General features: G+C 45.3%; 1 pseudogene; it reads right to left on the minus strand.

Annotated features, from left to right (window-relative positions):
• Positions 1–12,843: 12,843 nt before the first annotated feature.
• On the minus strand, positions 12,844–15,558 carry LOC113834679 (annotated as a pseudogene).
• Between the last annotated feature and the right edge of the window lie 56,531 nt (positions 15,559–72,089).

The raw sequence follows: 72,089 nt of genomic DNA on the forward strand, positions 1-72,089 counted from the left end.
GTGTGCCTCCAGGCTTGGAGGGCTTGCCCTGTGTTGATTGGCCAACTGGTTGTTATGGCCCATAGGCCCTCCCAGGGTGGTTGCTATGCTTTGTGCGTCACAGGGTCGTAAAGCATAGCGCCACTAGCTAACTTCTGATTGGTTCCTTGTCACGAGGCAGGCATCTGATTTTCTAGTGACTAACTAACTTCTGATTGGTTCCTTGTCACGAGGCAGGCATCTGACTTTCTAGTGTCCAGGACAAGGTCATAGAAGCATGTGTTCGGCCACTATGACTGCCAAAAGGGGAGCTGGTTCCTTCACAATGAGGATCTTTGAGTTTGTGTTCAAACTTCAAACCGGGTGGTCTTGAGAATCTGATATAACTCGGGCTCTGTTGTTACTATTTTTTAATCAGTAGAGGGGAATTTGCAGCATATCTACCCTTTCTAACGCAGTTGAGAATTCTTAGGGCCAACCTAGGTTAACACACATTGATCTCAGCTCTGGGCACTGGCTATGTCTTACATTAGGACAGTTTCCCCGAGGACAGTGGTTTTTGATTTCTGCAGTTCCTTAGGGTGATGACAGCTGTGAAACATCCTAGGATTCCTGAGTGCTGAGCTGCTGTTCTAATGCCAATCTCGGGGTCTGAGGCTGAGAACTCTTCTCATTCCATTCTTCTAGGGCTCAGACTTTCTTACAGCCCCACAGCTGGGAATTGGGAGATCAGCTTAACCGGCCACAAGACTTCTTTCCTTCCACCATCGGACTCCCCAAGCTCTGCTCATTTTGCTCCCTCTTTCCTGTCCCTGAGGGCCACTCAGACCCTGTATTGCCTGACTCCCTGAAAGGCCTATGGCTGATCTCACCATTAATTTTCCAAGCACCCTGCAGTTGGTTAAGGCCAAGCACATCTGTGAATTATCTTAGCTATTACCACAATGCCACCACTGTAACTGTCCCTCTCACTCCAGTGCATCAGCCTCTGATAGGAGGAAGCAAGCTGGTCCAATGGCAGGGCTGGATCCAGCCCCTAGAGCTCTGGGTTTCCATTCACCTTTCCAATGGAATACCACTGGCTCCAGGGACAACAGAATACATGTGGATGGAGTCTATTTGGGGTGGAAATGGATTTCAGGCCTCAATCTTAGAGTTGTCTTCCCCTGCTAGCATCAGTTCAACCTTTGACAGCCTCGCTTTCATGACCAGGGCTGGGGGAAAGCCCATTCAGGGCCTGCAGTACAGGACTCCACAGACAAATCATTACAGCATCTCTTGCCTGCCTGCCAAGCTTCCTTCCCTCCACCTAGCCCTCACCTCCAGCACCAGCAGGAGCTCTGGCCCCCTCCTGGCCCCCACCTCCTGCCATCTGCTGGGCTACACACTGGCCTTAATGTGCCCGGGAGTGGGCACTTGGCCATGGTAGGCCACAGACCTGCGTGCCAGGCTACCAGGTGAGCATGTGTGAGCCCTGCATGTGCTGTGAGGCTGCTGCACAGCCAGGATCCTCAGGCAGGGAGGACAGCCATGTGGCATGATTGGCAGGCTGGATGGGGGTGGAAGCCTGCAAGGGAATGCAGGTGGGACACACACTTCTGCAGCTGCCTGCATAGACCCCCAACCTGGGTCAGGTTTGGAGGAGTGAGTGGGAGGAGGGGAGGTTGAGAGGAGAGAACAGGGCAGCCCCTTGCTGCTGCTGAGTCAGGTGTAGAGAAGGGAAGGGTGGGCACTTCCTGACTCTTTGGAAAAGCGTTGCTTTAGCTACAAAAAATACATTCTCATCCACTGAGCACTCACTGCCTTCAAGGCCAAACCAAACACTGTCCTCCATGGCACTAATCTTCCCCACAGTCCTGGGAGATGGATGCTAATTACTCCACTATGGTGCAGAAATGAAGCTGTGGGAGGGAGCCTTGTTACTTAAGGAAGCCATGTTGGAAAGGGCTAAGAATCTGCAGCCCAGGTCCATCTACCCAACTGCAGTCATCATGCCTGCCTCTGCTTCTGGCACTCAGCAAGCCCTTCCTGACTCCCCAGGACTCTGCATCTTAGGTGGCATTTGCCAAGCTTACTCTTTTGAATGTGTCATGTATGAATCAGCAGAGATGGTTTTCCAGTTGCTGATTCTTACTGGGAGTCTAAACGGAGGAAGAGCACAGGCCCAAACTATCAGCAGCCATACTTAGACCTTATGCAGAACCCATTCTGACTTCCCAGATCTGGACAGCTGCAGGATGGGGCTCCTGAGGGGATCCTAGGGAATTCCAGAGACCAGTGACTTGGGAGCATCTTAGAGAAGTGTCCAAGTCACTGAAACTTCAAAGAAGAAGCTGTTCCCGGAGGGTGAGGAGGCCAGGAAAGGTTTCCTAGAAGAAGAAACTAGAGCCTGAGGGTGAACAGTGGAGGGTGCCTTGGGGGTGGTGATACAAGAATGATAGGCATGCAGACTCAGAGCAGGCACAGGCAGGCTCAGACAGGCACAGACAGGCTCAGACAGGCACAGACAGGCTCAAATAGGCACAGACAGGCTCAAACAGGCACAGGCAGGCTCAGACAGGCACAGGCAGTATGTGTTCGAGGACTGAAGCAAGGTCCATTCCATCAGAACCAGAAGATGTGAGAAGCATGAGGCGAAGTTCTCAGCAATGAGGACAGGAAGTGGGAGAATAGTTTTCACTTCAGACACAGACACCTGATTAAAGAAGTGTATGCCAGCAAACATGGATGACACCTACTATGTGCAGGGTACTGTTTCACACTCTGGGGGTTTCGAGCGAACAGACAGATGGGATGTGAACTTTTAGCCATAGATAAGGAGTAAGAACAGGAGTGAGAAGATGATGATACAGGGAGTTGGGTGCAGACTCCCTAAAAGACTGAGTGGGTCTTGGCTGGTGAAGAGTCAGTTAGCCAAATGGTGCAGAGAACAGCAGGCACAGATATCCCTGAGGCAGGAGAGGGTGAACATAAGCCTAGGATATCCCCAAGTCTGGTGTGACCAGCCCATGAGCAAGGCAGGATGTGGAGCCCAACAAAGCAGGCGAGGCAATGAGATGAAGTATAAAGACTCGTTTACTGTCCCAACCTGGGGCCAGGTCCTGTCTGTGGACTGGAGAACAGAGTCCCCTATTGGCGTCCATGCAGTCTTTCTCCCAAGACTTCTATTAGCCTCCCCCCCCCCCCCCGCCCCGGCACCTTCTCACAATGAGTCCTGCCTAAGTCATTTCAAGCCCCACCCCCACCCGTGATCACCTTACCTCCCTCCACTTGGCCAAGCCCATTCTGCTGCCAGAAAGTCATACTGAACCCCCACCCCAGTCTCTGAGATAAATGTTCTCTCCTTTTGCCAGGCTAGATGCCTGAAGTCCCTGAGACAATGCTACCCTAATGGGGGCTTTGTTCCTCAAGAAGGCAAATTTGAGTGATATGTCTCCTTTACATTCACAATTTACTATACAATTGCCCTGGTGCAGAAGCATTAAGAAACTTAATGTTTTTAAGTAGAAGTTAATTGATTGAAATTAGGCAGCTGGCACCTGCTGCAGAATGGCAAAGAAATAGCACTGGGTAAATGATGACTCTCCAGTGAAGCCAGGATGGCTGTGGACACTCCTAACTACAAGAGCCTGTGGGCCACCCTGCAGCATCTCACACTCCTGTGGACATGTGCAAGGTGCTGGTGTGCTTCTGAGATGCATGCATGTTGAGAGTGGTCTATGTTTTGTTGTGCACGTTTCATGTGTTATTTGGATGTGAGTGTCTATATACAGACGTTGTATGTGTGGTGTGGTATATGTGCTAAATGAGGGGTTTGTGCAGGGCATGAGGCTGTCAGGAAGAGATGGGTCCCACATTTCTCAGCTCAGAATCAAGATTCTTCTTCTTCTTCTTCTTCTTCTTCTTCTTCTTCTTCTTCTTCTTCTTCTTCTTCTTCTTCTTCTTCTTCTTCTTCTTCTTCTTCTTGTTTTTTTGAGACAGGGTTTCTCTGTGTAGCTTTGGAGCCTATCCTGGCACTCGCTCTGGAGATCAGGCTGGCCTCAAACTCACAGAGATCTGCCTGCCTCTGCCTCCTGAGTGCTGGGATTAAAGGTGTGCACCACCAACGCCTGGCCAATATGAGGACAACTTTGTTTTTTTAAACGTGTGTGTGTGTGTGTGTGTGTGTGTGTGTGTGTGTGTGTGTGTGTGTGTAAAAGGTCCTGATACAAGTTCAGGTTGATATTGAACTCTAGATGCATCTGCCTCAGTTTCATGCTGTACCTGGCTCTATACAATTTTTTCTCATGTCCATGAAAGCAGCTGGTCAGTGAGGTACCAGGGTCCATGCCACCCCTGTCCTGACAGTGTCAACCTCCAGACTCCCCACTTGGGCCTTTACCTTTTGTTCAGTCCCCTCCATGTCTCTGCTTTGGTGACACCCCCAAAGGCAGATGTTAGGGGACTCAGTGCATGGGGGCTGTGGTTGCCTAGTGATTAGGAAACAGCTTCTTGCAAGCATGAGAGAAAGCATGCACTGTGCATGGAATTCCATGCCACAGAAGCTCCCGCCCTGTCCTTTGAGAAGACAGACTCATTACACTCGGGAGATAATAAAGCCTGGGAGTTGGCATTTCAGCGCGCATTGATGCATTCCCTCCTTTTGTCCCTACATGTTAAAAGGAATCACAAAAGGTATTTACATAGCGAATCCCTTTTCAAATATTTCTCTTCAATCAAATCAAGGTCGGGTCCACAGATAAGGAATTAATCACTTGTAGGTTCCATGTGAAGCCAAACTTTCACTGTACATACTTCTGGATAGGCCTTCTCTCTTCCAGACAGTTCCTCTCCTCTACCCAGCCTTAGACACATGGCTGTCTTTCTGTTCTTACTGTTCCTAGGCTTCAGCCCACCTTTGCATGAGTCCTTGGTCTGTGTAGGCTTCAAAATATTTGATTTTATCTGGTCATGCCAATTTCAAGTCATATTTTTACCTCCTCACTAAGCACCCCGTCACTGTACCTAACTCTGTGTGCTCAGGGTTGTATTCCTAACCCTAACCCTAACCCTAACCCTAACCCTAACCCTAACCCTAACCCTAACCCTAACATCTAGGCATCAGCCACCACTCTGAGCTCCCTGCTTCTGCTGTTATTCTGCAGTGGTCACTCACGGCCCAAGATCAAATCCAGCCTTCTTTCTAGTTTTGTATGAGGCAAGAGGTCAGAATGGTTTCTACATGTTTAAAAGCTGAAAACAAGAAGGGTAGTGAGTCAGCTTCTTCTTATTGGTTAAGGGCACTTCTTATTGTTATGAAAGACATGGGTTCGATTCCCAGTACCAGCATGGAGGCTCACCTCCTCCTCAGGCGCCAAGCACACATAGACTACACAGGTGCGGACACATAAAGTAATAAACACAAATTGTTGAAAAAAAGAGAAAAATTCTATTTTGTGACATCGGAAAATGATGTTCTGTCCAGGTTTCAGTGCTCAGGCTTTATGGGAGTTCAGCCATGTGCATTGGTCCCCATACCAGTAACTACAGCTGTTCTTCATGTGAGGGGGCTGTGGCAGAACCTGCAAGGCCTTGGATGTTGACAGCTAGAGCCTTCTGAGGACGGGTGTGAGCAGCGGAGCCCCACCCAACAGATGCTTCCTTCTTAACCCAGGCCTGCATTTCATACTTACTTGTGGAAATGATTTCCTTTTTCTAACTTGTCTCTTAATTTGTTCTTTAAGGTTCAGCCCAGAACTCTCCATGGCCTTGCCCTTAATCTGGAATGGATCATTTTGTCTGTGTTCTGCCAGCATCTTGGGCTATCGCTGTCATGGCATTGGTTAATCGTGATGTTGTAACAGTGCACTTGAAACAATGATGTTGAGTCTTTGGGATGAACCAAGCCATCATATTCTTGAATTTACCCTCACTGCATCTCAGGGAAGTAGCTGTTATAATGCCCATTTGACAGACAAAGAAACTGAGGCCCAGAGGTTACAAATCCAGCTTTGTATCTTGAGAAGACAAAGGGAAACAGTCTCACCCCAGAGCCCACCCTACCTCAGATGCCCCTGTAATTGTGCTCCCTTCTCTGTTCCCTCCACCCAGAGCTCCTGGATGTGGCCCCGGAGCCCTATTTCTTTCTGTGTCAGGAAGATTAGTCAACCAAGGATGGGCAATGGCCTCTGAGTGGTTCCATTGTCCTGCACTAGAGAACCTTCATCTTAACCTGCCATGCACATTGTCACCATTCTTTCTCTCCACCTCCAGCCCCCATCCATGCAGAAATCACTCATTCATACACTCTTCCCTGTGAAGGAGGCCAGGCCAATGCCAACATCATCATTAGACACATGGGGACACCGAGGCTTGGGGCATTGAGGGGAAGCTCTCAGTGCCAATGGGAAGCCATGTCAGGATCAGCACTCAGGAGCCCAGCACCTCCTTTGTTTGTCTGTGTTCAGGACTTTGATCCAGGACTTTGATCAGTGGACCAACTGATAAGTGATCTTACTGACAGGCAGACCAAGGGGTGTGTTGTCTTATGAGGCTTTTGATATCAAGGATTAAAATTCCACCAGCTCTCTAGGCAACGTGTCTGTGGCACCCTTGACAGTGACTTTGCTTGGCAGATGCCACCCAGGCACACACTGCAGTATTGCACTACAGTGCCTGCCGGCTCCCCACCCACTCCCTCCCTCTGCTTTCTGCACATAGTCCTGCCTCCGAGGGCACCGGCTTCCTGACCAGCCAGCCATGCTCTAAAGCACAAACAGGGTAGGAAATGAAAACCCCGGGAACAGCAGATGAAGCGGGCAGGAGGTGGAGGTACCTCTACCCCGTGCGATCTGCTCGGCTCCCCAGGCTGGCAAGAAAATCTTAAACATTATTTGCTCAACCATGTGTGAGTTAAAACCAATATCTGTGTGCCATCTGTTCAACCAAGTGACCCTGTGACGTCAGCCTCATTCCTCCTCATCGGTTTCTCTGTCCCTCTGTGGCCCTTCCCCAGGCTGCTTGATGGGGAGGGAGGGGCTCTGGTAAGTAGGGCCAGCTCCTCAGAGCTCTCTGCAGACACAGCCATAGAGGTTGCTGGTCACCCTCTGCACTCAGCTCTTGGGCTGCTTCTGCCTGAGGAGGCTGCCATCATGCCCAGTGGGGTTCAGTGGCAATCCCAGGTCCTACACCTTCACTTCCAGCAGCCCTGGCTCAGGCAGCAGCTGTTGGGATGACTGTCCTTAAGCATGTCAGTTTGTGATCTTAGTTTTCCTGCTATGTAGGCAAGGGCACGGGCTGTCACTTTTCAAGGTTCCTTTGAGCTGTAATGTCTCTCCTGTCTCCCTCAGGGTGAGCTTCCATTTTCTGACTCAAGACCCTCATACCAGGCAGCACCATCCTTTCTTCCATTCCCTGCTGCGCCCATTTGTCCATATCTGCCAAGACAGGCTCCCTGCCATGATGTCTTCCTGTTACCTGGCAACCACCATCACCATACCACACAGGGCTTTGGAAGCCTGCTGGCCTGCCTTCCAACACACACACACACACACACACACACACACACACACACACACACACACACACACCACACATACACAGACACATATACACAGGGCAGGAAGGGGGAAAAATCTGCAGGTATAAAGAACTGTCTGTCTGTTGGGCAAAAATCAGGAAGAGATGTCCAGGAAAGGGTCATGGTGCAAAAAGCATTTTTTTTTTTTTTTTTTTAGAAATAAGAATTGAGTTCCAGGTCCCAGACTCTGCCAGATTGCTGTGCACTCTTGGGCAAATCATTCCCCCTTCTGGGCTGCAATCTTCCTATTTGCATACTGAGGGCAATAGAGTCATTGATCTCTTGACAGCTCTTCAGTCAGATGCTTTTGCACAATGGAAGATCTGGGTCCTGGCAACTTGGAGAATGTCTGCAACAGAGAATAGTTATGGAGGGGTAGCCCTGCTTTCTCTCTGTGTGCAGACAGAAGTTAAGGCAGTGACTGAGGCCAAATAAATAGTGACCTGCAACCTAACTAAAGGTGCGTAGGACAGACTGGCCAACGTGTGCACCTCTTTTCCCAAGCCTATTGAGTGAAGGACACTGGAAGCTTGGCCATCGAAGGAGTGTTTTCTCCATGGAAACTGCCAAGTGGCACAGATACATGTCTGTCTATCTACGTCCACCCGTCTATTATCTTAGGAGCTTCTTGACACACATTTAGCAACAGACCTTTGTCCTCACCCACTCTACAGCCAGCAGTGCAGAATACTCTTCACCCCTCTTCCCCCCAGTGACAGACACATCTCACATCCTGAGGAAGGAACTGCACTACCCACCCAACCACTCTCCCCCAGGAGCCTTCCAGGAATTCGGAGACTAGTGAGGAGAGAAGAGGGGGTGAGCCTTGCTTCTTCTGAGGCCTGTCTGTTGGGGCCATCAGGGATGAATTGCATAAAGGTTGGCTCATTTGTGTACTAAGGGAAGACTCGTTAATATCAGGGTGTTAAAATATGTAAATAGCATCAACATGCACCACATCCTAATTACTGTTTTGCATTATCAAGTCATTTACTCTTTATGACATTCTGTGACTGTTCAGCTGTGTCAGCCAACACTTAGCAGACCCTCCTCCCAGGGATGATGAAGTCTCAGCTTCCTGCTGCAGAAGAGGCGGAGGGAGGGAGGAGGAGGCGACTACACAAGGGGCAACAATGCCTCCCTCCCAGTTCCAGGTGCCTCACACTGGAGAAGGACGCCCATCGTGGAGATGCTTTTTGCGTGAACAACATATGTTTCTACTTCCTGGCATTTTCCCGTCGTCCCCCAATCCCGCTTCTCACAGCAGCAGATTTATATGCAGGCTAATGAGAGCTGACATTTCTTGTTCCGCTTGCTACACTTGCTGCACTGAATTATGGCAGGGCAGGTATCCCCCAGCCACAGAGCAATCTCCCTCAAACACTTCTTTAAGGCAGCTGTGAAGTCCCAACTGGGGAAGCCGCCTGCTCTATCTGCAGGGTGACATTCAGGTTGTCACAGTCTGGATCCTGGGACTGAATCCCACCTGCTCTTTGGGCCCTGTGTCTGCCTCTGAAGGGAGCTTTGTGCTGATGTGGAAAGGTTAAAGTTGAGGTTCTTCATTTTCTCTTTAAAGGGTTAGTCAGAAATCAGCAGTCTCAGGAATGTGGCACGGACACCAATCCCCACTCATAGATATATTTAGTGGTGATTTCCATTGATCAATTTAAAACATTAGCACATTTCATATACACATTCAGATTGCTAATGTTCCTGAAAACAAACAAAACTAGCCCTGAAACTTGGTGATGGTAGCCAGACAGGCATGCTGTGAGGTGGCCCTCAGCTGGAGTGAGGTTGAGTGCTCACCAGAGCGAATAGGCTACGCTTCCAACTCTGGATGGCCTGTGTCTGAAGCCAAGCTACACAGCTTACTTGCTCTGCGATGTTGGGCAGTTACTTAGCTTCTCTGTGCTTAGTCTCCTGGTGTAAAGAAGGCAGTCCTGACGTCGTCCAGTCAGAAGCTCTCAGGTCAGTACCTGTCACTTACAGGGCTGGCACCCCGATAGATGCCTTACAAGAGGCACGTGCTTCTCCTGAGTTAGACTCTGGAATTTTCTGGGGTGACTTGTGTACAGTGATGAGGTGGCTGTGATAAAGCTACCAGTGGGTGCATTCTTAGGTGATCAGCCGCTGGTCCTGGACACACAGCCAGAGCAGGCCAAAGCCAGAGGGAGGTGTGTTCTAATACTGTGCCTCCCATCTCTGCCATCAACTGTTTACAGCCGTCAAGGTCCAGTGTATTCCCCCAGGCGACAGGTTCACAGAGTGAGTAATTCTGCATTGGAGATTATTAAAGATCTGCTATCGCCAGCAGGAAGAAGGGAACAGAGAGGTGAATGGAGACAATTTCCATTAAAATAGAGTTGGGAAACAAAAGGCACACAGAACTATTTTGAGCCTAAGGCAGGTGACACAGGATTCAAAATTTAATGAGCCTTAAATGCCATTGGATGAATGCAGCAGAGACACGGGGCTGTATCAGCTAGGGTTTAGTTGTGGCTTCCCCATAATCTTCCCCCTTTTAAGGCTCCCAGCACTAGCTAGCTAAAGCTCCGTCAAATGAGGGAGTGACAAGCCAGCAACATCAAGAATAGAGAAAGGCCCCTGGGTACCTGCTGCAGGGGTGAGCAGGGTTTCTGCGCTAGGGTCACAGACCATCCTCCCACCTCCCCCCACCCCTGCTCCATGTTCACCGGCATTTCTCTGCAGGGCACACTCACCTGCAAATGCCCTTAGTTGTTACAGGGAGCCCACCAGAGATGACCAGTTTATAGCCAATTGAAAGTCTTTATTCCTGCTGGCTGAGACTACACTCAGGTATTTGGGACCTAAACGAAGCTCTGAGAGTTTAGGGTAAGAAGTTCTGAAAGGCAAAAACCACACCCTGGTATATTGTGTGGCAGCGGCATGGGGAGGTTTGCTAAGGTAGGCATTTTAACAGAAGTTAAGTTAGCTAGGGCATCTTGACCTTAGGTTCCTACAACAGAGTTAGGTGATTTTCCACAGGATTCTCCATCCAGGAGATCAAATTCCAGTTAAAGCTAAAATGGCCTCAGCAAGAATACAAAATGGAGGAAGCTCTGACTCTCTGGTCCCAGAGTATCTCCGGGCTTCCCAAGACTTCCCTGGAGCTACCTTAGTTTCTCACCAAGTGGCGTTGTCTGCTGTGGGGAAGGCTGTGTTTCCCATAGGGTACTGCTGAGTGGTGGCCTCAGCTAAAGGGCCCACATTTGTCTATGGCATCAAGGAGACCATGTTCATTGTGCAGCTGAGTTGAGCTTCTGACAAGCGGTGGTTTGGGGAGAGCATCAAGCCCCTGCTTGCCTTTGCAGCACCCACTGATTGAGAAGGAACAGCCCTGTAGTAGGACAAGCTCCTTGGAGGCCTTTGTGGCCTTCCCTACAGCCTTGGGCAGCTGTCCAAGAGGCCTGGCCTGCAGCCTTGTTGCAAAGTGCCATGACTGTAATTACTTACATATATTAGTTGTATGAATGGACAGGACTCTCAGTGATACTTTGACACACACCTTGCCTTGGTACCCCCAGCCCAACACTTTCCCAGTCTCTAGTAACTGTCCATCTATTTCAGGTCCTTGTTTCCATGTGGGAGTAAGGACTCTGGGTGCTCTTCTTTCTGTGTCCCACTCACTTCACTTAGCACACCATCCCCCAGCTCCATTCTTTTTGCTGCAAGTGACAGAATCTCATTCTTTGTGGCTGAATATCCCATTGTGTCTACATACTACAGCTTCTGGAGCCATTCATCTGTTAGCTGCATCTAACAGCTCTGTTACTGACAAACCGAACAATACCTCTGTCCTTGGCTGAGGTAGTTGAGATGAGGATGCCTTCCCAGGCAAAGAGGAGGCAACTTCCAAGTAAGCTTTTAATGAAGTGAACGTACTTAAAGGTGCACGGTACAGAAGCAAGACTGGAAGCTGGAAGGAACAGGTTGGCCCAGCAGTGAGTTGTAGCTTTTAATGAAGGTTAAGGTTGAGTCAGAGATGAGCCTCTGGGCGGGAACGTATGGAGCTCCGGTTTTTTTGTTTGTTTGTTTTGTGTTTTGTTTATTGCCTGGCTGCCTTCAAATTATATTTTGAGGAAGTGCTATGGGAAGAGGAAATCCTAGGACTGGGCTGTATGATCTTTGAAGTGAGCACTTGCATGGAAATGTCATTTACCCACTTCCAGTCTCATGTGACCCATGGGAGAGCCTGTTTGTTATTTGTACCCAGTGGAGTATCAGGCTGCATGCATAGTCCAAGTATCAGGTGTGTGCCCTTATGGGGTAGAAATAGCCAAGCATATGTTACAGTGGCTGTGGTCAGGACTAAACTGTCCATGAATTTTTGGACCTTAATGAAAGACTGGGGTTGGAAAGCTAGTCTTTTTCAGATCACCCAACAAATCCATACTTTGTCTATTATGAGTAGTGGGTCAATAAACACGAATTTGCAATTATCTCTGTAGTGTGGTGACTACATACCCGGAAGTGGCTCAGCTGCCTCTCCAGAGTTCTGGGTTCAGGCTTCTGAGGAACCACCATGCTGATTTTCCACAGTCATCACACCAGGTTACCTCCCAGCAGAGCTGGATATTGTTTCCTTTTTTGTGGTATACTTCCAGTATTTGCTTTAGCTTGCATTTTGTTAATAGCCATTCTGACTGGGATGAGGTAAAATCTCATTGTAGCTTTTGGTTTACATTTTCCTAGTGGCTAACAATATGCATTTGGATTTTCCTAGGGCAACTGCTGAAAGTGAGTAGGAGGGGTGTCAGGGAAGCACCCTCACACTCTCCACACCCATGGGTGCCCAGGCCCTTTTCCTGGTGCTCCTGTCACACTGGTGAGAGTCAAGATGTCTGCAGTGCTTCACACTGGTGAGAGTCAAGATGTCTGCAGCTTCACACTGGTGAGAATCACAATGTCTGCAGCTTCACACTGGTGAGAGTCATGGTGTCTGCAGCTTCACACTGGTGAGAGTCATGGTGTCTGCAGCTTCACACTGGTGAGAGTCATGGTGTCTGCAGCTTCACACTGCTGAGAATCAAGATGTCTACAGGTTCACACTGGTGAGAGTCATGGTGTCTGCAGCTTCACACTGGTGAGAGTCAAGGTGTCTGCATCTTCACACTGCTGAGAATCAAGATGTCTACAGGTTCACACTGGTGAGAGTCATGGTGTCTGCATCTTCACACTGGTGAGAGTCATGGTGTCTGCATCTTCACACTGCTGAGGATCAAGATGTCTGCATCTTCACACTGGTGAGAGTCATGGTGTCTGCATCTTCACACTGGTGAGAATCACAATGTCTGCAGCTTCACACTGGTGAGAGTCATGTTGTCTGCATCTTCACACTGGTGAGAATCACAATGTCTGCAGCTTCACACTGGTGAGAGTCATGGTGTCTGCATCTTCACACTGGTGAGAATCACAATGTCTGCAGCTTCACACTGGTGAGAGTCACAATGTCTGCAGCTTCACACTGGTGAGAGTCATATGTCTGCATCTTCACACTGGTGAGAGTCACAATGTCTGCAGCTTCACACTGGTGAGAGTCACAATGTCTGCAGCTTCACACTGGTGAGAGTCACATGTCTGCATCTTCACACTGGTGAGAGTCACAATGTCTGCAGCTTCACACTGGTGAGAGTCACAATGTCTGCAGCTTCACACTGGTGAGAGTCACATGTCTGCATCTTCACACTGGTGAGAGTCACAATGTCTGCAGCTTCACACTGGTGAGAGTCACTAAGTCTGCAGTGCTTCATTGCTTCCAAAGATTCTACTACAGAGTCTGTATCCTGGCCTTTTCCAGCTTCTCCTCCCCAACTCCCCCACCAACCCCATGCCTGGACTTGTGGCTCCTTCCTCCACCTTTAAACACAAGTCTAAAAAACTGTATCACTTTAGCTTCTTACATTGTTACACTGCTTTTTAAAACCTCTTTCACTTTTTGAGATGATTTAATTGTGTGTGTGTTCTATGAGTTGTGGACACTTGGCTGCTGCCTCACACACAGAAGCCAGAAGAAGGCATCCTCCTCTATTATTCTCCACCTTTTCCTTTGAGGCAAGGTCTCTTCAGAACTGTGACCTCGTGTTTTTTGGCTAGACTGGAAACCAGCCAAACCGGGCAGTCCTCCTGTCTTTGGCTCCCCTTGGAGCTGGGCTCCACACCAGAGTGTGTGGAATGCTCAGCTTATAATATGAATACCAGGATCCGACCTCTGGTCCTCAAGATAGTGCAGGACACACTATTAACTGCTGAGCCAGCTCTCCGTCCCCAATTGCTTCCACTTTGAAAGACCTCAAGATTACAGTGGGCTTACATTTCATAATGGAGTGTGTCCCAAATCTAGTGGCAGGAACTGTAACTCTATCCATTCCCCTCTACCACACAGTCAGGATTCTGTAATTCTTTCTGTCCTGTTCAGTGACAGGTAAATCATTAAATTCCTTGCCAAGTGAAGTGGTATTCTGGTGTGACTACCTACTGCAGGAAGAAACTGGTTTTGAGGTTTGGGATGGGGAGGCATCATGAGGGTTTATCTCTGCAGGATGCTGCTCTGAAAACCACAATCAGACCAGGCCACTCTTGGGAAGTGTCCATGAAATTATACACTTGGGAAATAGTGAAAACCTAAACACATAGGTCTTTGGGGCTCTGGAAAGGCACCCACTCCAACGTCTGTCACCTAGTACAGAGGTCCACTTGGTATTCTTTTACTTCTTTCTTTATTTCTTAGAAATAAAAAAAGACTGAGAGTTCAACCATTGAGTTATTTTTTGTATTGTGTTTTTTTATTTGAGTTACAAACAAGATTGAATTACATGACAATCCCAGTTCCCTTCTCCCTCCCTTCCTCCCCTTCCACTCCCCCAACTAAACCCTACCTATCACATATCCTTTCTTCTAATCTATAACCATTGAGTTATAATGGAGACAATTAGGGCAACTGGGAGGAGGAAGAGTTGGAGTAGGTTGAAAAGCCAGCAAGGGCATGGCTGCTAAAAGTCTGATCCACTTCATTTGTCCCCACTGGAAGGGCTCCTCAGTCTCATTGGGAAAATAATGATCTGTCACTGAAAAAGTGTTGCAATGGGTAGAAGGACAGCAATCTTCAAGGTAACCTTTTTCCTGTTGACAGTCCAGAGAGTGCAGATGCTAGCTCTGTGGTTGCCAAAACTAGCAAAAGCATTGATGTTTCACGGAGCTCTGCCCAGGGACCCTTTGGGATCACAGGCATGAACATGGTACTGCTTACTTAGTTTCTGCATGCTTCCTCAAGGCACTTCAGACATTCTCCTCCCACATAACCTGGGTGTTTTGGAGTGGCAGCCTGCACCATTCCAGTCTCCAGGAATGGGCTTAGGATCAAAGGTTGTTATCATTCCAAGTTTTCACATACGAAGTGTAAGATGAAACAGGCCACCCAGAGACAATCTCCAGTGTGGATACACTCATAGTCACAGGGTCCTATCTGGAATTTGGTCCTATTTGGGATCTCACTGGGCAGGCAAGACCTCGCCATTTGTCCCTGAAATCTTGAATCTGGCATACAAACAGGCCCAGTTGTGAGCCTTCACAATATCCCTGCCATAAGCTTTGTCTACACCACAGCAATATAGATTTGGGGGCCCAGGGAAGCCACTGAAAAGTCAACCAAAATGGTACCCATCTGTCCCATGAGAGTATGTTCCATTCTAAACCAAGGATGCTGGTTGCTCATCATGTCCATTATCCATTTACAGGTCTCTGAAGGCTTCTGGTGAGGTGGCCATGATAGATGATGCTCTAGGCACCGGGTGGGGGATGGGCCTCAGGAGTGAGATGAGGAGAGCTCTGCTCATCTGCCATTCTCAGATCTCCACCTTTACTTCCTTTTTCACTTCCACCATCTTGTCCAAGAATCTGCCACTTATTTCTGAAAGCAGCCTCCTAAGTCCTGTGCCCACATCTGCTTGTACCCTCCTGTGGTCACTGCCACACAGCTGAGAGACCTTATCCCACACCATATCACACCTCTCCTTCCTCAAGACCTCCAGAATCTCCTCTTTCTTATGAAAAAACTCAGCTTCTGTGTCATGGTCCACACAGCCTACTTGGTGTGATTTCTCTATCTCTCTGCCCCTGATTTGTGTTCTATAAAATAGGTCTTTTCTCTATTCTAGTTCTGCCCCAGGACTATGTTCAACTATACTCCAAAATTTGAGGCATGCCGTTTTCCTTCACTGAGTATTCTCCCTGGATCTTTTCTCTCCTCTGTTCCTTAGATGGGCCTTTTCCTGCCACCATCTGCTCCCTCTTTGGTGTCCTCTTCACAATGCCATTCACTGCCAATGTATGGCATGAGCTTCCCTCTTTGCCCTTTGTGTCCTTCTCTTGAGTGTAAGCCTCCTCAGAGCTTCGAGCTGACAGACTTATCCACTGCTCTATCCTGTGTATCCAACACTCCGACTGGCATATGGAAGACTCCAAGTAAATATTTGTTGAAGAAATGAGTGAGCAAAGGCACAGTGGACCTCAGGGGCATTTCAGAAGTTCCTGTTGCCGGGGACTAGTGTGCCATGTTATCAACTAATTTCATTAAAATTATAACCACAGGACTCCGTTTGATCCTCACAGAGAGATGGAAGTGAGACTTTCCAGAATAAGGTTCTGGCTGGGAAGATATGCAGCATACCAGTCAGTGTTAGGGAGGACTCCCCGGGTAAATGCTAACCACACCAGTCAGTGTTAGGGAGGACTCCCTGGATAAATGCTAACCACACCAGTCAGGGTTAGGGAGGACTCCCTGGATAAACACTAACCACACCAACCAGCATGATGGAGGACTCCCTGGATAAACGCTAACCACACCAGCACTGTGTAGTCCCCAGGGAAAGACAGGTGATCAAGGTACAACCCCTTCTCTTAAGGAAGCTATAGACTGATGGGGCTGATCCACACATGCACACATTTTTCTATGTTTCTGATATTGTCAGAATGAGACAAAACCATAAAATATGTATAAACCTTGGAAGGAGCAAACAAACACTGGTGCTGTGGCTACATCTGAAACAGTGACCTGCATCCCCTGCCAGCTGACTTCAACAGGAGAACTTTAATTATATTGCTTAATTACACCAGAGCACACTAGCATTTTTAATTTTTTTAACGGTAATTCCCCCCTGGGCTCCTGATATTTGCCTTACATTATTGCCAAGCACTCGAGAGGAGGGACAAACAGGAAAGGAGTTTTAGTGTTTGGAGTCCTCAGCCCTGCTGTGTGTTATTTGCTTATACATTCAGATCTGGAGAGGGCAAACTCTTTAGCTGTTCTGGTGACCTGTGAGCACAGTTCCATCTGAGACGCAGAAGGGCAGGGACACTATGGCCAAGCAGCAAAACCATGCCTCAGACTTCACAAACCACCAGACTTTTACTGATCTCTCAAAACCACATAGAGATCATAGCTCTGCTGTTTTCAAAAAGAGGAAACCCAGGCAGGGTTGGAACAGTGGATTAGGTTGTGGAATAGTCTTCTGTACACTGTGAAGATGCGTCACTCATTTTGGTTTGATAGAGACTGAACAGCCAATAGCTAGGCAGGATTTCCAGGCCCAGAGGATGCTGGGAAGAAGGAGGGAGGAGATGTTGGGAGACGCCAGGGATTCAGAGCAAGCAGCATGGGCATTTACAAAGTAAAGGTAATTAAGCCAGGTAAAGGAATGTAGATTAAATGATATGGGTTAATTTAAGTTATAAGAGCTAGTTAGGAACAAGCCTAAGCTATCTGGCAAGCATTCATAATAAATAAGAAGTCTCTGTGTGATTATTTGGGAGCTGACAGATGGGACAGAAAAATCCACCTGCAGACTTATGTGCCTACACATCATTATTGTTAGAGCAAGAGCTCACACCCCTAAGCTCCAAGCCTGAGGTGTTTGCCGCCAAGCAGGAGCTTCAAGCGAGAACGTCCACACCTGTGCAAAACCACACAGCAATACACTGCGTAACTTCTTTACAAATATTTTTTTTTCTTCTGGCAGCTTCAGGTTAGCATATGTGTTTAATTAACATTTCTAATTAAAAACAGAACCCATAATACTCAAATATTTTCCATGACTTACATTCCTTTGGATCTGTAAATGGCAAACATGCACATGGTAGGCATAGTATTTCAATTTTCCTAGAGAGATCTGATAACATTTCATCAATGAAATCAATAGGAACATGTAGGAAATGCTCCGCCGGCTAAGAGGAGGAATCAGGAGCTGCTTTTTAGAGATGCAATAGGCAAGAATATCATGCAGAGCTGGACAGTGGCAACACATATCTTTAATCCCAGCACTTGGGAAGCAGAGGCAGGTGGATCTCTGTGAGGCCAGCCTGGTCTACTGATCGAGTTCTAGACTAGCCAAGGCTACACACAGAGAAACTGTGTCTTGAAAAACCTAAATAAATAAATAAATAAATAGAACATCGTCCAGATTCTCTGAATCTGTTTGCTTCATTTTTTTCACTTTAAATGGACACATTCTACTTAAACAAATTTATAAAGGAACCTTCACACTGTTCTCATAAGCATAACCAGTGTAACACATAGGCACATACAGTCATCCATGTGCAGTTTCACTTTGTACCATTTCTCTTACCTGTGTTCAGCATGGTCTGAAATACTAAAGGAAGATTCCAGAGATAAACAACTTCATAAGTTTTCAATAGCGTGTCATTCTGAACGGCACTCAGAAAAGCAATCTTGTACCTTCTCTTTCCATTCTGCCTTGGAGTGTAAATGAACTCCTTACCCAGCATATCCACACTGTGGGTGTTACCATCCCATTTGCCACTTAGTAGCACTGTATTAATCAGTGCTACTATACGAGATTTATTAGAACAGTTTACAGGCTGTGGTCCAGCTAGTCCACCAATCACTGTCTACCAACAGAAAGTCCAAGAATCCAGTAATCATTCAATCCATGAGATTGGATATCTCAGCCGGTCTTAAGTATACACTGGAATCCCAAAGAAGTCGGCTCTGATGCCAGCAAAGGAGTGGACTTGCCATCAAGAGTGAGAACAAGCGGGCAAAGAGAGCAAGCTTCCTTTGTCCCTGTTCTTTATTGAGGTTGCTAGCAGAAGGTGTGGATTAAAGGTGATCTTCCTACCTTGACGATCCAGATTAGAAGTGGTTCTTCCAACTTCAAATGATTTAATTAATTAAAAATTCCCTTACAAATGTGCCCAGCCTTTTGGGTTTTAGTTAATTCCAGATGTAGTCAAGTTGGCAACCAAGAATAGCCATCACAACCACCTTGGTTATCACATCAGCTGTTTTGATACCGTAGTGCTCATCCATAGCACCCAATGATGTCATAGGACTTCAGGTGTTCAATGAGGGTCTTGAGATGCACATGAAAACCTACTGTGCTAAATGACACTAAGAAATGTTTGTAGCTCTCCAATGACCAGGTTACCTACTTTTGGTGACCTGGGTACCATATTTGAAATGAAGTAGACTTTGCTCTATCACATTTATTTAGAGCATTAATAGAACTTCAAAAACTTTTAATGACTTAGTAATAATGGTAGCCTTGCCAGTTGTGGTGGTGCACACCTGTAGGATCTATCAAAGAGGCAGAGGTAGGGCGATCAAGAATAATGGTAGCCTTATATTCACAACTAGCTGGCTGACAATTCATAACTGAACAGGTACTGTAATGATTAAAAGGCAAAACAGTGACTAAAAAGTAAAACCAAATATAATATAATGGTAATTGTCCAACTGAGTTGTGCCTGTCTCTCCTCTCCCTCTCTACTATGAAAGTGTATTAGGTCTTACAAATGCCCAGGACAGCATAGAGCCTCCATTTCTCCCATACTTCAGGATGGTTATGGGGAAGTCCTTCACCCCAGTACTTTGAACCAGTTCTCTGACCCTACATTCCATGCCTGTGATGTGTGACTGTCCTTCCATTCCTGTTACACCACAGGGCCTCCTTTGCTTTTCATGAGAACACTGAAGCCCATCAACCAAAAACCAGAAACATCAGCAACCAACTATTATATTGTGTGGGCAACAGAAGTGACCTTGTAATTGCAGAAGAACCTTGATAGTCAGCCTGCACTACATGGAAAGTTGCCTGTTGCTGCTGTTATTTGTTCCAGATTGACTCCAGAATGTTCTCAACAGGCTCATGTTTTGAACATCCACACCCACCTTGTGGTGCTTTTAAAGGCTCTGAAGCCTTTAGGATTTGGGCTTAGCCTGGAAGAAGTAGGTAACTAAGAGTGGAAGCTTTATCTGCCCCTGGCTCCAGTATACCCTCTCTCCTGTCTGGCCCACTTCCATTGAGGAGTGTCTACCATACTCTTCTGCCACAGTGAAGCTGCTCCCGTCAAACCTTCCCTGCTAACATGGACTGCAACTTTCTGAAAACATCAACCAAAGCAAATTCTTCCTCCTTTAAGTAACTTCCGTCAGCTATTTTGTCATGAAAGCAACAAGAAAGATGACTAATCCAGTTTGAATATGGTTTGTCTCTTCCTCACCCATTAGTGAATCCCCACCATGACATAAAAAGAGGTGGCAGCGGTGGGACCTTTAAGAGGTAATTAGAACTGTGCCTTCATGAATGGACCAAGACTTTATGTGATTAATCTATTAATGGATTAATGTAAGAGTGTGTCTGCTGGGAGGAAAAAGCCAGTTTGGCTAGGATGCATGCATACAAATCTGAAAACAAATTTGGAAAGGTTTGTCTTAAGGGGAGTATAAACTGAGTTGTAGTTTTGTACTACAATGGAAGAAATGGAGGGTGCCCCAGCCTAGGTTGTTGTTGTTAATGACACAGTACTAGAGACTGGGGAGTTTGTTTGGGCTCATAGCTCTGGCCCAGGGTTGAGAAGCCACATCTGGGTTCAGGACGTCCTTCTTGGTGTTAGGGCCCTAAGAAAGCACAAATGATTACATGTTCCCAGGTGTTAGAGACTCGGCTACACTACACTGCCTTTTGTGGAAAAGCTCTTCTTGAACCCATCCAATCTGTCAGTCTATTAGAAGTTCCTACCTGACGACTAGCTTTCATTGTTCCAGAAGGCACCATGCAAAGGAACGAAGCAACCAATGGTCCTACCCAGCTACAACACCTATGAACCACAACAACCAGCATGGACCAATGTTATGGAATATTATTTTAACCAGGCAAAGATGCGTTACGTTTTTTCATGCCGTGGAATATTACTTTAACTGTGTAAAGGTGTGTTTATTTGTTTATGCTGCATTTGTTTAATTATGTAAAGATGTGTTGCATTTGTTCCATCTTGCCAGCCTAAGGAACCTGATTGGTCTAAAAAAAAAAAAAAACTGAATGGCTAATAGGTAGGCAGGAAAGGGATAGGTAGGACTGGTGGGCAGAGACAATAAATAGGAGAAAAGAGAGGAACAAGAGAAAAAAAGATGAGAAGAGAAAGACAGGAGAGGTCTGGGGTCAGCCAGGAGCTGTCAGCCAGCAGACACAGAGTAGGCCACACAGAAAGAAAAGGTAAAAAGCCCCGAGGCAAAACGTATATGAAGAGAAACAGGTTAATTTAAATTAAAGTAAAACAAAGCTAGCAGGAATGGAGCATAAGCTAAGACCAAGCATTCAAAAATAATAATAAATAAGTCTCTGTGTCATGATTTGGGTGCTGATTGGTGGCCCAAAAGAAAAGGCCTGGTGCAGACAGATGACAGTAAGGGTGCAGTAGTGTCACACACACCTTGTTGACAACCAACAGCTCTCTAACTGGACTTAGATGCTAAACAAGGTGAAAATGATGCCTGTACCAGAAACCTAGCTAAGTGCTCCAGACTGATGAAGTAATGTAATCTTGAAGGAGAACCACTGCTGTATTAAAGCAGCATAATCCCTAACTACACTCTAAATATTTGTCCTTACACGCACAGATAAGGAGTTCTCACCCCTCTTCAAGAAAATTTCACTTCCAACGCCTTCCATTACAGAAAACCATAACCAATCACGGTGCCGAGTCATGGAGCCCCACCCCAATGAGTACATCTACAATACAACTCCCACCCCTAAGCCTCAGAGAACATTTCAGAAGGGGGAGGCGGGCAGAAGGACTGTAAAAGCCAGAGGATCAGGGAGTTGCTGTCTCCTAGTGATGTCAGAAGCTACACCCATGAAGTCTCACTAACATGACAGCCTAAACATGGGCCAAACAAGGACAATGACAACAGTCATACTGAAGTGAGAGACACAGTGTTCCCAGGGAAGAGTACACCACTTGGTTATCCAATAGCAATTAGTCAGTATATTAAGTGACATCATATGGACTGATCAGGTTATATTTAGGAATACATATACATATATGCATGCAACAACAATTAGTGAAAAATAGGGGCCACAAATTTGAATGAGAGCAAGAAAGGGTAGATGGGAGGGTTTGGAGGGAGGAAAAGGGAAGAGAAAAATGATATAATTTCAAAAAGTAAAAGAATCAATAAAGACAACAAAAAGTGAAGCAAATATATTTGACAGAATGTATTTGTTAGAATATGATATTAAATGCCCTGATTGATGTCTATTATAATATTCTACATCATTTTCATTAAGTTTAAATTCTCATATTATTTTTAAATTTAAATTAGAAGTAAGTCATAAAAAAGTTCCACCCATCCCAATTCTCTGTATCTCATAAGGGATTAAATTCAAGCATGAGTTGTTCAGAGGTCAGACAAGAGCAAACTTTTCATTCAGTTTGTGACCTACCATGATTTTGTGAGTTGGTTTTCATGGTACCTCAATTGTCCACACGTTGGCCACACAGTAGGACCTCTGTTTTCTCTGCTTCACCTCAAATGACAGCACTGAGGACAGAAGTTGCATGACGGCCCATACTTACCTAGCTGTTTATTAGGTGACAAGAATAGGAATTTGGGCCATTGTGAAAGGTCATGTGGTATTGGATGTCTGCTATAGTTTGACTCAACCATGCTACACAAAGGCTCATGTCAAACCAGTGGTCCCTGGTCTTTACATCACCAGGGGAGAGGCCCTCAAAGGAGGTTATAGGTCCAGTCCCTCTTTCTTTCTGTCACTTCCCAATGGGTTTGCTTATCCATACACCTCCATTATAATGTGCATCATGACAGGTTCCCAAGCAACCAGACCAACTACCTATGGGCCACACCCTTGAAAACTGAGCTTATATAAATTCTTTTTCTGTATCAGTCATGACAGTCATGTGGCTTTTCTCTCCATTAATGTGGTGTGATTGGACTGACTTTTACAGTTATTCCTGGATAATTCCACTTTGGGCATGTAAATGGCCCTTGACTGCTATTTGACTCAGCCCGCTAGCATTTTGCTGAGAAAGTTTTTGTATTGTTTAATATTTTGTTGAGGATTTTTGAGGGCACATCCATTAGAGTGTCTGTAGGTTTCTCATGATGCCTGTGTCTGGCTCATGTATCACAATAGTGCCACTTTCATAGGATGAGTTAGGCAGAGTTCTTCCCTCGAGTTTTGAAATAAGTTGTGAATGATGAATGTGGATTCCCCTGTAAGTGTCTAGTTCTGGGATTTTCTTTGTTGAAAGATCTTTAAACTTACTCAATTTCTTGTTATGACTAAGCCCAGATTTTCTATTTCTTATTCAGTTATAATCTGTGTTTCTAGGAATTTGTTCATTTCTACTGCTGTCTAACTTCTTGGCATGTTGTCATTCATGATTTCTCCCAGAATCCTTTCCCCACAAGATCAATAACAGTGTTCTCCTGTTCATTTCTGATGGCAGTAATTTGAATTTTATCTTCCTTTTGGTCAATCTAGTTTGTCAATTGTACTGATTTTTTAAGTGGATAATATTTATTGTCTACCACCCTTAGCATTTGAAATATATTACCTCATTTGGCCTCAAACTCCTTGTAGAAATAAACTCAGTTGGCCTTTCATATCCGGAAGTGCCGCATGCACAGAGGAAACTAACTACAGATTAAAATATTTTTACATGATATATCTGTATTATATAGACAGAATTTTTATGTCATCATTTCCTAAATAACCTAGCATGGCAACTGTTTATATAGTGTTTACATTTTACTAGATATTAGAAGTAGCTTAGAGGTACATAAGCTACTCAGGAGGATGTTCACAAGTTAAAGATACTACTGTATAATTTTATATAAAGGACTTGAGCATTTAAACATTTCACATCCATAAGAAATGCAGCAATAGTCCCCTATGGGTAAGGGGCACTGGATTTTTATTACCTCCTTTGTAAAGATGTAAATGACTCTAAGTAGCTTGAGTGACTTATTCTGGGGCCCAGAAGTAGTAGCCATGGAGCCAGGAGAACATAGATTTCCCAGCAACTGGTGGCCCAGATCCAGCTTTTGACCACAGTGCTGTACAGACAGAGAAATAGGTGTGGTTTGTGTTTGGCCACTTGGTTATTAAGCGAAGAGACCCGGTGACTGTGACCCTGAGTCAGTACCATCTCACCTCCCTCTCTCCTGGCACCTGCTCTAGCTGGGAGTTCACCAGGCTTCATGCCCAGTATAGAGCCTGCCCCTGGAGCTTTGGACTTCTCAATCTTCCAGTAAGCAAAGGTCCCAGGATCTTGGGTAAGAGAGACATTTTCTCTCCTCCACCTTTGCCAAACATCCAGGGAAAAGGAGAAAGGACCTTAGTATGAGAGCAGAGGCCCAGGAAGGAACCTGTATGGAGAGCTGGTAGGGCCCAGTGATGCTGAGCTGGCTTCTGCATGGCTATTGTGGACAGACCTCTGTCACCTGGGGTCCAGTTTGACACCACCTGCTCATGCACAGGACCTTCTCTTCATCAGAATTTCCCTTCTGTGGGAGTCTCCACTGGTCCTCAGGCCAGACCTCCCATCATTGTGGTTGCCTGCCTCTCCCTGGAATGAGCTGCTTGAGTGTTTGTCTTGCTCACAGCTGCCCTGCCTGCCTTCCAGAGCCTCACTCACAGCCTGGACCTAAGTAAGGCTTTAATAACCGTCTGTCAGTGGATGAATGGATTCTGCTCTGCCCTGGCTTGTTCATCTGTGGAGCAGAGATCATGATAACATTGACTTTGTGGCCTTTACTGTGAAAGGTCAATAATCTTTTCTAAGTGACAGCTTTTGTTTTCATTTTCTGTGCTGTTTTTCTATACTATGCTTGATCTCTCTATCCTAATCTTTATGGTTCCACTTTAGGTTTAGTTTGCTCTTATTTCTCCACTCTCTTAAAGTTGAAGTTATTTACTCACGATATCTTCTCTTTACTGTTTATATTTTTTAATTCTTCATTTCTTATTTGTAATTGACAGAATAACCACATATCTATGGGATGTAGTATGGCGCTTTAATGCATTTACATGTGAAATTAGCAATCAGTTAATCAGCAAATCCATCATTTTACGTAACTATCCTTTGTTGTGGTAAAATATTTACAGTCTAGTCTTCAAGTGATTTTGAAATAATTGATGCATTGTTAGTTATGATAGTAATATACAGCTAAGAAGTTCCCTCTAAAACAACTTTCACTACATCTTGTAGTTGTGATATCTTACATTTTTATTTTTGTAATTTTGGTATCTTGCACTTTCATTTTGTTAATTTCAATTTCCTTTGGCCCATTGGTTATTCCAGAATGCATCTTTTTGTTTCCACAGTCTTGTGAATTTTTAAAGTTACACTCTACTTTGAGATTTCAGCTGAATTTTCATTCTTGCTAGAGGAGATATTTCCCATGTGCTGGGGGTTTGTATGTGAAGTGCCCTCATTCGTCCGTGTGTTTGAACACTTTGTCCCCAGCTGGTTTGGGAAGGTTGGGAACCTTTAAAAGGTGGAGTCCTGCTATAGGAAGTTGGTCACTGGGATGGGTATTCAGGTTTTAAAGCGTGGGCTCACTATGTAGTCTCTCTAGGCTTCCTGGGTGTGGGTATGATGTCACCAACCAGGCCCCTGCTCCCACTGCCATGTCTTGCCTGCTAAAACAGACCCTGCTTTTAAGCGGGTTTTGAACACTTGGTCCCTAGTTAGTGTTATTGTTCAGGGAGGAGTGCAGCCACGCTGGAGGAAGTATGTTCCTGGGGACAGGGTTTGAGATCCATAGCCTTGTCCTGCTATCTATCCCTCTTCCAGCTCACTCTGTGCTTTAAGTGTGCAGCTAAAGATGTGTGGTCTCTCAGCTTCCTGTTGGTGCTGCCTGCAGCCACGCTTCCCGCCAGTTCAGAGTCTCTCTCTGCGACTCTGAGCTGAAGTAGACGTTGCTCTTGACACCTGTGTTTTAGCATAGCAACAAAAAGTAACCAGTACTGTATTTTATCATGGCAATGAGAAAGTAACTAAGACAGTATGATTTCAAAATCTTTTGAATATATACTTTAAGTCTTATGTACAAATGTATACAAAACTTTTAAGATATAATTTACTTTTATTCCATTGTACATGTAAAAAATGTATACTCTGCTGCTGTAGGGTGTGGTATTCTGTGCAATATGTCTTAGGGGTATAGCCAGTCCCTGACTTATCAACGGCTTAAATTAAAAAGCTTTTATTTTATCTATGATGGCATAAAAACATTATGCACTGAATAGACACTATGTTGTAAATCCTGAGCTTTTCTCAGGAAAGCAGCACAGAAAACAATCTAAGTTTTTATTTTCGGTGTAGCATGTAATAAACTACATGTTAGATTTGAAACTGTTTCAAAATGGACTTTGTATGGGGTAATTTTGTTATGTGCCAGTAGTGCTCCAAGGACACTTACAGCGGGCTATACTAAGTGAGCTATTAGCAGGTCAGTTGCAGTCAATGTGCTCCTTCCTTCCTTCCTTCCTTCCTTCCTTCCTTCCTTCCTTCCTTTCTTTTTTTTAAAGATAGGGTCTCATGTAGCTCAGGCTGGCCCTGAACCTTAAACTCCTTATCTTCCTGCCTTCGCCCTAAGTGCTGGGGTGATAAGTGTGTGCCACTAGGCCTAGTTTAGTAAGTTACTGGGACTCAAAGCTAAGGCTCTGTGCAAGCTGGGCAAGCACTCTACCAACCGAGCTATGCCTCTAGCCCCTTAAAATGCATTTTTAAATTTAAACTAAGTCCAATCTATGGTAGATTCTTAAGTACATAATGACATTTTAACTTAAGGAGCATCTGCAGTTGGTTTATTGTGTTGTTGAAGCTCCAGTTTGCTTGATGGTCTTCTGTTCATTTGTCTTACCCATTACTGTGAGGTGTCCATATCTCTAACTATCCCAGTGGGGCCATCTACTTCCGCCCTGTCCTGCCAGTGTTTCTGTTCTCTATTTTGGAAATCTGTTGTAAGTGTATGTGTGTTTATGATTGTGGTATATTCTTGCTGGATTGACTCATCACTGTATACTTTTTTCATTGTGTCTTAGAAGACTTTTTGTCTTAAGAACAAATTGGTTTGCTCTTATTCTTGTCAGTCTGCCCATGGCATATGGTGTGGTGTGGTGTGGTGTGGTGTGTGTGTGTGTGTGTGTGTGTGTGTGTGTGTGTGTGTGTGTTTGCAGTTGGTATTAGGGATCAAGCTCAGGGCTTTTCATCTGAAGGATGTTTTACCTACCCTTTTTTTTCTCTCACCCATTCTCTTCCCCTCCTCTTTCACCCTATTTGTACCTTTGAATCTAAGTTAAGTCTCCACAGATAGCTATACTTAGATGTGTTTTTTAATGCAAGCTGCTAGTGTTGTCCTTTTAAATCAGTGGTTTCGTTTGTTTGTCTATGTGGGCCATGCTGTCTGCTGTGTGATCTTGGAGTTAATAATTGTGCATTTTGAATATCATAATGCAGCAACTCTGGAGATCAAGCGGGTGTGTTGCAGCTTATTGTACTTGTTCATTTGGTAACAATTATGAACAATTCTGTGAGGTCCGTGTTCTTTGTGATGTGCAGCCTCTGTGTCCATTGGCTTAGTGGTCAGCTAATAACTGGGCAGAGAATTTGCAGAAAGCCTGAAACTAAAATACTTCCTGGTCTTTGAGGTTTGTGTGTATTGGATATGCCTTCAACAACCAGACAGACAGTTTACGTGTCTCCTTGGCCTTCCTCTGATTATATAGAATCTCAAGGTCATTCAGAAGTGAAAACGTTAGGGCGTTCTTATTTCTTCTCCAAGGCTGTGTCCTAGGAACATCCATGGTTGTCAAGATTCTCAGAGGTAGGCTGCAGGCTTTCAAATACGTATTCTCCAAAGCACCTCACTTTCCATCTTCTTCTCCCCAGCTTTTTGGCAAAAATGTATGTATGTATGTATATATGTATGTATGTATGTATGTATGTATGTATGTATGTATTCCCAGCTGTCACTCACTGCCTCAGGCATCAGCAGCTAAAACACTTGCCTGTGTTTTGACAAATGCCCAGTGTGGCTGTTGAGTCTAGAGTTCGGTGAGGTGAAGATGGTTCATTTGAGCAGGTCTCCACACAATCAGGTCATGTAAGGCTAATAATTAGGATTATTGAGGCTGTTTCTGGGCAGAGAATGGAAGACTTATTTTCTAGTTCTGAGCTGAGGAGTGGGGAATGCACTAATGTCAACTAAATTTCGAAGTTGCTGCCACTGTACAGCTATTTTCCCTGGATAGTTGCAAGATTTTGTTTATAGTTCAAGTGTTATAAGTAGATTCTGTCCAGTTTTGCTAATTTGTCATTCCTTTACACAGAAGTAGACTTTTAGACACTTTCACTTAGCATTTTTTTGCTGAAGTGTCGAAATACTTGGCACACCATCTACTCCAATCTCTTCCCATTGTGATATCGATGGTGACATCTCAATCTCTTCATCTATAGTGCATGCCTGTTCATTCACCTTGGCCCACAGATAATTGGTTCCTTAGGCTGCATCCCCAAAAGTGAGCATGTGGCTAAAAGAATAATAAAACTTTCAAATAATTTTCAAAATGGTCATTTTTGTCTACATTTCCATCAGATACACTTGAAGGATTGCCTCACCACAGACCTTTCCTCCATGGGTGGCATTGCTGAAGGTGTATATTAGGTGCTGATGGCAGGGACATCTCTTGGGTTTTATGTGACATGTCTGATGACAGCTGGACAGAAAGTTTATGATGTTCACTTGATGCTGTGTTTTCTTTCTCTGTGGATTTCCTGTAGATTCTCTCTCTCTCTCTCTCTCTCTCTCTCTCTCTCTCTCTCTCTCTCTCTGTGTGTGTGTGTGTGTGTGTGTGTGTGTGTTTTCCAGGCAGGGTTTCTCTGTGTAGCATTGGCTGTCCTGGAACTTGCTTTGTAAACCAGGCTGGCCCTGACCTCACAGAGATCCACCTACCTCTGCCTCCCAAGTGCTGGCATTAAAGGAGTTCACCACCATAATACCACTCAGCTCTGCAGGCAGTCTTTGTGTTGGGTGTCTGCCTCTGGACGTCTTAGGAGGAAGAATTATAAACTTCAGAGGTAATCATTGTACACACTGAAAGACATGGGACTCTCAAATACCTCCAGTTCACACCTATGTTCCTTTTGTTAATTTTTACTTACCAGATTCATGTCCCAGTTTTTGCTGTTTTAAAAATCATGAACTCGGGGCTAGAGAGATGGCTCAGTGGTTAAGAGCACTTGACTGCTCTTCCAGAGGTCCTGAGTTCGATTCTCAGCAACCACATGGTGGCTCACAACCATCTATAATGGGATTGGATTCCTTCTTCTGGTGTGCATGAAGACAGAGCACTCATACACACAAATACACGAATAAATGAGTCTTTAAGAAATCATAAACTCAGTGGCTTAGAAGAGCACAAACTTCCTTTCAAATCTGGGGACCAGAAAGAAGTCTTGAGCTGAGATGGTACTGATGGGGGATATCCTACTGTATATATGTTTCTCTTATTGGTTGATGAATAAAACAGTTTGGCTAGTGGTCAGGCAGGAAGGAAAGGTGGGGCTACCAGACTAGGAGACCAGGAGAATTCTGAGAAAGGGAGGCAGAGAGAGCCCACCAAAGTAGTCACCATGTAGACCACAAAGGAGTAACAGGTCTGGGCATTCACCAGTAAGCCAACACCATGTGGAAAGACATAGATTAATAGAAATGGCTTAATAATTAAGACAGAGCTAGCAAATAAGAAGCCCTAGCCATTTGGCCAACAGTTTAATAATTAAAATAGCATCTCTGTGTGCTTATTTGGTGCTAAGAAGGGCAGCAGGACCTAGCAGGACAAGAATTTTCATCAACATGGTACAGACCCGGATCCCTCTTGAAGCTTCTGAGGTGAGTGTGTCTTCTAGGCTTCTCCAGCCAGAGCTGGATGCCTTGGGTTGTGACCCAATGGTACACCATGGCTGCAAGCTCTGTTGTCCTCACACCACCTCCTTGGAGGGCCGCTGTGATGGCATGGGGCTCCCTTATACCCAGGACCACCTCCCCTTCTCAAGGTCTTCTACTTCCATCTGCAAAACCCTTCCCCATTCATGCTAATCAAGACCCAGAGAAGCAAAGCTGACAGGATGGATATGGAGGACAGAGCATGGGGATGGAGAGAAACATATTCTAAGCACTGGCTTACTTGACTGTGGAGAAGGACAAGTTGCAAGTCTGCAGGGCAGACTGTCAGGCAACAGCCCCAACAGCATTGACACTGCTGTGGGTCTGAAGCTTCTAAAGGCAGAATTCTTCCTCTTTAGAAGATTTTATTTTCTTCTGGAAAGGCCTTCAACTGATTTGTTGAGGAGCACCCATGGACAGAGTATAACTTGCTTTGTTCAAAGTTTACCTCTATAAATGAGTCACATTGTTCCACTACTCAGACTAGCATTTGACAAAGCAGAAAACAAAAACAAAACAAAAAACAAACACCGCCCCCCCAAAAAAAAACAAACTGGGAGGTCAGACAGTCTAGCAGATGGACAGAAAGATAACCATCACAGGAACACAGGGTGTTCACGTCCTTAGGGAACATGGCAAGTCTGCCCATGGCATCCTGGATGTTCCTTGAATAAAAAGAATATATTCTCTATTGAGAAAAAGTAGATAATGATTCAGACCAAGTAACAGAAGCATCCTAAGCTCCCATCCTCATTGGAATCTCATAGCTCTGAAGAGAATTTCCCATGATTCATTTTACTTTCATTATGTATAGTTTGGAGGAGAATTCATATCGTATTATCCTTGGTAATAAAAAAAAAGATCTGCTTTTCTGATTAAAAGCCCTTTTTTCCCATACTTTTGAAGAAGAAAATCTCTCTCTATCTCTCTCTCTCTTTCCCTCTCTCCCTCTTTCTTTCTCATTGCTATTCTTAGCATGGCATATTTTATCAGTGCAGGCTCTAATTGGATAGGAACATGGCTATTGTGGTGATGTTCTGTTGCAGACAGGAGACCTTTAGGTTTGGAAGACGGAAGACACATTTAAGCAGGATCCTGCTTCCTTTTGCTTCCTTATAATATTTGAAAATGACTGTGAAATGGGAGGGAAATTCCTAGAGAAAAGGTTCCAAGCTTCCAAAACTCCATTTCTGAGCTTCTGGCTTCCTCCAAAGACAAAAGAAACCAAGATACAAGGAAGAGAATACTTTCTAAAAGCTGGCTTCTGTTTAAATTTTAAAATAACAGGCATTGCTATTATCCAAAAGGTTAATTCTGCTTCATACTCTTTGTTCCCAGGAGTCTTTTGCTTCTTTACTAAAGGAATTTGAATTGCAATGGAAGTCTTTGTTCTGTTTCTAAAGCATTTCCTTAAGCCTTAGGCTATAGGAGAGTTGCTCAGGCTTGGAGATGGAGCCTGACCTCTCATTCCTCAATTGCCTTGACTCAGGAGGCCTGGACACTGAGTAGAGTGGACAGCTTTTTCAGGCCCACAGCAACTGCTCTCTGACAACCATTTATCTTCTGGGCCACAGCCTCAAGGCACTGCAGACATTATTTCAGCTTGTCCTTTCAGTCTGGGCCTACTATCACCTTGTTTTACAGAGGAGGAGACCATGGCTTAGCAGGATTGATGGTCATCTAAGCACATATTGGAATTCAGGTCTGTGTATAGTACAGCCATGTTTAGCTCTGCTGTGGGGAGGGTGTGTTCCCTTCCAAAGCCTGTTTGTTAAAGTCCTAAAGTTATGGTGATGTCATGCTAGGGGGTGGGTGGCCCTAAGCCAATATATATGGTGTTCTTGTGAAAGAGGAAATTTGGACATGGAGACATATTCATGGAAGAAAGTTAATGTGATTGTTGTGTCCAAATTCTGAACCCTAAAATCACCAAGAGACCCATTCTGATGCAAAAGCAAAGAGTCTTTTATTGTTTAACAAGCTAACAGCATTAACAGGCAGAGGCGAAGGACCTTGAGAAGCTAAGAGGCAGAGGAACTTACTGGGCAGTATAAGGGGAGTATCTAGGGGGTATGCAACAGTCTCAGGATTGGTGTACTTCCAGGCTTGGGCAGCCTGTCCTGTGCTGATTGGTCAACTGGTTGCTATAGCCTATAGCCCCTCCCATGATGCTCTGCACATCACTGTTGTGTCACTTTTACCTTAAAGCACGCCCAGAGCCTCGCCACCTAACTTCTGATTGGTTCCTTGCTACGAGAAGAGTATCTGACCTCCTAGTGACTAGGGCAGGCCCAGCAAGGTCAGACATGTGCTGAGTCAGAGGCCTGCATGCCTTTTCTGCAGCCTGTCATGGCTGCTAAAGCAGGGGCTGGTCCCTTCATTGATGAGAAGGAGTAGTCAAGGGAACAAGAAGCTTGGAACAGAAACTTCTCAGAGTTCCTCTGGAGCTCTCTTCTGTCTATCCACTAGGATAGACCCAACACTTCTGTTCCTTAAGTTACCCTGTTGTTGGTACTTTGTATCAATAGCCCAAGAAAACCACACCATTTGAGACCTCCTTTCTTTTTCTCCCAAGAGAAGGTCAGGTGTAGGGAGAGACCCTGGATACCTGTACAGCTGAGCATGCCTGTTTGGACGTGGTCACAGGTACATAGAGGGGTAGGATAAAGAGGTGATCCCCCTCTCTCAGGGTTCAGGCCAGGTCTTGGAGGCATCTGGGACCGGAATTCTTGGAGTGCCAAATCTGGTTATTGGTTCCTGGTATGAGTATCCCTTCTTAATAAATTACCAGTTAATAACCTATCCCATGTTTGATCTTGTTCCTCATCAGCCAGGCTTGTCCCTGCTCTCAAATGTGACTGAACAAGGTTTTATATTACTTCTGTTGGAGCCTGAGGTCTTTGGGAGGCCCATAGCTAATCCAAGTGTGCATCCCAGCATCCAACAGACAAAGAGCTGCAGGGCTGCAGCCCAGGCCCTGCTCCAGTCCCACAGATGGTCCTGGGCCAGATGGCTCAGGAGGAGACAAGGGTCAGGCAGAGGCAGCCCAGGTGTTTGTGGTGGCAACAGGGAGGTGCAGGGGAGAGTTCACCTGTCCACCTCTTTCCCTCCTCCTGGTTCCTCCTCTGAAGAGGCACTGGCCAGCTCCGACAGATGTGCAGGCTGGGAAGGATTCCAGGTATCATGTTGGGAAAGTGGGCAATTAACCCCATGCCAGGGCCTGTGCTGGCAAAGTGGGCAGCAGTGAGTATGTGATGGGTCATTAGGCTCCACTGCTCATGTCTTCTACCTTCAACCAATGACCCTCGCCACCTTCCAAGGGGAGATCTACTTTCTATCTTAGAAACTTCTTTCCACCACCTCTCTAGTGTGTGCTGCATCCCCCACTGATGCAGGGAAATAGAATGCCAGCAGTGATGCTGAAAACAAGAAAAAGGAAAGCCACTGTTTCTCATCACTTGCTAGAGCAAAGTCGCCATGAAGCAACTCATCTTTCAGTGGCCCTAGGTTTGAAAAGGATGTTCTAGACTAATATATACATATACACATCTTCATATTCCAGCCTGGAAAGAACACACACAGCTGGGAGACATGAGTATAAACCAACAAACAGTTTCAAAACTCCAGAGGGCTGTCCTTGCAGATAAATACGCACAAGTGTGATCCATTCACACCGATGCCTTAATAATGAGATTGATGACTGCCTTGGTTGCCATTCCTAGAGCCTTCATCCTGTAGCTGATGGAAGCAGAAGCAGGCACCCACAGCTAAGCACTGAACCATACTACTGGAATCCAGTTGTGGAGAGGGAGGAGGCACATTGAAGATCTAAACCGCACAGGCACTGACTGCCTAAGACTGTCAAGGTGAAGTTGGAGATGTGCATCAGGAATCCAAGGCAGGAGAATCACCATCTCAAGGCCAGCCTCAGCTACATGCAGAGTCTTGACTCAAAAACACAAGGGCAGGGGTAGAGAAGTTATACAACATGTACAAGGCCACGGATTTCACCCTCGACCACACACACACACACACACACACACACACACACACACACACAGAGAGAGAGAGAGAGAGAGAGAGAGAGAGAGAGAGAGATACACAGCGGAAGTGAGACTCCTATGGTGGAGATGGCAAGAAGAGTAAAGGTTTGGAGAGTACAAAATCATGATCCATCTTCTTGGACAGGAAGTATTATCTGTGCTCAGTCAGCCTTCCCTGCAGAAGGACAGGTTTTATCTAGTTTGTTCTTTGCATTCTTTTTCCTGCTTCCCAGATGAGAAGACTGATTCAAACTCGAGGATGATGGCTTTCCTGTGCCAAGCTTGCTTTCTCCATGGCAGCTGTCTACCATAGTCCAAGGTTTGCACAGTGTTCAGGGACCCAGACTAGCAGGCCAGCCAAGGTTCAAATCCTGTCTCTGGCACTTCTGGCTCATCCATCTTGGGGAAATCATTTCACATTTTCGTGCATTGGTTTTCATGTGCGTAAAACAAGATGATAGCAGCAAGAGTCCCACAATGGCTGCTGGCGGGGGTGGGATGGGGTGAGGGGGGCATTGGTCTTCGGCATACTTAGACTAAAGAGTGCATGGTGTGAAAGCTGCCCAGAAGCTGTCATGTTGAAAATCCTCATGGCACTATCTCCCCTTGTGTCTTGTGCTCCTCCGGCGATTATTAGTTCTGGAGAACAGAATAGCCAGTTTTGAGGCTCCCAAACCATTCCTCCACTATGGGCAGCACCAAGAACTGTTCCTTAGTTCACTGTGTCCCCTGTGGTGACTCGAGATGATTTGATGGGCAGAGCAGAGTGGTGGGGGGCCATTTGCTGCTGCAGCAGAGAAACTGAGGGCAGGGGCAGTCCCCAGTGGGCTCAGGTGTGTGGAGAATGAGCTCTGGGCACCCGCATTTCTTTGTGCCCCTAAATTCGGCCCTTGGACAGAGGGTGTCCAGGCCTGTGTTTGTTTGCTAGAATCACATCCTGGCTTCCTGGAGGGGAGCTGATGTGGCCTAAGAATGAGTCCATCTGGGGGTGCACCAGTCTGCAGCCAGCTAATACAAAAATAGACCTGTTTCCCCAGCCCTTTTATTCCCTACACAATGGGATCTCCAGGCCACTCTTTCTTCCACTTTCCCACAACAATGATGCCATCAATACCCTCCTGGGGACTTCTTTATTTGAAGGCTGGGAGCTGTGAATTTTAGCGTTGCAGATAATCTCACTGGTTACAAAATAGTCTAACCAAAGTGAGCTATCCAATTGCCCACTGAAGCTGGTTTTCTAGAATTGAATGGATTTTTATTTGCTGAGTCCTTCTCAGCCTCAGCCCTGGTTCTCTTTCACTGTCTGAATGTCCTCTGCCAATAGGGGACATTTTTCCAGAAAGTCCATGATGTTGGCCCAGGATGAGCCCCTTGTGGAGCAGGTGTATATGCAAATTGCTCACACAGGGTGCATGCTCACACAGGGCACATGTTCACACAGTGCATATGACCTGTTTCCTTGGGCAATGGTTTGCTAGACTGAGTCAGGGTTTCTGAAATGTCCCCTACTACATTCTCCTCTAGCCCAGAGAAGAGATGCCTCAGTTCAGTGAATGGGGCTGGGAAGATGCAAAACTCTGCCCATCATCTCCAAGACTGTAATTCATGCCCTGTGGATGGCACCAGGTGGCTTCAGGTGGCCCATGACATCACACAGTATTAAAGCAGTTGTCAAGGGAGGACATGGCCCTGACCAGCTCTATTCACTCCTGTTTAATTTTCCCCCCCTGCCTAGCAAATACAGAAAGCCTCTGGCTGAGGATCAGTGACGATATCTGCTTTGAGTTTAATTACATTGCTTTGTTTTCATTGCATTTATAGTTAATATTTTACCTAATACAGTACTTATTTTCCACTTAGAATTTTTAATGAGTATTTTTAAATGACTATATTTTTCATAAATTTGAATAATTGTATTTAAATTTTAAAGTGAATTTATACAAAAGTAAAGTATTAAGGCGTTTAGTCTGTGGGTATGACACAGGCAGTGTTTCCTACTATGTGATGGGCGTTAAAGTTGACTAAAGTCTGTGTCTGTTCTGAGCAAAGATGCTACACTTGAGCTTATTTCTTGTCTGCTGTGGGTGACAGCCATTTTGTAGTTAGTGACCTTTTCCTCTGGCAGAAGCAGCATCATGCTGTTGTGGGGTAACATAAGGAAGATTCCTAGGTGCTGATTTGGGCTGAGGGCCCTGGCTTGGCCTCTGCCTGGCTGAGCCACTGCCGAGGGTACGTGGGAAGCCGCTACTGGAGGGAAGTGTGCATCATTAAAGAATCTGAAATGATCTCTGCAGTGTTTGGGTGCCCCAGAGACAAACTGAGGCCCAGCCAACCTTTCCAGTCCACCTTAGAGGCCTGTCTCACCTCTCTCAGCTTGCCAAAGTGGGAGCCAAGACCCCCTTCCTTACCCATCCTGTGGTATACATGTCCACCTTACTTGAGAGCCAGGGAGCTGATGAGTTAATTGGCACGTGGGAGAGAAACAAGGGGATTCTATTCACAGGGATGCTACTATTGCCACAGCCACCAGTAACTCCCTAAGGGTACAGCCCCCAGATGCTCTGCAAAGAACCCAGTGAGCATAGGTGGGATTGAGTTAGTTGAGTTGGATGGACTTCCTCCATGGAACCATTCTTTCATTTAGAACTGTATTTTGGACATATGTGTGGCAGTGCAGTATCCAAACCTGGCCAACTTTGAGTTCTATCCAAAATGACTAGGTTCAGGGACCTACTTCCTGAGTGATCAGAAAGGGGTACTGACTGTTTTGTTTTGTCTAGAAAACTAAGTTTAATACTAAAACCTCACAGGAGAGGAAGGGAGATGACCCAGAAAAGATAATTCCTCAAAAAGTAGACTACAAGCCGATTGCTATTATCTAGGCCTATAGTCTCAATACCTGGGAAGTGCAGAACGGAACACTGACAGTTCAAAGGCAGCCTGGGCAACGTAGCAGGACTCTGCCTCCATGCCTGCCACAACCAGAGTAATTAATATATCTTAGTCTCTGTGAGCTGCATGCTGGGATGGAGCATCAAGTGACACAAGCATGGCCCCGCCCTCATGGTACTTACCATGTGTGTGGCAGAGAGACAGAAACAAAAATAAAGATAAGCACAGAAATGAAGCTGGTACATGGACTGTGAATTAGGAGGACGGGAGCTCCATCCTTGGGTCCAGGCATCAGCTCCTCTCTGGAAATTCAGCATGCACACCATGTTCCAGGTATGGGGGTGAGAGGAATCCAGATGGGGAGAGACCAGGGGTGGGAATGGGAAGCTAATGGGGCCATGGTGCCAGAGAATGGGAGGGCCCTTCCCTCAAGGGCTAGGGAAGGAAATTTACCAAAGGTCAAACAAGATGCTGCATTTGATCCAAGAATGACCTGGTGGCATCTAGTTAAGTGTGACTTCGGCATTGTCTCTGGCAACAGTGCACCAGCACTGCTTTGCAGTGTCACTGGCCACTGGCAACACTGGATCAAGAAGTCTGCCACTTCGCTAAGTGCAGGGAGCAGAGCCTGTGGGGTGAGGGGATGCCATGATGAGAGGTGGAGGCCTGGGGCTCCAGGACTATCACTGAGCCTACACAAAGACTGCGGGCCATGACATCAGGGCTCACAGGAGTTTGCAACTCAGACTCACATCTTTATATGTCTACAAGTAAGCAGATCTTTTGTTTAAATTATTTTATTATAGGCAGGCCACTGTCCCATAAAACCTGGGTGGCAGATCTTTCTTAGCCCTCTATACCTTTAATGTGGCTTTGAGCAGGCAGTTGCCCTGGAGTTACTTTATTGTTCCAAGTTGAGTCCAGGCTGAGACACAGTTCTATTCTATTTTTCCTGAGATAAAGTCTGGCTATGTGGTCCTGGCTACCCTTGAACACATGACCCTCTTGCCTCTGCTTTCTTAGTGCTGGTATAATAGAAGTGTATTAAGCTACTATTAAGAACAGCTGATAGGATGGGGAGATTGCTTAATGGTAAGAACACTTGTTCTACAAGCATGAGAACCTGAAGACCTGAGTTCAAATCCCAATACCCATGTAAAAAGCCAGGCATGGCTGTAGAGGCCTGTAACCTCAGCATTGGAGAATGAGGCACATGGAAACCAAGATCTGGCTGGCTAGCCAGCCTAGTTGAAAGCTTCCTGCCCAATGAAAGACCATGTCTCAAGGCAGAGTACAATAGAAGAAGACATTTGATACCTTTCTTTGGCCTCTACATGGATATGCCTTGTAGTTCAAGCCCATATACTCACCTGCATATACCACATACACATATACCACACAGACACAGACAGACACACTCACACACACAGGGAGAGAGAGAGAGAGAGAGAGAGAGAGAGAGAGAGAGAGAGAGAGAGAGAATATGAGTAGATGCAGACATGGAGAGGCAAAGATAACTGACACTGATCCAGGGCCCAGGATTCCCCCAGAACAGCTTTCATCCAGCCCTTACTGCACTCCTGGGCAAGTATTAAAATCATCTCCATGTTAAAGATGTGGCATCAGAGCTATAGGGAGGTGAATATCTGACCCAAGCCCCCCAGGTTGTCTGTGGAAAGTTAGTAGGTATAACCATGTGAACTGGCTTGGGGGTGTTGTGGCAGGATCATGCTGTTCCCATGTTCAGGACAGCCTGGCTCCTCGGTGCATTAGAAATGTTTTAAGTAGCAACCTTAAGAGGTATAACTTACCCTGCACATAGTGCAGCTAGCTGCTAATTTAGGGCTAGTCTGCTCATTGCCTGTCCATGTGCTCTGAAGAGATTATGAGTATTAACAAGATACCAGGCTTCCTGACTACCTCACCTCATTAAGTAAGAGCGAGGGATGGTCCATGTTCCTGTCTGATACAGTAACAGACGCTCACTGTTTAAAGTGTGGTCCCAAGACCAGCAGCACAGGCCTGACCTGGAAACTTGGTACAAAATTCAATACCCAGACCCATGGGCTAGAATTTGCATGGTCACAGCTTCCCCAGCAATCTTACACACCACAGGTTTTGAGATGCCCTCGAGTAGAGGCTACTGATTCACTACTGCCATCTCCTTCATCCTGACAGCTGAGCTGAGGAGAAGAGTTAGCAACCAGTGAAGCATCACAGCCTGCATCCTTCAGGCTGGAAGGCTGGAGGTGGGGGCAGAATTCTGCAGACAGGGTGCTTTGAGAATGCTACCGGGACACACTGGTGAGCCTGCAGGGTGGAACATTAGAGAGGGTTGCCTAGAGGAAATGCACTTTGCTAACCAGCAGGAAGGGTGGGTAGTGGGGCATGTCTTGAATGGGGAAGATACAGAGGGAAGTCTGGAATCTTGTCTCAAGACCTGGAAATGATGTCACATGCTTCCTGAGAGATTCCCAGTTTAGCCTGGTAACCTCTGGTGTCTTTGCAACTGGTCACATTTGGTTTTGTTAGATGAAAATGAAAGCTTTTTTTCTAGACAGGGTTTCTCTGTGTCACCCAGTCTGTCCTGGAAACTTGCTCTGTAGACCAGGCTGGCCTTGAACTCAGAGATCTGTCTGCATCTGCCTCTGCCTCCTGAGTGCTGGGATTGTTGATTGTTTTAAAGGTTTCTGATTTCCCATCTTTTCATCTTTCTACCACCTTCTAGAATCTTTGTAGCACTCTTCTAGCATTTCTGATTTTAAGATATGTCTGGTTGGCCTTTCCAGCTTCTGTTTCTGCTCTTAGGATGGCTAAGTTGTGCAAACACATGATATCCAGAGGTATGGGAATGTATCAAACCCTTTAATCAAATAAGGTCCATTCTTGGGCGCATGGGAACAGGTATGGGAACCCAAGCATGCTCACACACCTTCTTGTTTCACTGTCTATTGATAAAGATACTTTTTCAATAAAAATTTACTTAGTACCATGTACTGTTCTAGCCACTGAGTAGTCAATGTCCAGTGGGGTTTGCAGACTACAAATATAATAAATGAACTGATAATTTTCTTGAAAGTAAAAGGTGTTGGTTATATATAAAATGAGGCAATGTATCTGAAGTTCTGCTGTAGTTCAATTCATAGTAATTGATCAACTTGAACTGGATGAAGTCAATCTTTTCTACTCAAACTGACCCCACCAGGGCTTAAGGGAAGGTGATAGCATTTGGAGTTAGATGTGAGTTGGATTCTTTCCTTTTTAGCACTAAACACCTATCAAAAAACACCTGATATTTTTGTGCCTCGAGGTCCCAATTCTGTCGTAGACTAAGGTATGCCATCAAAGCCAAGATGGAAGCAAAACTTAAAAAGGTTTCCACTGTTGACGTCATGTAAACGTCGAGTTGACACTTGCATGACCTCAAGAATGAGTACATCCTTTAATTTTACACTCAAGGTGCCTATTTGCTTCTCCTTGGATCCAGCTGCACCCCTGTAGCTGCCTCATAGAGCTGTCATGGTAGAATTCCCTGAGATGGAGGAGATACATAGCAGAATATCTACAAGCTGCTGGCCCCTTGCCCCTCTGAGAAGAGAATGTGACACAACAGCAGGCCGAAACTCAGACCCAGTGTCCTTTTCTGCTCTAGTGTAAGGACCTAAAAGAAAGCGGAGAGTGTCCAGATGCTGAGAGCTCCAATGAACAGCAAGAGGCCTGGTCACCTCCGTGTCCAAGTGCTCTGTGAGTTTGCCACAGCAACCATGCACAGCTCAGTGTGTCTCAGGATAAAAAGGTGCGGCCAAAATCCAAGGACAGGCAAATGTACCTTCAAGCTTTGGAAAGGGATTTTGCCCATCCCCCTGAGGAGATCTGGTAAACCACAGAGGATTCAGGAAACCAGCATTGGTCCTCTGGAGCTGGGCACTGGAATCCCCACGAAAGCACCTGCCACTGATGATCCAGTGTGGGGTGCCTAATGAAAAATGGCCGGGCTATTAGTGCTTTGCAAATTAAGGGTCCTTTCATTTATTACCATGCTCCACTAAGGGTGAGCATTAATTTTTTTTCTCAAAGCAAATTCACTGGAAACAGACAGTTTAGAATTTATGCTTGTAATGATGGCTACATGGGCCATTAAGACCACCTCTAAGTGAGCTTAATTTGTAGCAGATAAATGTATATGTCTACATATTTTTCAACATAGTTTATGGTGCATCTTGCACAGCTGCGCCCAACTGATTAAATCCTCACAAAATTTAAATAGGAAACCCATTACGTAGACAGTATTAGAGCCATTCATCATGGAAGCAGTTTCGAGTTAACTCTTTCAGCGCTGGAAAGGGAAAGGGTTGGGAAGGGTGTGTGTGTGTTGTGTGTGTGTGTGTGTGTGTGTGTGTGTGTGTGTGTGTGTGTGTGTGTGTGTGTCTGGGGGCAGAGGGTGCTTGATGAGAGCAGTGCTAAAGGATGCTGAAGCTTCCTGCTGGTTTGACCTCTTTATTGCCTTCTTGGAACACTTAGGACCATCTCATACATCCTCAGTGGACTCAGAATGAAATTTTAGCTCAAGGCGACTCGATCTGAGACTGACACTGTATCTAGGTCTTAGCTGCCTGGTAATGATGGACTTCACAGCCCCACACTCCTTAACGTTCACACAGACCACAGACCCAGGCTAGAGTGTGCAGATATAACAATCAGCAGCATGCTAGAAGGGACAAGATCATGACATGGTCCCCAGCCTTAGCATACATGGCAATGAGTAACTGAGGAGGCACGTTGCCAGTGGCCAGCATAAAACAGGCATCATCAGCCCTCAGTACAGAGACACTTGCCTGCAGCTGTATTGTAGAAGATGAGGTTCCTTGATATGCCACCAGCAGCTAGCACCTGAAACTCTGATGATCGAGCTGGTATGGAGCTCAGGCTGTCTAACTTCACCTTCTCCTGATGCTGATTCCTAGGGAGTTCTACTTTGAAACAGCTGCACAGGCTGGTTCCTTAAGGCAGCAAGCACTTGTCTGAACACTTTCATAGGCTCCCTTAGGCACCATTCTACTGTGTTTTCAGTGTGTCTGCCTCTGAAGTTCCTGTGTTAAACATGGAATTCCCCGTGCAACATGGGTCAGAGCCCCGGTGAATCATCTGTAGAGTTAGTGTGAGAATGGGTTCATTTCCACAGAGTGGGTCCCATGGGCTGGTGGTGCTCTCTCTCTCTCTCTCTCTCCCCCCTCCCTCCCTTCCTCCCTCCCTCCCCCTCTCTCTCTCATCTTTACTCTTCTGTTTTTTCACCATGGGCTGGAGCAATAGACCCTACAAGGTGTCAATATCTCCATCTTGGAAACTCCCATTGCCCCCAGAACTTTGAAAAATAAATGACTCTTCTTCACAAATAATCCAATCCTGGGCATTCCATTACAGCAGAAGAAAACAGGTGAGCTATAGACAGTGCACATTTTCAGGATGGGGACAGGTGGTAATTCAAAATAATAAGCACGTGGCCCACACTCGGTACAGAAAACAGTTCTTGAGGACCTCATACAGCTTGAGTCAGTTAGATCTGAGGTCAAGTCTATTTGTGACATTGCGTGACCTAAGACCCGCTGTGCAAGCTGAGAGCTTATTTCCTTCTCTATAAAAACAGGGACAGTAACAGTGCTTACCTCATCCAGACAAAATGGTAAAGCGAAACTGTCCTCACGGGGTCTGCTGTTAGGGCCTGAGTCCGAAATGTCCCACAGGCTGGAGTTTTGAAGTTTCTCAACTCCAGCCCTATTCTGGGAAGCTGTGGACCTTTTAAACAGTGGGACCCAGCTGGCTGAAGTGGGTCACAGGGAGCAGGCTTCTGGAGCTGGTCCAGCCCAGTCTGGCCTTTATGTGGAGAACTTTGCCATAGGCTCCTGCCTTCACTGAGGTGTGAGCTATCCTGCCACGCCTCATCCACCATTACGCACTCAGACTTTCTGAAACTGTGAGTCCAAGAAACCCCTCCTCCATTGCAGTGTTTCAGTCAAGCATTGTGACAGTTAGGAGAAAGCAACTAACACATTCCTGTGCTTTCTTGTGAAGTCCCAGATGTCAACTTGTTCTCAGTTGGAAACAGAGAACAGACATCAACACTGGGAGTTTTAATCCAATGAGATTCGTTCAGCCATTGAAATATACTCAAGCTACTTTAGGAGAAACTTCCCCATGAGCAGCTGAGGAGAGCCCATGCACATAGCTGAGCATCAGAGGAAGGGAAGTTTCCCTGGTTTATTGGAGGGTGTGTTGGGATGGAAGCCACACACGTGTGCAGCTGGTTTGGATGGAGAGTCTGTTAAAGCCTTAGCTACTTTGGTCCTACTAGAGCCCAGGTGCTAAGCAGCAATCCCAGAGCCTGGATATAGAAGAGAGCAAGCAGAAAGGAAGAGTTGGGAGGTAGGAGGCAGGATGGAAGGGCGAGTGGGCAGCCTTGGAATCCTGAAGATCTCTGGGTGCTTTATAACTGGGAGCCTTTGGAAAGTTTTAATCAGGAACATGGTGGAGCTGAATTTGCATTTTAGAAGGCTCTCTTCTGCAGCCACATGGAGAATAGCTTGAAAGGGAGTGAGGATGTTGGCAGGGGGAACAGTTGGGAGACAATAGCAGGCATCTCATTACTGTGCAGTGCAGTCCAGGGCAGGGAGATAGGGTGGAGAGAGACTTCAGAATCATCAGTTTTTGACTGAAGATGGGGAGGAAGGGAGGGAAGTGGCAGAGAGGAGACCATACAGCATGGTGCCAGGCAAGGCAGAAGGAGACTGACTTGGGAAAGAGAGAAGGCAAGGAAATGGAAGCAGCTGGAGGCCTTTGGGGAAAGTACAGATTTTTATTTGTTTATGCTAGCACAGCACAGCACCCCAGGCCTGACATGCCTCCTAGCAAAGAAGATGTTGGTGGATGGGCAATTTACTCGAAAGTCCCAGCAAATAGTTGCAGGCACCCAGCAAACCTCTTCCTAGACGTGTGCCTTGGGAAGCGAAGACTCTGGCTGTTTATTAACTCCGAGTCAAGTGTAAACAGCATGCTTCTAAAGTGTGACCAATTAAGGGCCCAGTCAAGGTGTGGCTGTCTCTGCCTGAAAGGAATCAAATGAAATGTTCTGTTCTAAGTGTTCAATTTCACCTGTCAGGGTTCCTGAGTTGTCACAATCAGGTGCCCAGCTCTCTGAGTGGCGTGATTTATTTGCACATTGTCCCTCTTCTAAGAATGTGTGACTCACGGCCTTCCTTGTCCTTCCTGAATCCAAACCACTTCTTTTCCTCTGCTGAATGAATTGCCCAGGGAGCTGTCAGAGGATGACAGCACAGGCAGGGTGGCATGCCCATGACTTCAGGACTGTTGCAAAGGGATGGCAAGGGTGAACCCAGCCACCACCATCTGCTGAAAGCATCTCCCTGGCCAGCTCTCCATCAAGTGCTCTGCAGGTTCAGCTCATGCTTTCAACCCCTCTGCAAAGACAGACCCCATGACCATTTGGGCCTTACAGATGAGGCTAAGTGATAATATAGCAGGCTCAACAGACTGTCAGTAAGGAGAAGAGCTTGGATCCGAACCCAGGGGCTAATGGTTCTCATTGCCTGAGCCTCGGAGCACAGCCTGGGTCCCAGTCACTGTCCCCATGACTCTGTGCTCTCTCTAAATGTTTGGCTGATGTCCTATGTCCTCAGCAGACATTGAGCAGATTGAGGGTGGGGCTCTCACACCACATAACAGAACTCATGGGGGAGATGCTCCAGAACTGTTTGAATGCCTGGAGTGACAAAGGCTTCCTCTGCCTGCATGTTTGTGCAGCTGTCATTCCAGCCTGGAAGGTCACCCACACCTCTCTCATCTGTGTGTCTTCCTCTTTTACAAGCTCAGCTTAGCCTCTCTGCCTGACTTTGTCCAGTTTTCTCTAGATGCCACAATCCCCTGTTCCAGCCCTCGGCTGAGGGTCTTCAGTCAAGAAGCACATGCAAGTGCGTGTCTTACATGTGGATATGTGTGTGCATCTGTGCTCATGTGTATCTGCACAAGTTGTGTGTACATGTGTGCGCATATATGAATGCATATATCTGTGTTCATGTGTGTCCGCACAAGTGTGTGTGTGTGTGTGTGTGTGTGTGTGTGTGTGTGTGTGTGAGAGAGAGAGAGAGAGAGAGAGAGAGAGAGAGAGAGAGAGAGAGAGAGATCTATCATTTATGGCTCTTTTGGGTCATTTGTTTCTATTTCCCCATTTTAAGGTGTGTGTGTGTGTGGAAAACAAAGAAACTGGAACATTCATTGAGGATTCCCCCCACACACAAACACACATGTGTGTAGGTATGTCTATGTATGTATCTGTACATGTGTATGTCTGCATGAGTGTATCTGTGTCTGGTCATGTGTGTTTCATGTACAAGTCAGATCAAGGCTCTTTGGGGTGACTTGTTTCTATTTCCTTGTCCTGGTGGGCACATGCAAAGAGAAGAGGCCTGCGAACCATTCATTGAGAGCCACAGCCGCCCACATGCAGATACATAGATGCACACAAACACAGGTATGTGCACACACATGAGAGAGAGAGAGAGAGAGAGAGAGCACACACACACACACACACACACACACACACACACACACACACACACACACACACACACGCCAGCATTTGGATGTGTCTAGATGTCTGTCTCAGTCCTGGCATCACTCTCAGTATTTCCTCCAGCGGATAAAATTCTTGTCTACGACTGTCACCCTGGGCATCTCTTTATCTGGCCACTTCACGTTAGTCAAGATTCATGTCCTTTGACTGATGGTCTTAGAAAAGATGCTTAAACTATTTTTATTGGTTCTCCCCTCTGAAAATGTGGGTGCTATTAGCCCAGCCCCATGGGAACACCATAAAGACTACAGAAACTGCTGTGCCAACCACTCTGGGTACAGGACCTGGTGCCAAGTTGGTACTTAGTATGTGAGGCTTCTGTCATCATGGCCACAGAGACATGCAGCATAGTCTGCTTGCTGGTGACACTCACACCTGACAGCTTGGCGGGGGGCGTCTTCATTCACTGTCTCTTCTTATCTGTGTGCCTGGTGAGAACTGGAAAGAGAAAGGAAGGGTGAACAAAGGGTGGAGGCAGAGGTCATCACCCTTGTGCCAGCTGTTCATTCTTGAAGAACCTCAGGACTGTCCTGGAATAGTGAAGATTTCTAAGCACTCTGCCCCCAAACCCACTGTATATTGCTTGCATGTATGTCTTTACACATAATCTTTTCACAAGGTAGCCTTATTGCTTCATTAGATTCTTAAAGGGCCTCTTGGGACTCAAAGAACCACTAGTCTAAAACAGCAGCCATGTTTTACAGAGAGGAAAGGGGAAGGGTCACCATGTGCAGTTGTCAAGCAGAGGAGGGCCTGGGGCCTGGTTTCCTAGTTCCCAGGCCAGGGCTTCAACCACCTCAGATCAGCCTAGAAGAGCATGGTATCGGGTGAGGACAGCCAGCAGTTGGGACCCCAAAGAGGGCAACCTGGACATAACCACTGCAGGACCTGGCCATGCCAGTGGTAATATACTTTGGGTTTAAAGTGTTTTCAGTTTGTTTGATTATTTTATGTGTATGGATGCTTTGTCTGAAAGTATGCCTGCACCATGTGGTTGCAAAGACAGACCTTTGCAGTGCTCATGGAGGCCAGAAGAAGCGTTGGGATCAGATCCCCCTGGAAATGGAGTTACAGGTATTTGTGAATGCTATGTAGGCACTGGTAATTGAACCCCAGTCCTCCAGAAGGGCGGCCATTGCTCTTAACCACGTGGTAAAAGCCTTATATGAGATCAGTAAGAACCCATGTGAGCTTCAACCAGAGGAGACAATGCTATTAGCAGGTGTGTGGTATTCATGTGTGGGCCCGGCCTACTCAGCATCTTAGTGTGCTTTTAGCGTCACACACATGGGATCTAAAACTGGACATGACTGTGGGTTTTAAAATTTTCAGTTTGATGTGCTAATGAAGCATAATTGGATATCAGATTGATATAGTTAAAAAGATGTGTGCCCATATTCAGAAAAGTGAAATGCAAGAGTGTATGGTATGTTGGTGCTTAGATTTATACACAGCTTTAGGTTTAAACAGTTTTTTTAAAAGCCAAATAAAGTTATAGTCTGTTCCCAACACTTCCCAAGATCAACTCTCCAGAGGTTTTTTTAAAGTACACTTGAGTGACACCGAAGTGTCTGTCCTTCTGGGCCTGGCTTAGCTCATTTCACATGTCCTCACAAGTCCTCTGGCTTGAAAGGATTCTTTCTATTTAGAAAATGATAGTTTTAGGTTGGATTTAGGATTAGGGTGTGTTTTGTTTGGTTTGGTTTTGGTTTTCTTTTTCAGGAACTACATGAACTGATTAGCTCATATAGTCTGGATTTAGTCTTGTTCTCTGTCTCACCTGCCTCCCACCTGACGGCCCTACCCCAAGCCCCTCCACCAAGGTTTGTGCTTGGCCAAGGGCATTCACTATCTGCATCTCACCCCACAAAGCCAGACTGTAGCAACAATGATCTTAGCTTGATTAGAGAGCCTGGTATGACATAGTGGCCGAGCACACACAGATGTGGTGGTTAGTTGGCACTTGGCAGCTTCACTGAGACTTTCTTGTCCCATTTTGTCCTACAACTGTCAGCCATGCTTTCTATGCTACCTGTCCACACAGATAGTGCCTGAATGAGCACAGCCCGGCTATATCAAGGCCTCTCCCTGCATCACATTCCCCTCCTGATCAGTCTCCATCCTGCTGATCTTCAAACCAGTTCACAGCTCATGTCCCCTAGGAAAGCCTCCACCTCCTGCCTCCGAAATGCTCAGTCAATAGAATCCCATGTTGTATGGTTCATTCATTTGCTTGCTCGCTCTCTTCCTCCTTCCTCCATTCCTTGTTTTTTTTCTTTCTTTCTTTTTGAGGTGAGAAAGGTCTTGCTAATGTAGCTGACACAGACCTGGAACTTCCTCCTCGAATTCAGGCTCCTTCTGTTCCTGTCCGAGGGCTGTGCTACAGGTGTGCACCACCACATCCTGTCCACATGCCTTCTCAGAGCTCTGGATTTGAGCCCATTGACTTCCAACCTTTTTTTTCCAGTTCCTTTATCCTTTTCCGTTCAGTCATCCAGCAAGGCACTGCTCTAACATCTGCAGTGACGGCACCAGAGGTGAGGCCTGCTTCTGAAGCACCTCAGGCCTCCAGGGTCTCCTGACTGATAAAACTAATGGCAGCCGCCACCACAACCACCTTGCCAAGATGTCACCAACATCGTGGAGCCACATCTGCACTCTGGGATGATGGCATATTCTCTGCTGTTTCATGGTATCGTGAGCTATCTCTGGGGTAGGACGCTGGGTCATATGGTTAATTTCATAAGAAACTGCCAGAGTTTTCCCAAGTGCTGGTAACATTTACACTCCCACCAGCGAAGCATGACAGTTCCCATTGCTTCACGTTGTTTTTGACATTTAGTGATGACTCGTTTTTTTAATGTTAGCCATTTCAGTGGGTGTGAAGTAGGCTCTTACCATCACTGTAATTTGAGTTTCTCTGATAACAAATGATGCTGAACACCTTTGCATGGGTTTCTTCATGTATCTCCCTATACGGATGTGTCATTTTTTAGTCATTTGCTCATGGGAAGGGTGGTTCTTTTAATTATTGAATTAATGTCTTCTCAGTATTCGGCTTCCTTTTCTTTCTTTTTTAAAAATATCTTTTGACTTTTAGAATCTAATCTATCAAGTTTTGGTGATTTGTGCTTTCAAGATCCTGTCTAAGAATCTCCTCCCAACTCAGACCCGTGAAGGTAGTCCTGAGCTCAAGAGTTTTAGTGTCTACATTTAGGCCTCCTTGGGTCTTACACAGATTGAATCCTGTACAGTAAGAGTTAAGACTGAGTTAGAGTCTCCCCACAGAGTTATCTAGCTGTCCTAACGCCATTTATTGAAGTCTGTGCTGCCACATTGAATTTCCTTGAGACACATTAAAAAAAAAATCAGTAAACCTTGGGTATGTAAATTCTCAATTGTATTTAATTGTTCTACATATCTGTCCTTATGTTAATATGACTGTCTTGACTTTTTAGCATTTTAGTAAATCTCTAAATTCGTATGAGCCCTCCAACTTTTTAAAAAAATTGTTTTAACACCATTGATCCTTTGTAATGTCATATAAATTTCAGGATGAGATTACTAATTACACGCAGAAGGTGCTATTTTGTTGGGTTTCAGTTTAATATATACATCAAATTGTCATGGTAAGAATACTGAATCTTTCAGGGCTTGGGCTATAGCTCTGTTGATAGAGGCTGGCTAGTGCATGAAGCCCTGGGTTCAATCCAAAGGGCCTAAACTGGACTTGGTGGCCCATGCCTGTAATCCCAGAAGGATCAGAGTTTCAAGGTTATCCCCAACTGTATAATGAGTTCAAGACCAGCGTGGGCTACATGAGATAGATAGATAGATAATTTAAACATTCCAGTTTATGAACATTGTATATCTCCATCTATTTAAACCTTCAATCTATCTCAATAACATTTAATGACCTTTAATGTAAAGGCTGTATTTTATGCAAAGTGTCTTGCTACATGTCTTTCACATGAAATTGTTCTTAAATATAATCTCCAAATTGTTTCCTGTAGGTTTTCTTATATTGATTGTGCATTCTTTGATATTCCTGTCTTCACTTGTTTCTGTGGCAATGACAGTAGGAAGGAGCCAGAGATCGGCTCTACCTGAAACAGCCCAAGAGGATCTTTGCAGAGGCTGCCGCTCACATAAGAGGGAATTTATGACTTTTGCTGTAGAAAAAAAAATCAGGACAACTCAGTCTGAAACGGAGTTGGAGTTTATCAGGAAGAGGTTTTAGCATAGATCTGAGTGGGTAACAGACTGTTCAGGGAAAGAATACCACACACCCAACGGTGAGTGTAGGCTTCTCGAGAAAGAGTTGAGCTTACCCAAGTGTGGATGTAGGCTTTTTAAGAGAGTGTGCTTCTCAAGAGAGAATAGGCTTCTCAAGAGAGAGTAAGCTTCTCAAGACAGAATTGAGCTTACCCAAGGGTGGGTGCAGGCTTCTCAAAAGAGAGTTGAGCTTAAGTGTCTCTACAATGACCACACATGGGATTTTGGTCACTTTAAGAAAAAATGAAATGTTCTCTTGTTTTGTAGATGAGGTCACAGGGTAGTTCCTGAGGTGCATTGGAAAGGCTGACCCATGAGGAAGCCAGATCGTAGGTCACATGAGAAACTAAGGTGCTCTTACTAAAAAAGATGGTCACTGTTTTGTTGCAGGTTCACATCAGGGAAAGGAGTAAGGTCACAGTCTAAGATTGTACTTACTCAGGCTTTAAGTGCTGGTTTCTGGATATTCACAGTATCTCCAAGTACAAGAAGTGCTGTCTCTATGTAAGCTGTCTTCATGGTAATGCTAATTGTGTTGGAGGTCTTTTTTATAATTGAGTTATTTTTCATACAATATATTCTGATCATGATTTTTCCTTCCCCCAACTCTTCCCAGATCCTGCCCACCTCCCCAACTCTATACCCTTTCTTCCTGTCTCTTTTCAAAAACCAACCAAACAACCACACACACACACAAACCCACTAAACACTCTCTCTCAAACACACACACTAGACAAATAAAGTTACAAAACCAAAAAAATAAACCAGAAACGAAAGCATATAAGTAAAAGACCAATAAGACAAAAAAAGTCACCAAATCAAAGGGGTGAGCATTGAGGTTAAGTTCATTTTGTATTGGCCTTCTACTGCTGATCATGGGGCCTACTCTGAAGTGTGGCTAAATATACCCAGTGAGTCTGCAACAGAGAAAACTAATTTTTCCTTTGCAACTGGATATCAATTGCTTCTAACTTGTTGGCTAGGAATGGGAGCCTATGTCCACACCCGCACTTAGCACTAGGATCCCAATTGACTTGAACCTGGGTAGGACCTATGCCTGCTACCACAGTCTCTGTGAGTTCACATCAGGAGGACACTGTTTTCTTGCTGTCATATGTTATGGGATATTTGTACATTGTGGGAAGATGTATTTGCTGTGATCAATGCAATAAAAAGCTGAATGGCCAATAGCTAGGCAGGAGGTAAGGCATGATTTCTGGGGAGAAAGGAAGAAGAGGAGGAGGAGCAAGAGGAGGAGGAGGAGGAATCTAGGCCCATGAGAGAGATGAGAAACAGCAGAAGCAGGATGGGCAGCACATGACAGAACATAGATTAATAGAAATAGATTAATTCAAGTTATAAGAGCTAGTTAGAAACAAGCCTAAGCTAAGGCCAAGCTTTCACAATTTGTAAGTCTCTGTGCCATTATTTGTGAGCTGGCAGTCCAAAGAAAAAATTGACTACAGTCATCCATCCCCTCTGGCTCTTAAAAATCTTTCAGCCTCTTCTCCCTCATAGTTCCCTGAACCCTGAGGACTGGGTGTTTCAAGGTCTTTCACTCTCATGAGCTGGAATTCTTGATTCTCATTGGACAAAGGCCTTTAAAGGATTTGGAAGTGAGTGGCTTCTTTTGTTTTCCGTGTCCCCTTAATAATTTTCTTGCTTTTCTTCTTTCATTCAACACCACCCTCAGTTAGCTTGATGCTTTTTGAAAGTTATCCATAATGTTACAAGTAATAGAAGTTTATACTCTTGTTGCTGAGCATATTTAAACTCGTAATAGAAAGAGAGGTGTTCGTACTCTTTCAATTTGGAGATACTGTCAATCAGGCTGCCATGAATCTTGGTGTATGAATATTAGTTTTCATTCCATGGGTAAATATTTAGGAGTAGACTTGTTTAGTCACAGAACAAATGGCTTGGTTTTTTTTTGTTTGTATGTTTGTTTTATTGTTTTTTTTTTAATTTCACAAAAAATTCTGGAACTTTTTTCAAAGTTCCAGAACTATTTTACATTATTTCTAATTAATCATATATGAGGCCCAGATACTCTATATGCTCCCAAAATTGAGTGCCAGCACATTCCTCCCTTGAGGTATTTGTACATATCATAGCTTTAATTTTTAATGGCGAGCATGCTTCATGTACTAACTGGCTAATTATGTATCTCTTTTCATAAAATATCCTTTAAAATCACTTACCTAAAACTTTGGCTTTTCTGTTTTAAGCAATCAAGTTGTAGTCAGTCTTTTTATACTTGGCTACCACTCTTCTGTGAAATATGTGCTTTAAAATCGTCTTTCCTATGGCTTTGGCTTTCTCACTCCTTTTTAAATGGTGCCTTTGAATGATCAGAACTGCTCATTTTGATAGTGTCCAGCTTGTCACAACTCCGCTGTTGTTTGTGACCCACTTAAGAACCCCCAACGTACGCAAATCATGTTGGCTTCATTCTCCGCCCCCCACCCCCCCCAGGGATTCTGTGGTTTTAAATTTTATAGAGTACAGTGTTTTTTCCCACATCACATCTGCTTGTTTCTGTACACGCACTGACAAGCATTCCTGCCCCAATGAAAATCTTTACACATTAGCCTAAAGTCAATTAACCGTCTAAATAGTGGTTGCACATATAAAAAAAAAAAAAAAAAAAAAAAAACCTCTTGTTTACTTGCTCTTCCCCTGATTGGACATTTTCTATTGATCATCTTCACGTTTACTGACACTTGACTCTGGATTCCAGCCTGTTGTTCACCCCAGCTATGAGGTCTTCCTTATGGTAGTGTAATTTCAGTTTCATTGTTTCCATTTGATTCCTTTTTGTGGTTTCCATCTCTCCACTGGAATTCCCCCAACTCTTTCCCATCATCCCCTTCTGCTCTTGTGAGCCCTTGAGCACGTTTGTAATAGCTATTTTAGGGGCCTTTGTTAATTCTGGTGTCTGAACCACCTGAGCACCTGCTTCTGTTGGCTACCGCTGTCTAGATTACAGGTCACATTTCCTGCCTTGGTGGTCTGGCCGTGTTTTATACTGGGGTGGGTATTGTGAATGGTACCTGGCAGGAAGTTTGTATCATGTTGTTTTCCTTTAAAGGCTGTAAGTTTTGCTTTTGTGGTTAGCTAAAATGCTGGTGCCTATTCACAATTCTATTATGACTTTTTATTTCTAGGACTCATCTATTTCAGATTCATCACTGGTCATAAGCTATGACCCCGATTCTCAGCAGTGGCTTGCAACTGAGGGTGACTTGCCACCTCCTATGGCATTTTACAAGGTCTGGAGACCTAAAAGGATACAAGTGTTATTGGTAACTAATGAGTAGAGCATAGGGCTGAAGCTAAACTGCTGCAAAGCACAGGACACCCCAGCCCAACAAAGCAATTGTCTGCAAATTGCCTGTAGTGCTAAGTTTGAGAAGCCTAATGGGAAGGGGGACTTCTTGCCTCTGGGCATAGTCCTTACTTCTAATGCAGTCTTAGGCTGTCATTTTTATTTGGAATGGGGAGAAGAGGTAAGATTGTTTCTATGTAGACCTGGCTTCCTGCAAGCTTCTGCTCTTCATGTCTCAGTCTCTGGAGCACTGGGATTACAGGTGTGTGCAGCATCCACAGCTCTGCTCGGCCCTCCCTTCCCCTCCCTTCCTCTCCTCTCTCATTTACCCCCTTCCTCCTTTTTTAAAATCCAGCTGGGAATCACATCCAGGGCCACATATATGCTGCTGAGCCACATCTGATCCTTCTGCAGTTTGACTGAGGTGTCCACCTATACACTTCTCCATCCTCACAGACCTGAGGTGTCTTCCCACTTAGTTTGTAAGCTCTCAGCAATGGCTCTGCCAGCCTTTAACCAAGGTCCCATAGCGCATGCCCACTGGGGACTCTTTTCTTTGGAGCTACCCTGTCCCACATTTCATTACTTCGGCAGCCCAAACTCTGTTCAGCTCAGAAGACTGCTAGGCCCCACCTGAGGCAGTTCTCTTTGGTCAGCCCTCTGGGTGGGAAACCTGCAAACACAAGTCTTTCTCTTCAGGGTTGCCCACTTAGAGACCTCTGTTCTGCCTTGTCTGGATCCCCCACCCAGAAACCAAAGCAAATCTGCTGCCCAGGAAGTTGCTAGGTCACCTGGAGATCATCTGGAAGGATTCTACTGGTCTATGACCTGGGAATTTCTATCTAGAATACCTGAAGGTGAAACTGACTATTCTAAGTCATAGGAAGACAAGGGCATCCTTCCCCTTCGGTAAGTCCCCAGATGCCTGTTCTGGACTACATTGAACATATGCTGCTTTGATGGGAGTAGAGGGCCCCTCCTCATCAACACTGCACACACTGACGCAACAGAGCTGGAGAAGATAATTGTGAATGGTCCATTTTACAGAGGGGCAATGTAGGACCCAGAAAGACCTCAAACTACCTTTCCCATGGCAGAACCAGGCTAGCTTGATGTTAGGAACATTTTTGAAGTCTCAATGGAGAACAGTGACTGTGAAGTGCCTTTGTGTAGAGAGGTCTGGATTCTCCCTCTGCTTGTCAATAGTTACTTTTCTATTACTGGAATAAGACGCTATGACCAAAGCAAATTCTGAAAGAAAGCATTTAATTTGGGGCTTACAGTTCCAGATGGTTAAAGTTCATGACCATCATGGTAGGGATCCTGGCAGCAGTGGGCAGGCATGGTGCTGGGGCAGTAGCTGAGTGCTTACATCTTTATCCACAAGTAGGAAGCAGAGAGAGCTAACTGGGAATGCCATGAGTTTTTTGAAACTTGAAAGCCTGTACCCAATAACACACTTTCTCCACAAAGCCACACCTCTTAGTTCTTCCCAAACTTAGCTCTTCTAGTTGGTAGGTCCACCAACTAGAAACCAGGTCTATACGTATGACCTGATGCGGGCCATTCTCATCCAAAACACCACATTCTACACCCTGGCCCCCATAGGCTTCTATCTGTATCTTAATACAAAATACATTCAGTCCAACTTCAAAAGTCCCATAGTCTTTCACAGTCTCAACATAGTTTCAGAATCCAGTTCTCTCCTCAGACTCAGCTGAGACTGACCAGTGTTTTCAATGATTTCTACAAGGTGACCCAGTCTAGAATGAAATGGCAGATTCATAATTCACTCCACACAATCAAAGCTCAAAGGGTCAGAAGTCTCACACCAACTTCAATAATAACATGTTCTCCCCACTTCCAGGTTTTAATGTACAGAAGATTCCAGAATCAGGGGGCTGCCCGATAATTTCATCATAGCTAGGCCATGCTAGGCATACCATCTGTAAATCACTTCATAGGTCTGTGTGCTCTTACTGCTTTATCTCTTGTATACATTCACAGAGTGATTCCAGATTCAAGGCCTGCAAAACAACGTGGGGCCATGCAAGCTTTGGAATTCTGTGTTACACATTTTCCCTTTGTCTTAAGGGGGAGATATTTAATGTAATTTCCCCTCAGGCTGGGTAATTTGAAATGAGCCTTTCTCCCTGGAATCCCTCACCATCATCTTCAGAGTGGCCATGGCTCATCTTGCCATGGCCCATTATACATTCTCCATGCAAGGAAGCAGGTTGTTCTGTGGCAGCATTGACAATGACTTATGGGACCAGGCTCAAGTATAGGTTAAATATAATTTATTTCTGGGGGAAAGTCACTTATAGAAGAGGCAGATGGCCACTGCAGGTTCTCACTCGAAGGATCCACACAGGTTGCTTCCTGTGACCCAACTGGACTGATGCAAGAGAGAGCCTCCTGCCTAGACCCTAGACCTAATCAGTCCTCAGCTGTGACCACAAAGGGTCACAGTGGTCATCTGTGGGCGTGGTCATCGCTAAAGGTGCAGGCAGGGTGGATATCTCACTACATCTTCCTTCAGTGTCAGATTCTTGGAGGACAGAAATATGAGATGATGCCTGGGCATGGTTTTGTTCTGGGATTCACTTGCCTGATCAGTTCTTAACATACAACTCTTTGGAACACAGAGCTGATTAATTAACAGGAAACAGAGATGCTTTCTCATCTGAGCTCCTCTAATAAAGCATGGAGGATGTGGACCAACTCTGGTGGAGTCTGACTGAATAAAATGCTAAAATGACTTATGCTAGTTACTATTCTCATTGTTATGATTAAAATCACCCACACGAACAACTTGAGAGGGTTTTTGGCCCATGGTTTCAAATCGTTCAGTGCACCATCACTTGACCCTATGTGCTTTTACAGAATGGTAGGAGCCTGTGGTGAAAGAAGCTCTTCATCTCATATAGACAGGAAGCAGAGAAGAGCTTGCAGGAAAAGGCAAAGGCAAGAACCAGCTCAAGGCGACACCTCAATGAACTGCATTCTCCAATCAGACCCACCTCCTGCTTTTCACACCTTCCATATCATAAATCCATAAGTGGACCATGGAGAGGTCCTCACAGACACACCCAGAGGTGTGCTTAATTAATTCCTTAGATGTTTCTTAGACCATTCAAGCTGTCGATCAGAATTAACAGAATTAACTTTGTGTCTCACAAACCACTGTAGATCCATATTTCACTATTAAATCAAATTTTTCTCCATAGTTCTTGGAATCTTAAACAATATACTTTTACCTATTTCCAAAGTCCTCTTCCCTGCCCCATACCTTTGCAGGAACACAGCCTTTTGTATATGTCAAACACACAAAGCAGCTTCTGACCCCAGCATCTGAACATGCTCTACTGTAGCCTGGAGTACACTTTCTCCCATATCTTCCCCCACAGTTCAGCACCACTTACACTTGTTTGTTGAAACAGTTTCTCTAGTAAGGCTTTCCCAACCCACCCTTCTACAAGAGCACTGTCTGCTGTCTTCTACCCAGGGTGGCCTATGCTTAGTCATCTGCACATTAGGGATCTTAATAGTACATAATGGCTATAAGAATTAAATGAAGTAATTGATATAAAATGCCTAACACAAGGCCAGTCTATAATGAGTACTTAATAAATATTTAATAGTGTTGATGCTATTATATTCTATTCCTTTAGCCACCCTCGTTTTGCAGTTTCTGCTTTGGCCAAATCTAATTCCAAGGGGTTCACAGCACACTTAAACAGGGGGACTCCTCTACTGTAGCAGAGTTATATAGTGAGAATGAGAGGCTTGGTACAACATTTGCCCAGTATGTGCAAGACCTGGATTGAATTTCCTTTCATAAAAACCAAAAGAAAAAGAAAATGAAGGAGGCAAGGGGGCAACCAAGATCGAAAGACCATCTCGAAGGATGTCTTCTTGTGATGCCCAAGGCCATCCCAATGTTGCCATTAGGATGTTACAGCTTTACTTAGAAGGTGACTCTAAAAGTATTCCCTTCAAAGATGATGCAGATGAAACCCAGAGAAGCAAAATTCTGGACAGAAGACTTCACAACCCTAGAAAGGGGCAGAGAGGGAACTCAAATGTCCAACAGAAAAAGAGCTCTTGAAGAAGACACTCTTGAAGAAGAGTTTTCAATCAGAAGCTAAGTCTCCTTGGCATTATCTCACTTTCTTCCCCAGTGCTTCTGCCAAAGCAGAGTCATACAGGGGCACAGGCAGGTGATCAACTATGGATTCTCTCTCCCAGGGCTACAGGATTGGGTGTATGCACTTATATTCCTCAGACCAATTTGGCTGTGTGTCAATAGAAACATATTTAATATTGGCATTTTCTCTTCTTCGAAAAATCGTGTTATTTACTGACTGTATTGATTGCAGTCGTGTTTATACTGGCAGGAATGTAATTTATCTCATTGGAGTCATCTGTGTGGAAGTAGCAAGGTCCTAGTGCAAGCCAAGATATTTGTTGGTTTGCCAGCAGCCCATCTTTATTTACCAACAATGTCTCTCATCAAAGACCCTATCTCTGAATAGTATGAGATGAATATAGACTCACTGTAGCTTGCAAACTAAGGAGAGACAGTCAGAAGGCCAAGAAAACACAACTCCAAGTTTCTCAGAAGGCGATGATCTCAAGGGAAGAGCAGAGTAGAACCCGTGCTGAGGTTGTGGGTGGGTCCTCATCAAGGGCCTGTCTCTGAAGAAGGCCACCACTGGGGTCCTGCTCTGAAGACAGGAAGGCACAGCAAGATCTCTACACTATCACATGACATAAAGAACCTACATTCATGACTTGGCATCTTCAAATACAGCAAAAGCCTGTACAACCCAACAATGTAAGAGTTGTTATAAGTATTGAAATATAAAATTATACAGAAGCCATCTTCAGAGATCATTCCCAGCAGTCATTCCTGGCTTACCATGTTTTGAACATTCCTTCAAAGTTCATATATTAGATTATTTTTGTTTTGTTTTTGTTTTTTAAGGCAAGGTTTCTCTGTGTGGCCCTGACTGTCCTGGAACTCTCTCTGTAGATTAGGCTGGTTTTGAACACAGAGATCTGCTGGCCTCTGCCTCCTGAGTGCTGGGATTAAAGGTGTGCATTACTATGCCCTGCTCGTGTATTAGATTCTTAATCCCTGATGCAAAAGTGCTGGAAGATGGAGCCTGGTTATGAAGATTCCACCCGTATGAGTGTATTAATGGTAGTTAATAGTGAATTATAAAAGGGCTGGAAGCCAGGGGTGAAATCGCCTCTCCTCTCATCTTTACCTCCTCTTCCCTCCCTCCCCACTTCTCCCCTCTTTTCCTTTCCCCCTCCTCTCCTCTCCTCTCCCCTTTATCCTTCAGCCCTCCATCCCCCTCCCTTATGGTCTTCCCTGCTTCCATGGGATCATGCAAGCAAGAAAACGCTTCAGGAAAGAGGCCCTGCTCTTAGGCTTCCCAACCTCTAAAGTGGCAAGGACGACCTCTTTATCAGTTACCCACCTCCAGGTATTCTACTGCAGCAGCAGAAAATGGACTAAGAGAAATTTGTACCCAGAACACATACCCAAAAATCAGAGGTAGTTGTGGACCTGGCCATGAGTCACACTGGGTAGGAAAGGACTAACCAGTCCTAGGTAAGTTCAAGACCCAACAGATAAAGGTGGAGAACAATCTCATTTGCCCCTGTGATCCGTGTACTTGGTTCATGGGGCAGGGGGATGGGCTCCATGGCTTCAACACACCCCACTGAGCTTCAGCCATCAGCAGTTCTTCCCCACTTCTCCCTTCAGAATCACAGTAACGATCTCAGGTCTGCCCAGCCTCAGGTTGAACTTGATACCCTCTCCTGTTTTATTCTGATGGGACTTTTGGCTTTTGAGTTGATGCTGAAACAAGTTTGGGGACATTTAAGGATGAAATTAATGTTTTTTTTTCAGTTACGAGGTACATGAATTTGAGGGGCCGGAGGCCAATGGCTCTAGTTTGCATATGTTCCCCCAAAATTTGTATATTGGAAACTTAACACCAGGGTTAGTGAGATTTCTATTTCTGTGACTAAATACTTAGGCAATCATCTTAGAGAAGAACAAAATCATTTTAGCTCACAGTTTCAAAGCCAAGAGTAGCTTGGCCCTATTGTCTTCAGGCCTATGGCAAGGCAGAACACCATGGATTGGGAACTCAGGAGAGAAGAAACCTGATCACTCCATGGTAACCAGGAAACAGTGAGAGCATCAGTGGCCATATATGTCCAGTTTCTTCATACAGATCAATCACCCCCCCCCCATGTGTGTCAGTCACTATGGTGAGAATCTAGTGAATAGCAAACCATGCTTTCTGCTATCATGGGGCTGCCAAACCAATGGGGCAAGTAGTAAATAAGAAAATTTCAAAATATACATGTTATTACAGGTTGTTCTAAGGGCCAGGAAGGAAAGTTTGGGGTGTGTGGTGTGCAATAATGGGGGCCTACCTTATTGATGTAGTGTGCAATAATACGAGGGTCTGGTGAGCCCAATGTCTGCACTGAGCTCTAGAAAGTGAATAGAATTCACTCAGGCAGAAAAGAAGAGGAAGAAAACATTCTCAATCAAGGCAGCTTTGAGAAACCAGAGAGAGCAAAGGAAAACAGGGCCCATGCGGTGGAGCAAAGGCAGGGTCTGGCCTGAGGGCAGGAAGAGATAACACTGGCTTACACAGCTGGGAGTCTAGTAGGGATCTAATTTGAGGCTCACTCTATGTGGGTGTTAACTAGGGCAGCAGAGTGGTTGTTTCCCCTCTCCCCTCTGCTCTCAGTTCCCAGCTGCTTTGCTCTCAGGTGCTATAAATTTGGCCTCCAGTAAGCCCAGGGCACCTTCTCACCAGCTGAGCCTCCCCAGTGGACAGGCACTGGTTTCCTAGTGACTCCATTTATAGTCGCAGTGATAATCCTCATTGACTTAACTTCTCTGCATCCCAACCCAAATAAATACTAAGTCTGACATTGGAGGGGTGATGGCATCAACCCCACTAGAACCACAGCCTTGAGTGCCTAAGAGTAGGCTGCTGAGGCCACTGAGAAGACCTAGAACAGACAACACCATCAACCACTCTGGTATTACCTTCTGGCACTAAATATTATGCCGCTATTGTGTGGGTGGCAATCATTTGGACAATGTGACACAGAAGCCTTTGCGCCATTCTGGAGACCTAAGGCCTTCCCCATGCTCAAGTACATCCTTCTGTCTACCTCTGCTGGTGGCAGCACACCTGCTCCCTGAAACATTACCACCAGGAGCACCCATCATGCTTGTTCTCCAGCTCTACTTGAGTCATCTACTGAGGAGCAGTCCCAGATCGTGGGGTGTGCCTCTACCATAGGCACACTCTGACCCAGGAGTTCCGTCTGAGTCTGACAAGCTGCCTCTGTCAACTGCAGTGAGAGGGGGTTCAAAGGTGACAGAGAAGACAGCAGAGAACAAGTTGCATTTGGAACCAGTAGAAATATTGACCCAGGCCATGGCAAAATGAAAGCAGTGTCATTTAAAGGCCAGATCATCTTCTCTATATTAAAAAACGAGCTGGAAATAAATTAATACATGAAAGAGAGGCTAGTATGGGTAAAAAGAATGTTTGATAGAAAAAAAAGTCTTGAGACACAATAGAAAGTGGAGGCAATATAGCCAGAAAAGAAAGGGAGAACTTTGCCTTTGAATTGTTTGTTCTCCCATTCCTTCTAGAACGGAGTTCCTAATAAAATGGCCCCTCCAGTCCTTCTTGGGTGGAAGCCAGAAAAGACACTTTAAGATCAGAAATGAAGCTCAGAGAATGACATGTGCCAACTGCAACTCAGATAAGTGCAGTGCCCACCCTTTATAGTAAAAACAGGCAGGATTAAGTAAAAATATGGACCCACAATGTGTATTATTTCTTTGCTCTTGAAAAAGGGTAATAACTTGTGTTTGTTTACTATTAATTATGCAAACAGTTACCACTTACCTTCTGAAATACAGTGTGCTAATAGAAATTTTGATTCATCATAAAAGCAGCATGGAAAGAAATTTGTTACCATTCCTAAGAGGAAGGAGCTACACCATGAATACAAGATGATATGGAAAGGTGCCCCATGGGTCAGGAGACAGAGAAAGGAGGGATCTGTGACAAGAGCTGATGGGGGATGTCCTTCTGTATGCTGTGGATATATGTTTCTCTTATTGGTTGATGAGTAAAGCTGTTTCAGCCAATGGACAGGCAGGATGTAGCCAGCAGGAAGCATAGGCAGGGTTACCAGACTAGGAGAATAGTGGGAAGAGGAATGCAGATAGTGAGTCACTAGTGAGATACCATGTAGTTTTCAAGGAAGCAAGGGGCCCAGGCATCACCAGTAAACCTAGACTATGTGTAAATGCACAGATTAATGGAAATGGGTTAATAATTAAGAGAGAGCAAGCCAATAAGAAGTCTGAGCCATTGACTGAAATAGCTGTATTCATCAACCAATAAGAGAAACATATTCACTGCATACAAAAGAACATCCCCCATCAAAGAGTCTTGACTGAGGACTCCACAGCTGGAAAAAGCAAAGTGACATCAGTAGTTTAATGTCAGCAGACTCTGAGGCATGGGCCTTTAGTCCTGGTACTTAGCCCTTACTCGCCTGGTACTCAGTCCTTCGTGATAGGTTAGAAGTGATCCAAAGGGTGAGGTCTTGGTAAAGAAGGTAGGTGGCCGGCCACTTAGATGGTGAAGGCACTTTTGCCAAGCGTGGAGAACTGAGTCCAGTTTCCAGATAGAAGGAAAGAACTGACTCCCACAGGTATCCTCTGACCTCTACATCCATGCCAGGGTACATGCACGTGTGCATACATACACACAAAATAAATAAGTAAAAATGAAAGAGGGGAAAGACAGAGGGGAGTGGAGAATGGGGTATGAATACACCCTTTCTAGTGAATTGTTCACATTCTCAGAGTTAGCTAATCTGTGACTTCACAATATCAAAGCACCACAAGACAGAAAAATAGAAGACCCTGGTTGGTATTGATGTGAACATTCACTGAGTTTTAATAAGAATTCTGTGGGAGTTCCTTGTTTACAGCTTATAGTTTAGTATCAACTCCTTTGAGCTAGCATCTTACTTTGAAGTCCAGCACCTCAAACCGATAAACCTCTAGCCAGGCCTGGTGGCACACACCTTTAATCTAAGCACTTGGGAGGCAAAGACATGCAGATCTCTGTGATCTGTGACCAGCCTGGTCTACATAGAGAATTCTAGGCCAGCCAGGGCTACCTGGTAAGACTGTCTCAAAGCACTCAAACTCAGGTGCCCAGATGACAGGTGTGCATTACCATGCCTGGATTAATTGTCAACGTCATTCTATGATGAATTGGTGCTATCCTTTAGTAGTAATTACCAAAGAACTAAGAATAGGTCCTGGATGCAGGTAGCTTGTGTTCCGGATGAGTTACTCTACCCCTCGCCTGCCTGGGTCCTCATTGGTGCAAATGGCACAGACCTCCCAGAGTGGTCAGGGTACTAAAGGAGCACACACTCCATGTGGTAGAGGAGCACAAGGTGGAGGATTGGCTAGTCATGTGTGCATATGGGAAGATGAAGTTGGCAGTGCTGTCTGAATACACAGCTCAGTGAACCGTGGAATCAAGGGGAGAGGGCGGAACCAGAAGCCACGTGCTGCTCTTCACCCCACTCTAAGACTTCTGTCTCCAGGGTCCCCTGTGTGAATGTGAAACCTTCTTACCCCTGGGATGGTCCTGCTACCTGCCCAGGAAACTATGGCATGATCAGATGTCCCCCCACATGGCAAGTAGCTGAAATCCCCACATGGCTAGTAGCTGAACCCAAAGCTCCTAGCTCCCTGCTTCCCTGCCCCCAACAGCTAAGAAGAGAAACAGTTGGAGTAACTGAAGTCTGTGGCTGTAACCTAGGACCACTCAGACACTTTCTTCGTGGACCCTTCAAGGGAAGTTTCTATCCTTCTCTAGATCTGTTTCTCTAATGGGACTAGCAGCCACCAGGAGCTTGGTTTTTCAACTTGGGGTGCTGTGAGCCAGTCCCTAGCACCAAGGTCATTAGGGTATGCCTATGGTAAAAAGTCAGGGACTTTCTTCCTTAGCTCAAGCTCTCTCGAGGCTGAGAGCCACAACAGAGGTCTGCCTTCCTCATGGCTAAGGCTGCTTCTTGAGCTTCCAAGATCTCCTATTTCAGTCAAGTAAGCTGCAAAAGCCACACCCGGGACATGGCCTGAAAGTGGCTATGCTGTGTGCTTAGTGTGACTTTTCTAGGCACTGGGGACTGCAGAAGGGAGGACATTTAAGCTTCCTGTCCCCTCTCTCTTGATCCATAAGGAAGCCAATCTAGTGTGCTGGGCAATGACCAGACTTGGTTTTGTTAGACTTTATTGGTTCTTTGTCTTGTTTGCCCCAAATGGGCTGTAATACAGGATTTCCAGGAATTTGCATCTCAGGCAAAAATAGATCAGTGTCAAGTGTGAGGTGATATCTAATAATACCAAATTCAGGGATGGGTTTTCCGTAGACCTTCAGAGGTGCCTCAGGGAAGAATGGAGATGGAAACTCCCAAAAGAAAAAGGCTAACTCCTTAGCTGTTATTCAGACAAGAGACACTGGGCAGACACTGACACTGACACAGGCGACAGCTCAAGGCTGCAGAGATGTGGGTGTAGTGACACACTAACCAGCACTGGTCCATCTAGTAAGAGTCTTTGGTTGTTGTTGTTGTTTGTTTTATTTGAGTGTACAGCTAGGTATGTTTATTTGCAGTTTTTACACCCATTTATTTATTTATTTATTTATTATTCTTTCATACAATACATTCCAACCTTAGCCTCCCCTCCTCCCCTCCTCCCCTCCTTCCCTCCTCCCATCCTCCCCATCTCCTTACCACCTCTTACTTCTCCTCTTCCCCAGATCTACTGCTCCTTGCTTCAGAAAAGAGCAGGCCTCCCAGTGATAACAGTTGAATACAGCATAACCAGATGCATTAAGAGTAGGCACAAACCCTCAAATCAAGGCTGGGTGAGGTAACCCAGTAGGAAGAAAAGGGTCCCAAAAGCAGGCAAAAGAGTCAGAGATACCCCATTCCCACTGTTAAGAGTCCCACAAAAATCCCTAGCTAAACAACCACAGCATGTATGCAGAGAGCCTAGCACAGGCCCATGCAGGCTCTGTGGCTGCTGCTTCAGTTTTTGTGAGCTCCCGTGAGCCCTGCTTATAGGCAGGAGTCTTGATAGCATGCCAGAGAAACCTAACCCAACAATATAAGCATGAAGAGTTGGAATCCATCATTCCATCCGATTATCCAGATTTAGACTTCAGACATTGCTTGATCCAGGGTGCAAGGAACACCTTTATTCTCCTGCAGAAACTCCCAGGACTCCAAGATTCTAATTGAATTAGCAACAAAAAAAAAAGAGTCTGGCTGAGCGTTCCCAGCCAGTCCCCTTGCCTCCTGCTGGTTCAGAAGGAGGGCCTGGGCTTCTCAGCTGGGCAGAGTCCTGGCTACCAGAGGCCTGGGGCTTAAGGGAACTGCTTCCCGGCTGATTTCATTTGTAAAGTGCTAACCTCCACACTAGGTATCTTGCTCCAATTTGTGCTCTTTGCTGAAGGAGAGATACAGTAGCTAAGCAAGCCAGGGGAGGAAGGGGAGATGGTTAAGGGGGACTGGAAACCTTCTCATATGAAAAAGAGAGAGTGGTTCATAGAAAAGACAAAAACAGAGACTCATGAGTGTTGCTGGTTAATCCCGAGCCTGAGGTTCTGAGGAAGGTGGTGATGAAGGAAGGTGAATGGCTTCCACACACACAGATTCTTGGATCAGTGCGTCCCAGGAGGCCTGGTTGCTATAAACCCTTGTTAGATCTAGCTGTGACACAACTTTCCCCACCCTGCAGTCTGAGCAAGCCTCTTCCCTTCACAACCTCCACACCTCCCCACAGCAGTCATTTGGATCTGCCAAGGTAGTCACCCCCATCTCTGCTGAGCTCTGATGGAGTCCACCTCTCCTCAATTCAAAGCTCCAGACGCATACCTATCTAACTCCCTCTCTATTTCTTGAACACACAGCATGCATTCATCTTTCAGAGCCTTTATACTCATGAGGGTGCGTCCTGAACTGGTCTCTGCTCCAGGTCTCACATCACTAGCTCCATTCAGTAATAAGATCACAGCTCAAATCCTATTCTCCCCATCTCAGCAGAGAGTGTTCCCGAGGAGCCTGTGTACAGCAACAGCTGTCACCCCAATATCTCACATGCATCCTCTGTTCCCTGTTAGACAAAGCATACAATAGTCTTCAATTCCTAACATTATTGCATTGACTTCATTCTTCTAGGCTAAGTTCCTCTTCAATGACGGTAGTGCCTGGGAAACTGGAATCTTGCTCTTCTTGTTCAATGCCATGTCCCCAGTGCTCAAGATATTCCAAAGACTCAGATATTTTGTCACACAAGCATGCCAGCAGATGAGTCCTGCCTTCATAAGGCTTGTACGATGGTGGACTTGTGACATGAGCATGTCAAGTATGTCACAGCACAGACAGTATGCATATCCATCAGAGATGGGTTCAGTGCTGTGTGGGGGTTGTCAACTGCACAGGAAGTAAACTACAGCTACCTTGGATGCAGTTTCTCAATCCCAACAGATGCCAGATGCCTCTGCTGTTGGTACCAGGTATTTTTAATTAAAGACACTCTTTGAGGAATTGTGTTAATCCTGCCAGTACCTGACTTTCTAATTCCCCCTTTCTCTCCACCTAGGAAAGGTTTATGGGCCACTCTGGCCCCAACTGAGTTGTTTTCCAGGAGAAGAACTTTCAATCCTTCCACGCACAATAATGAAATATGATACAAAACAGGCCCATGTCAATAAATCTACAGGAGAAAGGTCAGGTTTACATGGCTGGACGGGATTGGCAAATACATTTGTTCCTGCCACGTCTGTGTTTTAAATGCCACCCTCCGATGAACCTGGTGCTGAAACACACTTTGGAGTTTGATGAGATGTCAGTTTTGTTCAGCCCTGATCAAATAAAATGAATGAAAGTGAAACAAGAACAAAAATATTACTTCTGTCATTTTTTTATGCATTACAGGAATTGGGTCAGTTGGGGAGATTTTTTGAGACAAATACCAATGCCAGCACAATGTCACCCATTGATCTGCCAACCAGCAGACAAGGAGTCCTTTCAAGCCAGAAAGGGCATGCCGCCAGAGAGCAAAATCCAGGGCAGCACCTGTGCAGAGCCAGCCCCCTTAACTTTCAGATGCAGCTTCCACCTCCACTGTAGACACGATCCTCTTGTGAAAGAACAAGGTGGGATTCTCTGCAAGGAGGAGCAACAATCTTCCTCAAGGTACCTTGTCCAACCCAGGGTGTATAAATTCAACTGAGACCCAGAGCCCTATCTGACATAGTCGAAGAGTCACTGATCACATCAGAAGATGCAGGGAAATTCTGAGAGCTGGGATAGGAAAGATGGTAGCTCTTCTAAAGGAGCCAGGGTGCTGTATGAGGGCAATGGCAGAGAAGGGAGAATCATAGACACCATGGATCTTGCCAGTGAGAGTTCCCAAGGCCACTCTTGTCTCCAAGTAGGGGAGGCTTGCCTGGGGATAGAGCCTAGATAGATCTATGCAGTGCTAAGACAGAAGGGAAGGAGACAGAAGAGAGCCATTCCTAATGATATTACTGAGTCCCAAGATCTGGCCTCTGCTCAGTCTGTGTTCCATACCTCACAGTCACACAGGGCGTGATTTCCCTTTCACACTAAAAATTTTCACTAACGTGTAAATAAAATGAAGACGTAGCCACTTGTCTGTCTTACTGCACTGCAGAGCACCCTAACACTCCACACCTCTAGGGTCTGTGATTGTGTGGAGAGAAGATGAACAGAGAAATATCAGGCCTGTGCTTCTATAGCTCTTTTACTCTCCCTGGTTAGACCAATATGAACTCCAAGTGCAGTTTGAAACTGTCCTACAGGGACTATGATGCCCAAAGGGTAAGTGGGTTTACTCAGTTTTTTCTAACTTCAAAGATTCACTAAGTATCAAGTAATACTGTGGAACATATTCCTATAAACAGAGAACGGGGGGGGGGGGAGGTTTAAACCTTCCAGGACACAAAGACACAATTCTCACGGGGTAGCATCTTTTCTCGAACAAAGTCATTGCTCAACTTGGTATCTCAGTCTAACAAAGAAGCAGAGGACATGGGTAGAACCATAGATTATTAATATATAATAGATGATAGATAAGAAATGATAGACAAGCAATTAGATGATAGATAAGAGATGATAGGAGATAGATAGATAGATAGATAGATAGATAGATAGATAGATAGATAGATATAAATAGACATATAGATGAACAGACAGGCAGATAGGTTATACTGCTTATTTTATATCAATTTGACACAAGCTAGAGTCATTCGGAAAGAGGGATTTTCAATTGATAAAATGTCATAAGATTGGTCTGTAGGCAAGCCTGTGGAAGATTTTCTTGGTTAGTGATTAATGTGGGAGTTCCCAGCCCACTGTGACAGGTGTTCCTGGTTGGTATAAGAAAGCAGGCTGAACAAGCCTTGGGGTCCCTGAATCAGCTCCTGCTTCTAGATTCTTATATTGAGTTCCTGCCTTGATGTCCCTCAATGACCACCTGTGATATGGAGCTGTAAACTGAAATAAGCCTTTTCTCCCCAACTTGCTTTTGGTCATGTTGTTTAATCATAGTAATAGAAACCCTAACTAAGTCATGGACTTCTGGGTGACCATATCTATGTCAAATCCCAGCCTGCTACCCCATGGGGGACCTGCTTGTCTCAAATCGTAGCCTGCTACCCCATGGAGAAAAGGTTGGTCTCAAAACTAGAATAATTATCTTTGCAACAGAACTCAAATCAGAACATTTAGAGATAATATTCCATCAGAAGTGGGATGGGAAGATTATGGATTAGGATGAATCAAATTTGGTGTCCAGTATCCTTATTATTCATGTGGGCTCCAGAAGTTAGCATTGCTTGCCACTCTCTAACTAATACTATGCAATTTTTTTCTCTTTTTTTTTTTTTTTGAAAATTTGTCTTTCTCCTTTCTTTGGTTGATCTGTTAGATTTAGGAAATTTTCTCAATTCTTTCGGTTGATGTTAGAAAGATCCAAGAGATGCTTTGGGTATCCAGAATTTTAGGAATGCCTACATCTCTGTGTGTGCTGCGAAAGTCTCATGAGACGCCAAGCTCACAGAATGAAAACAGAAGGGTCTGGCTAGGCATGGTGGTGAATACCTTTTAGCACTCCAGAGGCAGAGGCAGAGGCAGAGGCAGAGGCAGAGGCAGAGGCAGAGGCAGAGGCAGAGGCAGAGGCAGAGGCAGAGGCAGGTGGATTTCTGAGTTCAAGGCCAGCCTGCTCTACAGAGTGAGTTCCAGGACAGCCAGAACTACATAATGAGACCTTGTTTCAAAGAAAGAAAAAAAAAAGGTAAGGAAGGGAGGAGGGAGGGAAGGAGGGAGTGAGAGAGAGAGAGAGAGAGAGAGAGAGAGAGAGAGAGAGAGAGAGAGAAGAGGGAGGGGAGAGAGAGAGAGAGAGAGAGAGAGAGAGAGAGAGAGAGAGAGAGAAAGTTCTGCTCACATGCTGAGGACAATGTCATTGGCAGAGAAGTGTCCACTTGCATGCTAGGAGGAATGTCATCAGTAGGAATTCACCATGATGTGACACCCACCCCACTCCCTGACAGTGAGTTTCACAGAACTGGGTAACAGCTGAACTTGGGTCAGGTTCCCCAGCCCCAGCCTCACAGCCTGAGGCTGATGTAGAGATATGTGTACAGCAAACTGGATGACTAGGGTTCCCCTCAGGACCAGCTCCTACAGGCAGTGGACCATGCACAGTGAGGGGCCGAATCCCTCCATGGAGATGTGGTGCAGGTTAGCTCTTCAGAGTTGTCCTGCCTCAGGATAGGGCTGTCCAAACTGCTGATGGACAGTCCTGTGTGATTCAGTGTAGATACCCTCTGACTAGCTTTAACATGAGAAATGATAAACTTCACACTCCAAAGTTACATTTTCCACTACATCTTCCTCAACTTCCTTGACCCAACACAACTATTTGCCACTGTCTGAGTCCACAGAAAACACCGAAGGGTATATGCACATCTCCATTCTTAATTCCAGTCACTTCTCTTTCCACACAAGAGGACAGCCCAATGCGAGGTTCAATATTCCCCTCATGTCTGTCTCATATGAAGACTCATAAATGGGGCTGTACTTTAGCAGCAATCATTTGAACTCAGGCTGAACCACTAAGAAAGGACATCCATGAATGAAGCTACCATAGTTTGCTTCTCTGTTGCTGTGATAAAACACAGACCAAAAGTACACTGGGGAAAGAACAGGTTTGTTTGACTTGTAGTCCATCATGGAGGGAAGCCAAGGAGGAACTCAAGGCAGGAACCTGGAGGCAGAACTTGAAGCATTGAACATAGTAAAATGCTACTTCCTGGCTTGTTTCCTCTGATTTGTTCAGCTGTTTTTCTTATACAGCCCAGGCCCACCTGCTCAGGATGTGGTATCACTTACAATGAACTAGACCTTCCTGTAGCAATTGACAATCAAATTAATGCTCCATAAATAGGCCCATAAGCCAATCTGATATGGACAATTCCTCAATTGAGATTCCTTCTTACCAGGTGTCTTAGATTGGGTTTTCTATTGCTTTAATGAGACACCAAGACCATGGTAACTCTTACAAGGAAAACATTTAATTAGGGGCCTTGCTTACAGTTTCAGATATTCAGTCCATTATCATCACAGTGGTGTGCAGGCAGACATGGTACTGGAGGAATAGCTGGAGAGTCCTACATTTTGCAGGCAACAAGATGTAGACTGACTGTCACAATGAGGGAAATTTGAGCACAAGAGACCTCAAAGCCCACCCCACATGACACACTTCCTCCAACAAGGCCAAACTTCCCAATAGTGCCACTCCCTTTGGGGGACATTTTCTTTCAAACCACCACATTCCATTCCCTGGTCCCCAAAGGCTTATAGCCGTATCATAATGCATTCAATCCAACGCCAAAAGTCCCTATAGCCAATAACAGTCTCAAACTTGTTTCAAAATCCAAAGTCTAAAGTTTCTTCTGAGACACATGGCAATCTCTTAATTGTAATCTCCTGTAAAAATCAAATTAAAAAGCATATCACATACTTCCAACATATAACAGCACAGGATATTACATTAGCGCTCCAAAATGCAGGGAAGGGAGCATAGTGAGGAAGTACTGGACCAACCCCTTGCAGCCCCACCTTACGTTTGTGGGTATGACAAATGTTCATGGTTATCCATCCTGGCCACGTGCTCATTTTAGATCCTACAGTCATGTGCTCCATCCCTGCCTAACACTGGCAACATGCCAGAACTTTTTAGATGGTTCTTCTCTGCTATAGATACCGTAGCAGTGTTCTAGAATTGTAGAAGTCTGAGAACATGACATAAAAACCCCTGGAAACATTAAGAGTCACTACCAATAGCTCCAATATCTTAGGGTCTGCTAGGCCATATGGCCCAAGCAGCAGGACTCCTCACACTGCAGTCTGGAGCTGCCGAGGAGCCATTTCCTGTACTTGGCTCCACTCACAGTCAGCAATCTTCCATGTCACCTGACAGATGAGTCATAGCATCATGCCCAGTAGGGAACAGGCTCTGCTCAAGACCCTGCGAACCACCTAGGATCTGCGCTTTCTTCTTCACGGTAAGAAGTGGAGGGTATCTGTGATGTTTTGCTTGTTAACAGAGTGGCTCTCCCAGGCTGCTTCAAGCCTCTGGTGCCCTCACATTTCTGAGTTATTGTAGTTCATATGTCTTTGTGGCATTAATTCCTACCCTTCTTAGTGCTTGTACCTCCAAAACAGTTGCCACTTCCTGTTCACCTATGCCATTAATAGCTTACCTCTAGATTGTTTCCTGAGGGTCCTGATAATCCATAATCTTCCAGTCATACAATGATATGATCCTGGGGAAGATGGTATGGCAAGCTGTTCTCAATCTAGGTGAACAGGCACTCACTAAGATGGAGAAGGGTATGCTCATTTGGTAAATCCACAGCCGGCATGGGTCTGAAGTAGACCTGCTTTGGCTAAGATGCTACATGAGCTTCACCTCTGACAGAGATCACCACTGAATGTTTTCATTCTCCAAAATCATGGTGGCTTTTATCGGAGTCAGATCTATGCCTGGGAATATGAAGGGAACCACACATCTTCCTCAGATGCTAAGGATGGAACTGATTCCACCGTCCACCCCCTATGCGACAGTGTTTGATTTATAGCAGTGGTTCTCAACCTTCCTAATGCTGTGACCCTTTAATACCATTCCTCATGTTATGGTGACCCTCTAATCATAAAATTATTTTCATTGCTACTTCATAACTGTAATGTTGCTACTATTATGAATCATAACATAAATAACTATGTTTTCCAATGGTCTTAGGTGACCCCCGTATAAGGGTCATTTGACCCCTTGAAGGGGTCATGAACCACAGGTTGAGAACTCCTGATTTATAGTCTTGTGTGTCAGGTGGAGGGATATTCTAGAAGCTTCCACTGGTCTTACACTATGACAACTCCTATTTATAAGCTTGGGAATACATATGGTAGCTTCTCCTAGCAAACATCCCAGTCCTTAGGATATTAGGCTTGGGTGGGAAAATGACTTTTGTGTAAGACTGTGAACCCAGTGGGCCTAATATAATACAACCAGATTAGTTCTCCATATAATACCTGACCACCCAGCTCTCCCAGTTTCATCAAGATCATGATGGTACATGGAACCAACGCCTCAATATTTGGTATTACTTTTTCTTCAGCATACTGTTAAGTGGCTACAAGTCTCTTTATAGAAGATCTGGGTAAATTATTCCATATGCACTTGCTACACATAGTGTAGATTCCTTTTTGCTACAAACCTGGTTCTCTTCTTGAATGGATAGATGGATCTAAAGGCTGGGCAGATAGAACCCTGTTCTATGGACTGTAACTTTTTATTGGGACAATTGCTCCAGCATTCTGAT

The sequence above is a fragment of the Cricetulus griseus genome, chromosome 3, assembly GCF_003668045.3.
Source record: "Cricetulus griseus strain 17A/GY chromosome 3, alternate assembly CriGri-PICRH-1.0, whole genome shotgun sequence".
NCBI lineage: Eukaryota > Metazoa > Chordata > Mammalia > Rodentia > Cricetidae > Cricetulus > Cricetulus griseus.